Raw genomic sequence first — 72,089 nt, forward strand, 5'->3', positions numbered from 1 at the left:
TGAGTTGTCATATTTAGAAATATCAGACACCCACGAGATACATTTCAAAGAACAATGAAGAAAGAAGCATGGTACGAGTAGGTTTCATGATAAAACATTGTTCTATCCTGATGTCATTCCTGTAGTTTCGAATATCCGCTCACAACTTGATGACACCATATATTGGACAATGTTATTTTTGAGGGGGAGGTGTCTAGAAAGTTATTCCTCATAGATGTAGCTGGGCTAGGCAGTGGCCAAAAGTTCGCATCCAAAATGGGAGAGATATGACAATCGGTATTGGGAGAAAATGTACAGAAAATCAAATATGAGGGAAACACCAGATTTAACGTAAATTGGCTTGTCCGACATTTCCAAGGTCAGATTCTATTCAGGGAGTCAACATTATTAAAATTTGGGTAAATATTAGTATAGCTTGTACATCCTTAGAGGCTGTACATAATGTTGATATCTCATATATAAAATAAACAACACATGGTCGTTAATCGTACAATAAACACACTGCATGGTTAAATCTCCTGGCAGTGTTTTATTGTATGATAAACAACTTCCACTCGTCTTTTTTTTCTTAAATAGGGTGAAACATACAGTGCTACTCACCAATGCCATTAGCAGCCTGGGCATGGGTGGCCTAGTCGTCTAAGGCGCCGTGATTCGCTGTGCAGAGTAATGTCCCTTAGGCACGCCAGAAACCTATGATTGTGGGTTCGAATCCCGGTTCGCCCCGATTATGTTTCTAGGTTTGTCAGCACCATGCCCGTGCTCGTGGGTTTCACCGAAGTGGTAAACGTCTGATACCTGCATCACTTCGGGCTTTCCTCCCACATTAAGCTGACACGCCGCGATATAACTGGAATACTATTAAAAGAGACGTTAAACCCAACTCACTCACCCAATGTAAAAGCGACATTTATCACGATAAACATGGCCGTCCTGAACGGATGATGACCTAAAACATAATATCCGACGATACGTTTTCAAAAAAGTCATTTTCCCTCTTCTTGCAGAGTACTTTACATTCATGCATGAATAAGACAATCGTGTTGCTTGGACATCTCGCGATCGACTTTTATACTCGGGAGAAGGAACAGTTCATGATGCACGTTGTTCCCATGATGAAATGGACAGTATGGGCAATTACTTCACCTGAGAGGAATAAAATAACTTTGAGTTCGAAAGACAATTGTTCCAAAGAGATGTATGTGGTGAAGGTGTTAATTGTAGAAAACACCTATCAGTAAATATAGATCATACCATATTTGACACCCTAATGTTAAAATACCTGACGCATTTCTTTCTGATGACATGTATTTGAAATCTGGGGTCAAAACCTTTAGACAAAGAATCGGTCTCTCTATTGCTCCAAATTCTGCACTAATTTTTTTTTAATCTGCTGTCTACTGCACCACTTTCTTTAATCTTCGGTATACAAAGTAGAATTGTAACTCGTCGAATGAGAAATGCACTCATATTGCATAATTCCATTAAACAAGATAACTAGTGAAACGACCACACTAATTATACCTACTATGCGAGTTGCGCTAAGTTCCTGAAAAGCCTATGCCTTGCGTAGTCACCACCTCTCTACAGATGCGTACACACACACGATACGAAACGTACATATTGTACATTCTGTTGAATGCAGTACTAAGAGATAATATTTTCTAAATACTAGTACATTAAAACCGCTGTGTTGAAATAAACTACCGGGCAAAAGAAACTTATCACCTTGTTCAGTAGCTTCATAAAAAGAAACAAAGACAGCTGTTAACTATATGATGATTATTTTAGTGCAAGGAATAATTTGTCGAGGTCCGTACAAAATTGCAAAGACATATCGATAGTGCACTTGCCATGAGGCCGAGCGAAAGAGACATGGGGTCAAAATAAAAAATAACATTAACACGAATGAAACAGAGTCCACTCAAAAGGTGCTCATAAAGTCAAATCACAGGTCACGACATGTCCTTAGTAGCGTGTGTGACCACCCCTTGCATCAATGCACGCCAAAATACGTCTCCTCATGGATGTCGTCAGTCGCCGGATGACGTCGGCAGGAATTCTGCGCCACTCATCCAATAAAACCTGTTCAAGCTGCTGGGGAAGGTACGCGTTGTCTCAGCTGTCGATCAAGATGATCCCAGAGATGCTCTATGGGATTCATGTCTGGAGAACATGCTGGCCAAGGCAATACGTTGACGTTAACGTTGAAAAAGTCTGGCAGTATGAGGTCGTGCATCATCCTACTGCAAAAGGGTACCCCTTGGCTGTCCACGTAGGAATGGCATTGCAACAGGTCATCTCTGTGTCTTTGGCCAGTCAGATTCCCACGATGATGACAAGCCTTGTCGTCCACTGACCGCAAATACCGCCCCATAGTATGACGCCGCCTCCACCATAACGGTGCACATCTTGCATGCAGTTAGGTGCTCTCCCCTTCGTCGATAAACACGGACTGGACCATCATTTCGAAACAAGTTAAAGCGACTTTCATCTGTGAAAAGCACCCTTTGCCAATTACAACGCTGCGACCGACGTACAGTACTTGTCCATTGTAATCTGCGTTGACGGTGTAGAGGGGTCAAGGCCATTCCACGGAAGGGGCGATAAGTTCTGAAACCAGCAATGCGGAGTCGTCGTAATATTGTTCGCTTGCCGATGGGGTGTCCCAGTACCGTCACCGTCACGTATCGGATCCGCAGGCGGATTGTCCGGATGTAGCGGTCATCACATGGCTTTGTGACCCTTGGTCTTCCCGATCTTGGACAGTCTTGTGTCTGGCCTGCTTGCTGATAACGGCTCAACAAGTTGCCGATACTGGTTCTGCAATGTGCCGTTGAGAGTCCTCCATATCGGCCATACCAATAGCTCTGTCACGTTTCTATTGTATGAGTCTCGGCATTTCTCTGGTGTTCTTTTAAATGCTGCATCCTTGCTCTACCCCACGCCGGTATTTATGCAACAATTATGCACGAACATTTTTATGAGTTCCCCGAAATCCTGTTTTTCCCATTTTTCACTGAATCCTGCAAAAAGTGACTTTCATGTGTGCACAGGGTGTGTTTTGATGAATATTTTCTGATAGCGTTCCAACTTATCGCACCGTCTTGAAATTAGATAAATCTTAATTTACAAGTGATGAGTTTCTTTTGCCCAGTAGTTTATAATGTCATTCTTCAAAACGTTCCAAGCCGCAGAGGTCTACAAGCACACATGGACACTGATCCCGCTAGGCAAGTGTTCTCGTTAAACTGTGTGGCAATTTATGTCTCTAAAGTTACCAAAACTTGTAATATGTATCGGCTTTTTCACAGTTAGACACTGATTTCCAGCATATAAGACTATTCTTTCGATAATGATAGCAATCATCCCTCGCGATCGCCGAAAGAATATGACGACGCCATGTTTGTTTGAAAACGAGGAAAGTAGTCCCTACTTGACCTTTGATATTTGTATCTCTATCCGCATACAACCCCAGCGGATATCGTTTATATCCGTTGGCTTAAGCTTTTTCCTGCCGAGAAACCTACCCATTATATGATAAAACTTAATATTGGCAAATATATTGACAGATGAAAGATAGAGAGATTGTTTTCGCCCTACACACTCCACGAACCACAACGGAGAGGAGTGACATTGTCGACTTCGCCATAAATGTCAGAAACAGCAAAAGAGTTGACGTTGATATGTAGTTGATCGCTAGCCTCCGTTACAAGGAATCTAGCTCAGGAATCAATGTTTGGAGCAATATTCCCAGTTGAGTTGTCATTTTGAGATGGACCAGATTCTTGTAGTGACATGATGAAAGAAAATGATGCCGCACCCTTTTTCCCAACCCACCACCGAGCGTCAAAAAGGACATTGTCAATTTGCATTGTATAGCCAAGATGCAAACACAGGGGATGCATAGCTTTTATACCGCAATAAATATGACAAGAATAAGTATATTTGTCTTCCACATTTAATGCCAAGCTGGTTCTGCCCATGACAAGAAAATGGACACAAACAGAATTCGGAGGTCGCCATTACCCGATTGGCCTTCTGGTGGAACACTGCAGGCAATTTAATACATTGACAGTTAGTGAATTCAAATGTGTTTTTCAGGACCAAGTCCAAACATTAAATTTGTGAAGAATCAAATACATGCATGTGGAGAAGAATTCATGCGCAGGTCCTGACGTGACGTGACCAGTCGATTGATAGATTAAGGGTCGAAGTGGTGTAATGGGGAATGAAAAACTATTCCTGGAACGAGTGCCCTCAACCACGAGACTCACACACTCACTCATGCACTGATAGTCCATGTGTAAGTTAGTATCAACTTATTATCACATATATAATTTATTCACTCAATGCGGACAATGGATGGCAAACACGTTAAACATGTCTTATTATTACAGTCTTGCAACAGTTATATAATGATTGAGCCAGTTATTGAATAATTATCAGTTAACCAAATAGTGACGACGGATGATACCCATCCAGAAGGAATGACATCCGATGATATCTTGAATGTACATTGCCAGTTTCATTTTAGAATTGCTTTGTCTATCACCAAGGCTGCCGTCGTTCTTACTGATATAGTCAATCGTATTTAAAATATATATCTTCGGAAATAAGAATGTGCATGCGCCGTAAACTTTTAGTTTGAACTCGAATACAAATACAGGACTGGAATGTTTCATATCTCACTGTTTGTTTGTTGTTAAAAGCCGCAATATTCCAGCTATATGACGGCGGTCTGTAAATAATCGAGTCAATCCAGACAATCCAGTGATTGATATCATGAGCATTGGTCCACGCAATTGGGATACGATGACATGGATCAACCATCCCGTTAGTCGTTGCTGAAGACCCATTCTAACCCGGATCTTCACGGGTCTGACATTGATGTGCTTAAACAATTGATATTATTATAGAATTTCACACGATAACCTCGAGCTCACCCAATATATATATTTACAGTCGGCAACACATACACAAGGACAAAGCTGTGAGTCATGACATACGATTAGGCTGAAAAGTGTTTCAAGACTAAATGTGATATCACCATGCTCGGTTTACTGATTGTGCGACAGGGAAAGGATTTGTTTAGATTATTTACACACCGTGCAAGCAGGCAGTGCAGAGTGTATCTTAACGATGGTAAAGATAGTTCCATGAGTCAGCGAACTTGATGTTTTTTTACTGTGTGACTACTTTGAAAGGAAAGTAAGGTGTGCCTTATCCACAGAGGATCAAGTGTATTACACTACAATACACCGGAACATACAGAGACAGCGTGAATACAGCCCGGCTTACAAACGCTGATCTTGCGCCTTGAAGTAATACATCGGATTTGAAAAAGTATTTTGTGTTGACAAAGTCAGCTTCTGTTTCGAGCAATTCTTTAAAAATGAGTACATGTTTGTAGGTGCACTTCTTCATCATAAAATTATGAATAAATATTCAGAAAGACATTCTATTAAAAATATTATATTGCACTTTGAAGTACATACAGCTTAGAGAACGGAGTTTATATGTAGAATAGAGATTGTTTATAAGCAACTGAATGAGAAATATAATAGTAAGACTGAATAGTAATCACGCCAATGCCACGTGCATGACCAAACAACGGTCATCTATAGAAACAGGTGAGAGCGATCTTACATTTCACGTCTTTGATTAATTTGAATCAGGTGTGTGTATGTGTGTGTGATTTCTTGAGGCAACCACATTTTGTATTGAAAATCAACATAGAATTATTTTCAGTAAATATTATTTTACGACATATATAGTTTAGCAAATCATACCGTCAACAGAATTACATATGTTGTAAAAATCCTCATTTTTTTAAACGAAGATATATAACTTCCAAACGTACTAACGTTCCAAGCCACATCTATAAACCGAGGGGCTGTCTCACGAGCGGAACCAGATGGCTATAACCGAACAATCAGATAATACAGCAAAGGTCGTGTTTTCACTTCCACTTGCTAAAAGAAATTGCATGAAATAACATGTATTATAGAATGATGTTATGTCACACATTTGGCAGAGATTTCTTATGAATATGGAAAAGGTTTTATCGCTTTTACAGTCATAGTCAATGTGCAACACCCATGCGTACACAACTTCTATACATGTTGAAAACTACTATCATCAATTATCATGAGAACATTTACTTGTATCACTGCTTGCTGTAATGGGTTACATTCATACCATCATAAGCAATATGGAACTTTGACAAGCATTACTGCTTACACGTTATAAAACATCAGTGCCAAAACATATGACTTTTCAATCTTTCACATTTTAGTATCTTAATTTTCTGAAACCATCAATGTTCTTCCTCTTATGCCTACGTTAAGGTAAAGGGGATCAAAGAATTTCACTATGTGGTAGTTTATTGGGGAAAACGCCGTCACAGAGTGACGGCCAAACTGCGTGACTGTCGGAGCTTGCGACACAAGATAACAGGCTACCATTCATTGTTTTTTCGTATTCATGTATTGCATAAGAATTTGTCACCAGTCATTTAGTATGCGTGTACATTGACTCAAGAAAAAAACGACTCGTGGTCGTTGTTTATCGTACAATAAAACACTGCAGGGAGAATTAACCATGATGGGCGCAGTTATCAACATTTCAATATGAGATATCAACATTTTGTACAAGCTTAAGAAACATTTACCCGTACTTAAATAATGATGACTCACAGAATACAATCCGACGGCACTGTCGGACAAGTCCATTTTATGTACAGGGGTGCCAAGTTTGGTACATGTATTCTCACAATTTTCATATCGATTATCTGCACCTTTTCTCACAAAACCGATTGTCATTTATCTCCGACTTTTGGGTGCGATCGTTCGGCCATTCATCTGCGTTGCCCAGCTACATTTATAGGGAACAACGCACAAGCCGCTTCCTTCTCCAAACTAACGTCGACCAATTTACGACGTCATCAAGTTTACGAGTGCATGTTCGAATCTCCAGTCATGACGTCATGATAGAACAATGATCCATCGCATTATGTTTACACCAAAAACATATCCCTGTCAGAAGATAACACAGTATACATGGACGTAACAATACAATGAGCTACAATACTCATTTCCATATTTGAAGCGTCATATCATTCAATTTTAAAACAGTTGATAATTTTTCCGAAGAATATTTGAGGAACGTGTCATGAGTAACTTTATTTCAATGAAAATAAGAATGACTCAAAATTACAAGATTAGAGTTACTTCTCCATTTGCCAAAGCAGGACCGCCTCCGTGGTCTAGTGGTAGAGCGTCCGCCCGGAGAGCGGAAGGTCCAGGGTTCGGTCCCCGGTCGCGTCATACCAAAAGACGTTAAAAGATTGTACTTGTTGTTACCCTGTCTGGCGCTCGGCATTAAGGGGCTAAAACAAGGACTGGTCGGCTCGGAGTCAGTATACTGTGTCTGAGTGGGGTGTTCATGTTAAACTGCGGCATGGTATCTCAGTGAGCTAGCACTATAATACGGCATCAGTCCGGACTAGTACAAGCAGCCACACAAACACACACACGTACATGCACGTCGCTATATAAGTGCAATAATCTTGGACGCGACGTTAAACCTCACCTCATCGCCAAAGCAGACGCAGTTGAGTCCAGAATTACAAAAACATATTTTATGGACGCGTCAAGCACTACACGGCGACATTATTATCTTTTTTGTCGGCACAGAAGCCACTATTTGCTATTATCAGTCGTCGTGGAAAAAGTCAAGTGTGATTTGGGTACTCGCGTACAGTTACCATGTGACCGTGTTGAAAATTTATTGCCAAATGAGTTAATCATTGTGTTGTCATTCTTTTTAACCCCTATGAAGCTTCTATTCTGAATGTGTGCATGCTTGGCATCCATCAGAGTTTGCGTACCCTGCAACCTCCCCCTGGATCGGCATATGCATAACAATGGAACTTACGAAGGACAGGAGTACCCACTCTTTGATTGGCATTTTTAGAATTTGGTAAGTAAAAGTAAAGGCAAGATATTTTTCATGGATGACAACTTTTTTTATTATATTATGATGCGATATCACAATAATCACGTCGATTATCTGTACCTTTTCGCCTAATATCGATTGTCATATCTCTCCCACTTTTGGATGCGAACGTTCGGCCATCGAGTTACCTGCGTAGCCCAGCTGCATCTGTAGGAAGCAATTGACTTGACTTCCTTCTCAAAAATAACATCGCTCAGTATATGACGTCCTCAAGTTGCGAAACTCCAGAAATGACGGCATGATGGAAGAATGTCTTATCGTGAAATAAACCACGTAGGCCACGATTCGTTCTCCATTGTTCTTTGTGATAAATCGCACTGCTATCTGATAGTTACATAGAGGGTGATTTTACGACTCATTGTAAACTAAGCGGAAGATGCGTACCTGGGAAATATCTTACAGGTTGTGCTGCTCTTTCAGTTCCAGTAGCACAGCCGGAAGATTTCGGGGTTTTCAGGCAGCTCAACTCAGTTTCATAGGCGCTGTGACACATACATACTTATGTACTGAGTATATTGAGGCCTGAAGAGACATATTATTGTTTCCATCAGTCATTCGAAACATTTGTTGGATAAGAGTGCATGGCACACATGTTATTAGAACTCTGTAACACATATACATTGTCTTTTATACATGCAGGGGATTTACTCGAAGTATCCATGCCAGAGCATTTGTTACAAGAAAGAAAATCCGCACCAGTGTATATGTTAAAAAAATATGCAACTTTCACCACTCGTTCCCAGAGGAGCAACATCTAGGGTCATCTGGCTTGTACAGATGTCATGAAACGCTTTAAATGAATAATACATGTCATAAATATATCATGATTATGTTTCCACCACTTCCACACAACTTCTTGTGAAGATCCGGGTTAGAACTGGTCTCCAGCAACCCACGCTGACTTGTCATCATATCCCAATTGCGTAAATCGATGCTTGATTGACTGGTCCAGACTCGATTACAGGAATATTGCAGAGTGCAGCGTTAAGCAACAAAGATAGTTCCACCCAACGGAAAAACGACCTACGCAAAAATGTGACATTTGATTTGATTTGGATATAACAACATCTTCCCGTAGATACGTCAGTAATGCTTGTACATAACAACACAAATGATCAAATCCTGCTGTGCTTGTATTCATAATCTAGAGCAGTAAAAGTATATGCGAAATGTTAAATGCATGTCCAGCAATACGATATGAAGCAAACAGATATATAAAAACGGATCCTACATACACCTATCTGCTGAAAGCCAAGCTACATGTGTATTTTAAAGGATTCCAAAAGCAGTTAGAAAATAGCAGACTTGATCGTTTTGGTTCCTAAAGTCATAGTGAATGTTATTACGATAGATGGCTATCACGCTCGATCTCTGCAGAATGTGAGTTGTCGTATTTCGCCATCCACAACACTGGGTATAGGACGGGCTCTTCTCAGGTTGAAGTGGGCTACCGGCTCGTGGTCACTACACTTGTTTCAAGCATTGCATATGTAAGTACAACTACCTACCAACTATTTGAAAAACCTTCACTTTGTGGAGATTAATCCAGTGAAGAAGGAACGTTCACAGGACCTTTGTACATTATAGAATGGACTGTCGAAAGACATGGGGGACGGAAATTGAGTGAGTGATTATTGTTAAACGCCACTGTCACCAACATTCCAGCTATACAAAGACATACTGTAAATAATAAACGAACCACACCATTGGGTCACAGCGCCTGATCACCACCTCTTATGTAGTTGATTCTTACTCTACTCTGTCTAGCTCTAACATCAATCAGTAAACCAGAACATTTAAGGCCGTTTCACAAACCCACTCAGGTTACAATGAGTCGTAAAATCAACCTATATGTAAATAACAGTAACGAAACAAATTCCATAATCATAAGAAATATCTGCAAAGCGCAGTGTCCATTGTACGAATCTGACCACATCATGATCATGTCTTTATGAGTCACTTTCAAAGAGTGATGACACCTGGTGTTTTCTCCAAAAGGCGGGGGTAGCTTGCCCCACCTGTGGCACCCGTCACAAACACATTCAAGGGTAAGTTAAAAAGAAGAGAATACATGGTACTAGTCAAAAGGGGGAATTCCATCATTTTTGTCACTGATGCATCAAATTTGGAAATGGCCGAAATCTTCACTGATGATGCCTTGAATGTGGTAACGCTGACAACACTTTGAAATCTTCGTAGAAATAGTATGCCATTGTATCTCAAACGTTGTCAAACGAAGACATCAAAGGCTGGTGGAATATAAAGATCCTAGAGAACAAAAGAAAGATGTTGTTTTTACTGGTGGTTATCGACTTTAACCTTGTGTCGCATGCTCCAACAGTCATACAGGTCGGCTGTCAGGTTGTGCCGCAAGCTCCAACAGTCATACAGGTCGGCTGTCAGGTTGTGCCGCAAGCTCCAACAGTCATACAGGTCGGCTGTCAGGTTGTGCCGCAAGCTCCAACAGTCATACAGGTCGGCTGTCAGGTTTGTCGCAAGCTCCAACAGTCATACAGGTCGGCTGTCAGGTTGTGCCGCAAGCTCCAACAGTCATACAGGTCGGCTGTCAGGTTGTGCCGCAAGCTCCAACAGTCATACAGGTCGGCTGTCAGGTTGTGCCGCAAGCTCCAACAGTCATACAGGTCGGCTGTCAGGTTTGTCGCAAGCTCCAACAGTCATACAGGTCGGCTGTCAGGTTGTGCCGCAATCTCCAACAGTCATACAGGTCGACTCAGGTTGTGTCGCAAGCTCCAACAGTCATACAGGTCGGCTTTCAGGTTGTGTCGCAAGCTCCAATAGTCATACAGGTCGGCTGTCAGGTTGTGCCGCAAGCTCCAACAGTCATACAGGTCGGCTGTCAGGTTGTGCCGCAAGCTCCAACAGTCATACAGGTCGGCTGTCAGGTTGTGCCGCAAGCTCCAACAGTCATACAGGTCGGCTGTCAGGTTTGTCGCAAGCTCCAACAGTCATACAGGTCGGCTGTCAGGTTGTGCCGCAATCTCCAACAGTCATACAGGTCGACTCAGGTTGTGTCGCAAGCTCCAACAGTCATACAGGTCGGCTTTCAGGTTGTGTCGCAAGCTCCAATAGTCATACAGGTCGGCTGTCAGGTTGTGTCGCAAGCTCCAACAGTCATACAGGTCGGCTGTCAGGTTGTGCCGCAAGCTCCAACAGTCATACAGGTCGGCTGTCAGTTTGTGTCGCAAGCTCCAACAGTCATACAGGTCGGCTGTCAGGTTGTGCCGCAAGCTCCAACAGTCATACAGGTAGGCTGTCAGGTTGTGACGCAAGCTCCAACAGTCATACAGGTCGGCTGTCAGTTTGTGTCGCAAGCTCCAACAGTCATACAGGTCGGCTGTCAGGTTGTGCCACAAGCTCCAACAGTCATACAGGTCGGCTGTCAGGTTGTGACGCAAGCTCCAACAGCCATACAGGTCGGCTGTCAGTTTGTGTCGCAAGCTCCAACAGTCATACAGGTCGGCTGTCAGGTTGTGCCGCAAGCTCCAACAGTCATACAGGTCGGCTGTCAAGTTGTGTCGCAATCTACAACAGTCATACAGGTCGGCTGTCAGGTTGTGTCGCAAGCTCCAACAGTCATACAGGTCGGCTGTCAGGTTGTGCCGCAAGCTCCAACAGTCATACAGGTAGGCTGTCAGGTTGTGACGCAAACTCCAACAGTCATACAGGTCGGCTGTCAGGTTGTGTCGCAAGCTCCAACAGTCATACAGGTCGGCTGTCAGGTTGTGTCGCAAGCTACAACAGTCATACAGGTCGGCTGTAAGGTTGTGTCGCAAGCTCCAACAGTCATACAGGTCGGCTGTCAGGTTGTGCCGCAAGCTCCAACAGTCATACAAGTCGGCTGTCACCTTGTGTCGCAAGCTCCAACAGTCATACAGGTCGGCTGTCAGGTTGTGCCGCAAGCTCCAAAAGTCATACAGGTCGGCTGTCAGGTTGTGTCGAAAGTCCAATAAACTAGCACATAGTTAAATTCATTGATACATTTACCTTGTCGTATGCACGAGAAGAAGAATGCGTATGTTTTCAGAAAATATAGATACTGAAATATGAAAGACTGACCACCGGCACTGATGTTATATTTGTTACTTCATGACACGGCAATGGAATTTGGTCTAAAGATCGTTGCTTTTGATGACGATAAAATGGTTTCCTTTATCCCACCTCGATTATTTACAGGTGCCGTGAATTCGTCATTCAGGGTAATTCAGTCATGCTATACTGCTACACCGCCCGAATAACCGGGTTTTTAAATAGTGTTATTCATTTAAAGCTTGTAATATACTTTGAATACTTCCTGCATCTTGGCATAATGGTTTGTTCATGCATCTGTAGCGGTCGACGGCATAAAACGTGCAACACAAAATATACACCTTGATTTCGAGGATGACGGCATGGCATGCAAAGTAAGAATGTTTTGAAGTTATATATTCAGGCTTCACAATATGAGGATTTTTACTACAAGTGCAAGTGTGTTTATCGATATGCTTTGATAAACAACATATGTCTCATATTAATAATTAACTAAAAGCAATTCTATGTTGATCTTCAATAGTAAATGCGGTTGCCTCAAGATGGCATACATTGATTCCCTGATTCAATTTTATCAAATGTAAGCTCGATCTCTGACGGGGAACACAACACATGTTCTACCGATGACTGTCGTGTGGTCATGCACATGGTGTTGACGTGATTGTCAGACAACGATTCTACAGTTTTCAGGGGTTGTAAATATTGTACACATTTATTCAATAATTCGTTCGATGATTATGGTACATGAATAAGCTCATTCCTTGTCAAGACAACACCACAAAACAGTTTCCCTAATGTCCGAAGCATATCTGTTTGTCCCTCTTTGTAACGTTATCACATGTAAACATACAAAAAATGGCTTTTTCACTATCGTCTTGTATCTTAAACTTACGACTGGTTACTGCTGGGCATAATATGTTTTTATGGTTTACCAATACACACATATCAAAGGGAAACTACTTCATCGTAACATATATATAACTGACGTTTATCAATGTAAATCATTTAAGCAATTCTATCTATCAGCATTTGTTAAAAAACACATCGACAGCCACAAACACCAGCCACAGACTGAAACATACATTTTGAAACTAAAACGCACTTTTCAGCAACGAATGCGAGTGAGGAAGTGAGTGATTTTCACGTTGCGTTTTGCATGATTTTTCCAGCCATATCACGATAGAGCACACCAGAAATGGGCTTCGTGCATTATAACCATTTTCGGATTCGAACCCGGCTTGACGAGCCAACGCTTTAACCACATGGCTTCCCTGCCGCCGTAATACATTTCCAGAGTAAGATCGACCGATCAGCCTTTATTTCCGTATTTGTTCATCCCACACACTTTAACTGATGTCATTTGAGAGCGTAGACGTAATTTCCGTAACTGTTTGGTAACTATATATTTGCCACCATATGTATATTCCATGATACTTGTGTACCTATTATTCACCTGTCATTAACAAACTTTATTCTACATATACACTCCGTTCTCCAAATTGTTATTACTTCAAGGTGCAAGATACTATTTTCATTAGAATACCTTTCTGAAACGTATTTATTCATAATTTTATGATAAAGAAATATTGCACCAACATACTCTTTAATTCTTTAATTCAGCTTTTAAAATGGTGATGACTTTGTCAACATATAATCATTTCTGAAGGTGCACGATCTGAACTGTGCTTGTATGAGGTGCAGGAATTGCACTGTTTCTTCAAGAACCAGGGTAGTTAGTGTCCATTGCGTTAATCTCTTGTGGGGAAGGCTAACTCAACTACATTTGCACACGTCACTATTCTTTCAAAGTAGGCACACCGTAATAAATCCATTATAGCCTCTGACTTATGGAACTATGTTCACTATCGTAAAGATACACTCTGCACTGCCTGCTTGCATGGGGTGTAAATAATCTTAACCGATCCTTTCCCTGTCGCACAGTCAGTACACCGAGCATGGTGTCTTACAACACCTTACAACCTAATCGTATGTTATGACTCGACAGCTGTGACCTTGTGTTATGCCAACTGTAATTTATGCATCGTGTGAGGCAATAATTTAAGCACACGAGTATGTCATAAATATTTCCGCGAACTTGTTCTAGATGACACTCGACTCAAGGTTGTAAAGAAGGACTAATCTTAAATCATCACATCACTTTGTGGCCATATAAGGAAACTTTCTGAAGATAAAATGTACGAAGTCTCTAGACTTGCGGAGGCCGTTTCAAATTCTAAATGAGGAGGGGATCAGACAACCCTCCTTCACTTTTATAGATCACCAATCTGCTCTAAATTGGCTCAATTGTTTATGATGGGGCCTGCAAGAGTATTTTATAAATAAAACGAGACTCTATTTACTACCAGGGACTAAGATTATGTCTTGGCGCCTTTCGGATAACCTGTATGTGGTGGCTAATGATATGTATTTAAAACAACTGGATATTCACTCACGCACTGTAATACATTATATAATTACCAAATTGCTTTCTAATCCTTTAAACCATTCTATGAAGAACTGTTTCAGAAGAAACCGAAGCTGGTTTCTCCACTTAAGATTAGGATTAAATCACATATTATGGTTGCAAATCCGAATATTATCACTCAACACAGGCTGTTGTCTACGCCTCACTGGCAGTTCATGATGCCTGAAGTAGACCTTCCCTAACAGGTTTGGAAAAGTATGATACAAATCAATAAGTGGATCTACAGAAATATGTACAATTAAGTAAATACGATACTCAGCGTGCAACGTTTGCTTATCGGTCGTATGGACGGCCAAGTAGGGAGTGAAACTGTCGTGACATCTAGAATACCAGGCGATAGCTATAGTTTCACTGCTGAGACCAAGGCTATTTTTAAGCTTGTAAAGAATTTGTCATCTTTTTGGATTTTCTTCCTTGGCTTTAGGCACTGAAACTTCAATTGCATGTATTTCAGACAATGATCTTACAACTGTGCATAACGACATCGTCTTTCTCTGGTTGCCCAGTCATGGTGGTATGGTAGGTAACACAATGGCAAATGCTGCAGCAAACGCAAGACTACAAAATCTGTAACACTACTTTCCATAAATAGAAGCGGCAAAAAACAATTTCTATTATCTCCATTGAACGATTTCGACGATATCATAAGCATTACTTCATATATCATATAGTGATGATTCCAGGTGTCCGCGAAAGCTGAGCTTATCCTGCCCCACCCGTCAGACTGGACTGAAATGTCACTTTCCGTTGTGATGTTCCCGCATTCCAACTGCTCTCTTGGGTACCATGCAGGAAGCAGAGGCATTGTGTTCCCGTGGTCCCTAGTATGGGGGCCTAACTTTGGTTGCTGGTGATCTATGGCCCTTTTTTATAATAATGTATTCTTATTCAAATTTTACTGGCTGAAAATTTCCAATATGATTATTTATGTCAAATCACTCTCTCACCAAATGCTCACCTGTAATTTTCTGACATACGTGGCATCTCTTGTCGTGATGAATATTTCACTGTTTTCCTTGTAAACAACTAACAAATTGAGCTAAAAAACATCTGTGCAACTTTATGCTTCATTAAGTACTTTATATATCTAATATTTTCCTGAAAGAATATGAACTGGCTGTGCGATGCGTGCAGTAAACCAACACTAGAATAATACTATGGTTGCTCAAGCGCCTCTTTTGTGGCCAATTAGATTACTACAAAATATTGTCTCGTTTCGGAGATGCACCACATGAAGCACACAAACGCAGTGCCATTCTGCGCATCTCTGCCGGAAAACGATACTACGATACCCAGCAATACGACAGTACTGCACCAGAGCAGTAAGACACGAAAACAGGGCGGGGCTACGACAATGTGTGTATTAATAAATATCTGCTTATCTGCCAAAAGACTGAGTATTCAACTTTTTCTGAGATATCTTTTTGTGATATCTTTGTGAAAGAAGGGGGTCAACGCGAATTTGATTGTGCATGGCTCACTTGTTAACAACCGCGCCATATTTTATACACTTTCCTACAGAGGCATACAGGGAAACCCCTCATAAACTTATCAGGTTTGCATAAAAGTAGAATTAATTATAGTATTTAACTTATTAAACTTTTTGTGATAAATATTTCAACAATATGTTTATAAATCGTTATTCCATAAGGAAACATCATTCATTATCTATGTTAGTTTGCACTTGTTAAGCAAATGGATCAAAACGTGAGCAATTAAGTACTTCCCACAATTTCTAACGTGCAGCCACATTCCATGGGTGACGTAATAGAGCGCTACGCAAAAAGTTTAGCGCAAGGAAAATAATTCTGACTCACCTTTTCTATAGTATATGTGACCCACCAGGAGAAATGAGAATTTTATGGGTGCAAGGATACAATTGTGCTGTGACGTCTTAAAGACGTTTGAAATCAATTTACTTCAGTGAAAATCGCCATGTGTGCGGACTGTACAAAAATATCTTATTTTGTACTCTCGTCAGTTCGTAATACAAAACATTATTTAAAAACCGTTCAGCATAGAAAAGTCGGAAAGTGAGTCCAAATGTTTTACGTACTGTATCTCTGTAATAAATATGAATTGAAGCTCGTGTATTGATTTTTGTGTGTGCCGTAAATGCTGCAGTTTTAAAATATAATGAAAAGCCAAACACTGATTTTTCACCCATTAGGTGATAGGTCACATATTTCGCCGTATTGGACTTAAGTCCGTGATTCTCAGTATCACCCCATCATTAAGGCGACAGATTGTCTTAAAAAAGATGTTAAATGACACACGACAGTTGGGGTCGCGCAGTGACACAAATTCAAACCAGCAGATATTTTTAAAACACATACAGTGGCGTCTTGTTGTCGCAACTGGGTTTGTAGCGTCACATCATGTTGTCGTAACGATGTGTCGCTCTGCATGCCGTCGCGACGTGTGGTCACCCAAAATGTCAAGCTGTTGTACCGATGCGGTAGTGAAAACATGTCGATATTACCACGACGAGAAAGCACTAATCAGCTACCCACATACAGCTACTGATAGCGTTCTTAAGCACGACTGAAATATACTCTTCAAAAAAATAAACTTAACACTGACTTTCAAAATGTAATGTAATGCGATTGTTTCAAAATAGGACAGAGAAACCATAATTGAAACACTGTTTGAAGATCAAAGTCCACAATGTTCAAAACATTAATCGTGTCACCTAGACAGACACACGTACACGATACAGTTAATGTCCAAGGGGTACAGAAAATGTCAGTATCGGTTGTGTCCACCACGTGCATCAATCACCGCTTAACACCCACGACCCATAGATGCAATCAAGTTGTCAATAACACGCTGTTGGATGTGCTGCCATTCATGCTGAAGTGCATCTAGAAGCGCCGGAAGTGTTTGGGGCGGTGGATTCCTTCTGCGAACCAACTCGTCCCACAGATGCTCAATCGGGGACAAATCTGGTGACCGGGCTGGCCAAGGTAATGTCTGGATGTTGTTGTGCTGTAAGAAGTCCTGACAAACACGTGCAATATGCGGTCGAGCGTTGTCCTGCTGGAACTGTCCGCCATGAACGTTGACGTGAGGAAGAACGTAAGGCTGTAGGATCAAGTCTCTGTAACGCACAACTGTCAATGCACCTGCCACATGGACGAGAGGCGTCCTACCACCGTGATGAATTCCGGCTCATACCATGACACTCCCGCCGCCAAATGGGACAACCTGCTGCACACAGTTGGGGGCGTAACGTTCACCCCGACGTCTGTAGACACGTGCGCGCCCATCAACACGTGTGAGTAGGAAACGGGACACGTCAGTTCTCCACCTTGCACGTGCCCATCTAACCCTCTGTTGGCACCAAAGCAGACGGTCCGCCAGATAATGGGGTCAATACATGACGTCGAACAGGTCTTCGTGCAAAAGGTCCAGCCTCCCTCAGTCTGTTGCGTACCGTTTGATCTGATATTCTGCGTACCCCAGGGATCTGTGTGGTTGTAGACGTGGCTGTGGTAGTGCGGTCTCGGAGGTGTCGCAGCCGGATGTATCGATCTTGTGCTTGGGGTGTCACCCTTGGTCTTCCTGACCTTGGTCTGGCGTCAACTCTGTTGGTGTTGTTGTATCGGGTCCACAGTGCGCAGATTGTCTGTCTGAATACGCCAGAGTGCCTGGCCACTTCTTGCTGAGTTGATCCAGCTTGTAATCTCCCAATGACCGTTGAGCTGCATTCAGTCTTGGCATTCTGTCACCGCCTCTACTGCCGTTATAAGGACTGTATGCGCAGCCGTTGATGTGATTTTTTATACCCATTCAGCAGGGGGGCCTGCATGCCTAAATGCAGGATCCTGTGCTGCACGTTTTTTACAGGCGGTTACGTTTGGATGAAGCTGTAAAATTGATCCCCAAACGCTACGTTTATGTGCTTTGCATGTGTTTTCGCGAATTATAGACACATCATCTTTCTGTTTGACTTATTTGGTTCTCATTTATTGTAATTATTTTAGATATTTGGCAAAAATGTGGTTTTACATTTGTGTCAAGTTTCTTTTTTTTAACAGTATATTTCATCTTACACCAAGAGCAGATGGCTCTTGTAAACTTTTATTGTCACATCATAAATCTCTATTTAGGAGATTCGTTGCGGGAGTTACATTTTTATTATTCTTATCTTTATGACAATCAATTAGTGTCGTGATTATCAGCCATCGTACAGAACTTGTCTGAGCTCACCTTGCAGCACTGCTCAAAGTTATGTTGCGTAGGAAAAGACCAGGGCCATTTGACACGATGGAATACTTTGCGTTTTCCTTAAACCTCAAATAGGTCTTTATGTATGATGTGCAAGATAAAATCAAAACCGAGGAGGTGTTTTAACGTACAACCCGTATAAAGGCAAGATATACCAGAACGAACAAGAAAACATTGATGCAGAGCATCAAAGTTCCCCGCCATATGTGATGCCTCACAAACGCATAATTATGATGTTACTGAAAGGCATGATGGAGCATAATTATATTAACCACAAATAACACAACGCTGTTGTGGAACAAAATATTATTTATTTTGAGTATTGGGCAATACAGTTGATACATTTGCATAGGGTAGGTCTATTTAAAAATAGTTTCTTGTTTAACGCCGCACTCAGCATTATTCCAGCCACATGACGGAGGTCTGTAAATAATCCAGTCTGGACCAGATCATCCAGTGATTGACACCAAGAGTATCAAACTACGCAATTGGAATATGATGTTATGCATCGACCAAATCGGCGAGCCTGACTACCCAATCCTGTTCGTCGCCTCTTACGGCAAGCATAGGTTGCTGAAGACCTATTCTTACCTGTGTCTTTATTTAAAAAGTAGATCGAAGGACATGGAAGCAATTTCTGGCACAAATGTAAACATGTGGAAATAGTATCAAAACTGCCAACAACATTGGCAGATGCACATACTCAAAAAATAGATCACATTCTTTTTACACTTAGCATTTGGTTATAATAATGTAAATGAAAATACTAAGGGCTCCATATGGCAAAACAAGTCATACTAGATAAGGTCTTTTTGTCACAACCACAGATGCACATACTCAAAATATTATCACGTAGTTGGAGAACATTAATTCAAAATACGGAATATAACTATTCCAAATATTTCCAGTGAACATGAGCATCCAAACAATCAAAAGTGTGGTATGTAGAATATTGAATTCAGCCATATTACATTTGAATTGAGATGTCGTCGTTGTTCATGAATAAGCATATTCAGAACATAATTTTGATTATGCTGTTATTTACGATCTCCGGAGCACAGTTCTTCTTTTGTATACACCGTGAAAATCAGAAAATTAGTATTTGAGGAAAAAAGGACATCGGATTACACATGAATGGTTTAATAATGTCAGCTAATGACCAGAAACGGTCAGATGCATCAATTAACTACATAAGGACGATTTTGAAGTATCTCTTATTGCTGGAAAAGAATAGCATCAACATTCGACGCACATGATTTGTATGTTTTGTTTCCGTAAATGCGTGGCTTGAAATTTCAAATAAACCAACATGTCGACATACATGCCACAAATTTAACGTTTCCCGTATACTTCCCCGCCTTAAGGGCGGGGAAGAATAAAAACACATCGGGATACCTCATGATCATAGTGAAACAATATCGTAGACGTGGTATGAGATGAATTTGATCTCAGCAAGCGGCCAACTGAAGGCAGCCACATCTAAGATTGAATACCCTCTCATTACCTGTCCTGTGGGCTCTGAGGGTTATGCAGGTTCGATAAACGTCATGGAATTGTAATGTGAAAACAATCGTGACTGGTGTGTATGAAACAGAAGTTTCACGTTATGCTTCCGGAGCGAACCCGGCCCAATTCTTTACCGCTTTTAAATCTTAGAATAAACGCCGACTTAAACAATATTAGTGAGTGAGTATGGTTTACGCCGCTTTTAGCACTATTCCAGCAATATCACGGCGGGGGACTCCAGAAATGGGCTTCACACATTGTACCCATGTCGGGAATCGAACCCGGGAGTAGTATAGTGTCACTAGGCAGGAGCTCCTTTTGGTTGAGGGAGGTTGAGTGAAAATAGGGAAGGTGATTGGCTGATCCAAGTCACGTGATCGGTTAGGATGACTCATGCATCAACAGCGCGTCGGGTAAGGGCGGGGAATGAAAGGTGTGTGTGTTTATAAGGCAGAAAAGAATTCGTAAGTAAACAAAAGTAAAGGGTATTCAATAGAGCTAAATGTATAGCGTGCTGTCCTGAATAGACAAGCAGCCCAGTTTGAATTGAGCGCGCTTGACAACTCACGTGACCACGTCGTTTCAAATTGTTTATGGGTCGTAATGGTTTCGTTAATTTCAGGTGTTAGTAGAAATTACAATTAGTGTACAACTCACGAAGTCGTTTCAAATTGACCGCGCTCGCGAGAGCGTGCGACCTGGTTTGATGAATACAGGGTGTGTGTTGAAAGTACATCATACCACAATAGAGACGGGTTATGTCAACACGATATACGCCGGGTAATGTAAGGAAAAAAATGTACGTCTAGCTGGATCAAATTCATCTTGTACGGTCTACACGTTTAATTACATTTAGCGCGCAACAACGAGGTTGTGACGTCACCCTGCATTGACTATAACGCTGAAGGCAGCCGGATTTCGAAACACCCCGCGCTGCGTACTATTGTGAACCATTTGTATAGAGGGCGTTCACTTATTCAACCCTGTCCCGACTTGCATAGTTGATGTTTCAATGCTAGCGTTTCCATTTAACGCGATGAAAAATAAGCCCTACGGTTTGAGTTTTAACCGTGTAACATGCTATTTTGAAAATAGATAGAAAACTGATAAGTACATGTAGCAGTGTGACGGCACGAAGCTAGGTTTGTTGGGAAAGTGATGGAAGCAATCTATAGGACATTTTCATGTTTACAATACTCACCCTTAATTCGAAGAGAGAACAGAGTTTATCATGGAAAATTGTTTGACGAGGAAAATGTTTTATTGGAAATATATGTCGAAGTAGGTTTATTCAACATACCCCGGCCTTACTATTAATGTTAACATACCAGCTTCGCCTGAAGCTTCCCATTCATAAATTGTGTGACCAGTGTCCCGTATTTATGATACGTTAGGGAACATGTGTTGTACATTTGTTATTTTAAAAGGGAGTTATTTCAGAGAGGATATATATGGGTATTCCCCCTCATTAAACCTTTCTTTCGTTGGTGTCTATTAAACGTATCCGGTATTTAATACATTTGAATGATGTAGGAAAGTATGTGCGTGTAGATGTTGTACCTATATCCGAACACGAATGTATGACACCTTTTGATAGATCAATTACGGTTCTAACCACGACACGCAACATGACTATGAGCGTGGTTAGCAGTTCATATTTATAAACACATCGTAAATGACAGATTTCTGATGAATGAACTCGCCCGCACACATGTCTATGGGGTTATGTTCGCCCGAACTGTAAACAGTGACACATTGGATAACAGGAAGGGTGTGTGGAATGCACTCGTCCGTGTAAGGGTAAAATACGCGTTTAAACGCACCATTTAAATGATGATGACATTACTTTTTAGATGTATTGGTATCAGTGAGTGAGTGAATTTAGTTGTACGCCACACTCGGCATTATTCCAGCTCTAGGACGGTGGTCTGTCAATAAACGAGCTTGGACCAGACAATCCAATGATCAACAGCATGAGAAGCGATCTGTGCAACTAGGAACTGATTGCACGTGTCATCCGAGTCGGCGAGACTGACCAACCGATCCCCGTCAGTCGCCGATAAGCATGGGTTACTGAAGGTCCATTCTATAACCCGGACCTTCACGGGTGTAGTATGACGAAGATTATATACTAATATGCAAAAACTGAGAAAAAAACAAACAATTCATTCGTATCATTTATTGATTCAAGTCAATCGGTTCCATACAAAGCCTTATATACGAATGGACAATAGTATTCACTCTGGAACATTATTTAGTCACTCATATACACATGCTGCAGCTGATCAAGGCCCTATTGTTTAAACAGCGAGTCCATGTTTTGAAACACATTTCGCACTGTTGAATGTTTCCTTTCCTACGCTGTTTTAAGGTTGAATGGTTGTCTATAGTCTATGCTTTATCTATTGCTTGAAACGATTTCCGTCCAGGAGGTCCCAGTTTCACAATTCCTCTCACGTAGAGGGAAATTCGGCGTTTCTTATCGTTCAAACGCCTCAGTTTACGAGGTGTTTTCAAAATATGAATCAAACTAGACGCGTGGCGTTGACTCGGCATTCTCTTCTGACTGTTAGACTGATATAGTAGTGATGGGTATTTATGCCTAATCGTTCTGCTCACGATCATCATCCTCCTCCTCGTCATCACCGTCGTTATCCTCTGCAACGCTATCAGATTCAGTCTCACTTTCTATTTCCGGCATATCCATCAAAGGCAGGATCTCTTTCATCTTGGGTTTTAGGAGGAGTTTGATTTTATTTTTGAGAACGGATTGTTCCGTGGAAGGATTCATGTCTCCCAGGTTGTATAGCATGTTTTGAAACAGAGGTGCCTCTTTAAAGTACGTGGTATATTCCATCGCATAGTTGAGAGTACTATGCACTAGATCCTCCCACCTCAGTTTCAATCTTCTCTCAATCTATTCTTGCGTTCGTCCCTGTCGCTTGTACTGTTTTTTTCTGCAGTTTCATCTTGTCATGAAACGTATCGTACACCTGCTTCCAGATGATGCGTTGTAAGCCTACATTTTGCCACTCCTCGGCTTCCATATTAGTGAATGTTGACTTCCCACGTGGAGGTTTGACGGCAAGACCACTGCCTTTCTGGGAAGAGGCTAGGTCGTCAAAGTCACTGTCATCGTCATCACTCTCGAGTCTGGCACGCTTTCTCTTAGGTTGAAGGCTATTGGCTGGGCACCAGTGTTTGATATGTCGCTGTAGATCGTGCATGTTATCTATCAGCACCCCGCAATCTGCGCAAGCCGTGGCCATAGTCAATGATGTCTCACTACTCGTGTCTGAATCGGTTTCAATTGGAGTGAGCTGATGTTGGGGCAATCTCTCTTCTTGTGTCAGAGGACTATCCAGAGATTCTGTTGTAGTCAACTTCTCCCTACGCAGATCAGGTTCAGACTGTGCTGTTGTTCTCCTGTTTTCCTCATTTATGAGGTTAACAAGCAGTCGATCCTTATCTTTGGTGGTAGGTTTTAGATCGATGGTGAGTTGTCCATAGGGTGTTTCAGCAACCTTTTCATACATAGCCATAAAGTGATCCATATGTTCGGGGAAAATTCTACGAGCGAAGAGTTTGGTTTGCTGTTTATCTATGGGGGAATGAAACAGGGTGACATAATGCGCGTTCAAAGTAATGTCTCTCGACTCCTTACATCTCGGAAACAGATTTTGTATCAAGAGAAAGATCAATACATTCTTGTGATGTGAGGTTTGAGTAAACAGCCGCGAAATACGCTTGTTGTGCTTTGCTTCGGCCAGGAAATCATCCAGGACCAACACGTTCTGTTGACGAGCATCAAAGTAATCCTCATCCAAGATATCGTAGGGAATTCCTTTGACAAAGGTCAGCTGAGGCAGCTACACCAAACGATGCGGGTAGGTTGGGGTTGGATCAGGCCATGCCGGAGTACATGAGAGGTAAACACAGACTTTCCACAACCACTGGGTCCCACAACGAGCGCATTTGAGGGAATCAGGAACTTGAATTGTTCTCGAAGATCAGATATACATGGTAAATGAGGCAGCCACGAGTGGACTTGCGATGGCGGCGGCGGGTGTGCTTGTAACGGCGGGTTGGCTTGACGCAGCGGCGGCGGTGGGTGGACTTGCGGCGGCGGCGTTAGCGGGTGGGCTTGTAACGGCGGGTTGACTTTACGCAGCGGCGGTGGCGGTAGCGGATGGGCTTGCAGCGGCGGCGTTAGCGGGTGGGCTTGTAATGGCGAGTGGACTTGCGGCGGCGGGTGGGCTTGTAACGGCGGCGGCGGTATGCTATGTTTATTTCTCCTGTGTCGTAACATGACATCTCTCCTTGAAAACATTTTTTCACAGTCCGGACAGGTGACAACCCCCATGGTGATCCAATACGGTGTGCGATTAGAGGGTATGAAGCTTTCTTTTATACCCTTGACTCTGTTGACGCTTCAAGGCAGCAAGTGCCCGTTCCACCACAGCCTTCACCTCCGACACATGTTGTATTTTCACGGGTTGGGGTGTTGTCTTCGATCCCTGTTTGGTTGTCATCGTTTTCATTTTAGGTGTTACCTGTCTCTTCTTCGTCTTCAGCGTCGACTTCTTGGCTGCTTGTGGTTTCTTTCTCTGTTGTGATTTTCTCAACGTAGTCTTCCTAAATATATCTCTAGGGTCAAGTCTAATCTCTGATGCTTTCTTCGTGTTGTTCACGTCCAATCCGTTTGCTGGCGAGAGTAAAACTGTTTGTCGGGCTACACTACTGTAGAGTTTAAACTGTCTTACACGTGTAGGGATTCTTGGAAGACACTCTTTTCTTCACAGCACACTTGTGAGTATGTTAAAAAAGCGATCAGTATGTGTATTTTAATTTGGTTTTACAATACACACTGGTAAATAATCCTTGATGGTCTTCACCTTTGGCTTCCACAGACAGCAGGCCCAGTAACCCATGCTTATCGGCGACTGACGGGGATCGGTTGGTCAGTCCCGCCTCTCTGAAATAACTCCCTTTAAAAACAACAAATGTACAACACATCTTCCCTAACATATCATGAATACGGGACACTGGTCACACAATTTATGAATGGGAAGCTTCAGGCGAAGCTGGTATGTTAACATTAATAGTAAGGCCGGGGTATGTTGACATTGTTATGGGCGGTCGGTCGCTTAGTCTCTCTGCTATACATTAGCTATGAATAAACCTACTTCAACATATATTTCCAATAAAACATTTTCCTCGTCAAACAATTTTCCATGATAAACTCTGTTCTCTCTTCGAATTAAGGGTGAGTATTGTAAACATGAAAATGTCCTATAGATTGCTTCCATCACTTTCCCAACAAACCTAGCTTCGTACCGTCACACTGCTACATGTACTTATCAGTTTTCTATCTATTTTCAAAATAGCATGTTACACGGTTAAAACTCAAACCATAGGGCTTATTTTTCATCGCGTTAAATGGAAACGCTAGCATTGAAACATCAACTATGCAAGTCGGGACAGGGTTGAATAAGTGAACGCCCTCTATACAAATGGTTCACAATAGTACGTAGCGCGGGGTGTTTCGAAATCCGGCTGCCTTCAGCGTTATAGTCAATGCAGGGTGACGTCACAACCTCGTTGTTGCGCGCTAAATGTAATTAAACGACACTGCTAGCTTGCTGATTGTGAAGACTTATCTATTTTGTCTATATATTTTTTTCTATACAGGTTGTCTAACGTTCGTGGTGTACAACGTGTAGACCGTACAAGATGAATTTGATCCAGCTAGACGTACATTTTTTTCCTTACTTTACCCGGCGTATATCGTGTTGACATAACCCGTCTCTATTGTGGTATGATGTACTTTCAACACACACCCTGTATTCATCAAACCAGGTCGCACGCTCTCGCGAGCGCGGTCAATTTGAAACGACTTCGTGAGTTGTACACTAATTGTAATTTCTACTAACGCCTGAAATTAACGAAACCATTACGACCAATAAACAATTTGAAACGACGTGGTCACGTGAGTTGTCAAGCGCGCTCAATTCAAACTGGGCTGCTTGTCTATTCAGGACAGCACGCTATACATTTAGCTCTATTGAATACCCTTTACTTTTGTTTACTTACGAATTCTTTTCTGCCTTATAAACACACACACCTTTCATTCCCTGCCCTTACCCGACGCGCTGTTGATGCATGAGTCATCCTATCCGATCACGTGACTTGGATCAGCCAATCACCTTCCCTATTTTCACTCAACCTCCCTCAACCAAAAGGAGCTCCTGCCTAGTGACACTATACTACTCCCGGGTCTTTGGCATGACGAGCCAACGCTTTAACCACTAGGCTACCCGACCGCCCCTTAAACAATACATGTATTAGCAAAACACGTGATACAAAACGCCTGCCTTCCAAAAACCCAAGTTGTAAGGACCTCTCGAAATAAATACCCACACGACGTTCTTCGAAGATTTATGGTGAGTGCTGTATCCTGCACTGAAAAGTTAAAACAAGCTCAAGCAGGAAAACCTTGATGCGAGGCAACAACAAGGTGGCAAAACGCAATGCTAATTTTCGCGCAAGAGTGGCTGTGAGAAAGAAATGTCTCCCTGTTATTAATGTGGGGAAATGACCTCTACTCTTATCACAACATACTTCCAAGAGGTAAACACATATACAAATGACCTTTACTGGACATTTTCTTGACATATGCGTGTTACAATTAGCTTGTCAGGAATAGAACATTGCACAATATTTATATGCAATATTAAATGTACATGAATGTACGCATATTGAAATGAAATCTTACACATTAGAGGGGGTCACAGCGGGCTTACTATGAACACCGTATGTCCGTATTCACTCTCTTTACATGTTACCAAATTCTCTTCAGAAAACACATGCGTGCCACTTATATGTTTCCATGCAATAACATTTATATCATATGCAACATTCCTTTATTCTTTGTCTAGTGTGTTGTGCTTAGGCGCCCGTTTGCAGTGTATATTGGTGGCATTAGCACTTGACTCAATTTACCAGCAACTCTATAAAACTTTCCTGTCGCTTGTCTGGCCGCTTGATAGCGTTGTTTCCGAACACCCGCTTCAAGCTCATTGGACCGGGCCAATTGCCATGTGACAAAACGGCCGATGTCGACAGCGGTGTTGCCTTGTTTAGTTCAAGGTTACAGAATATATGAATTAGCGTCAGTTGTACTTGCCTGAGAGTGAGTTGCTACAAGTTGCGGTAACCGCTAACATAGCCGGGAAGACGTTGTTTTAGAGTTTGTATAGCTGCATGGTGATTCTGTTCAGAGCGGTGGAAGTTAAAATGTCTCGTTTTCATCCAATGCTCGCTGTTACAGGTAAGGCATTTGTATTCAAACTGACATCGCGGTGCTCATACCGACAATATGGTCTCTTAATTTTTCTGTTACAAATATTTAACTAAAAACATACAGCTTTACGAAACATCATAACAGGACACGCGAAAGTATAAATACAGCATTGTTATAATGTGTTGTGCAGCATGTGGGTCATAGTGAGTTGTCATGTAAAGAATCCCACCTTATGTAGATGGTGAAACAGAATGATGTGTCGTCGTAATGATACGTTTTTTTCATTTCCAGCTATTATGTTATACATAGCCATATGCGAAAGCGCGATTACCGCCTGTGTCGACAATAGCAGCTGTAACGGACACGGCACGTGCCCCACCTCTTGTTCATCTCGGTGTTCGTGCACGGATGGCTACGGTGGTTATGACTGTACTATCCGTAAGTGAAAAGCATAATGATCGTTACAAAACACATAAGCAGCGTTATCAAATCTTAGAAACAAAGGAAATACAATGAATCATCGTAACCTCAAACTCATGAGTCCACGAATGAATGTCAAGCTACCCGAAACAAAGATATCAGAGCATGCTGTTGTTTAAGATTCTACCGGGTCCATCAAATAAAATTATCTTGAACGATATATCTAGATAGTTAATCCATGATAATTAGCGATCATTTATTTACTCAATAATTATTTACTTAACACTTGAAATCCCAACAAATGTGTGCTTTTGAAGGTTTCAGAGCTTTATCACATCATTTATTTTAACAATAAATTGTACTGTTAAAGTTTACATTTACACTAACTGACTATTTGCTTTTCATACAGCACTACAGTCACAGTCTGCACTACTGACTGAATAAAATATTTACCATAACATTTTATCTCTGTTGCAGTTTGTTCGGGTTTAGTGTACAACTAAATATAACATAAATAGTTGAAATAAACTTTCGTGTATTTCTACAGCCCCAGTCTGCACTATTGGCGGAACGGAGTGTGGTCCCCATGGCAGCTGTTCAACATCATACAGCCCATATCACTGCATATGCACGGATGGATATTCAGGGCCAACGTGTACAACAGGTATAAGAACATGTCTGTTATATATAGAAAACGATGTTAATATTAATAACAATATTGCTAACATCACTCAGGAATCAAAACCAAACCCGTTGTCCGAAATGCTTTAAAGAATGTAGATGTCCTGTTACACTTTGGTCTTTCCAACCACATCATGGCCGACGCGCCCTGATTTGATGTGTATAATAAAAGTGGAAAGTATTATAGCTAAATAAAAGCGACTAACATCTAGTGTCACATGCAATCTGTACTGTTAAATGGCAAAAGTATTCTCTATGTGTTCAGCTTTTGATTAGACGTGCATATTTTCTATAGTCTTGGATGTGCAGCTATTCTGTTCAATTTAAACAGCCCCAGTCTGCACTAGTGGCGGAAAGGAGTGTGGTGCCCATGGCAGCTGTACAACAACATCCGGCCAATACTACTGCGCATGCACGGACGGATATTCAGGGCCAACGTGTACCACAGGTCGGTGATGATAAATCATACTATGAATAGATCGAATGAAAATTTCATGTGTGCAGTAAAACATAATACATATCACAGTGGCGTTGGAATGGCGTTGAAATACACTCTGTGACTTATTGGTGATAAATAATGCTGATCGTCCATTGTGTAAATGTCGAGTTGTGCATCTGCGATTGTTCTTCTCTTATCAAATAAAGTTATATTTAAATAAATATATGAAATTATTTAAACGATAAATCAACAATATTAATATGTTCATATTACTATCTGATCACTGAGAACTAAAAACCAAACCCTTTGTCTGAAATGCGTAAAGGAATGTAGAGAGTCAATATACCTGTGCTTTCTAACCATATCATTGCATACCAAATCCCTGATTTGATTAATATACTGAAAGTGTGAAGCATTACAACTCAATTAAAGGGAGTAACATTAAGTGTTAGTTGCAGCAAGGCTGTGTCCGTATTGTCTAGGGGTATGGGTGTTGTTGTAGTATGGTGATATACTGGTATGCTATCACAATATTATTTTATGATAATTGTAACGTGAAATAAATCTAGTGCGCATCAAGTAGACATGAGGATGTACAGCCACGATGTTATTTCTCTCATACAATAAGATTACATCTTGTCAAATTTATGAAGAGTTTAATATGCACAGCTTTTCAGCACCATCACTGTCACAATCATAACTAAAGAATGAAAACCAAGTACTTTGTCAGATCTTCTTAAATGAATACATATGTAACTTAATTCATGATGCACAATGCAATTGTATAGTGAATAGATTCATTCACTTAAGTCTTATAATATGAATGTGTTACATGTTTTCGTCGCCATACGGCAGAGATATTTGCTGACGTAACGTTATCTTGTGAATCACTCACTGTCATATCGCCAATGAGAAGTTTGTAAAATCTCATTCAAAATAGTCTCCAAGATGTGCCACTTTCAATGACTCTGGTTGATACTATCTGTCTATTTACCTTTTGACACCACGGACATATTTTCTATGGTCTCGGGTGTACAGTTATTCTCTTAATCATTACAGCTCCAGTCTGCACTATTGGTGGAACGGAGTGTGGTCCCCATGGCAGCTGTTCAACATCATACAGCCCATATCACTGCATATGCACGGATGGATATTCAGGGCCAACGTGTACAACAGGTAAGCAACGATGAATCCTGTCACGATCGGATCAAACGCAAATGGCCATTTCATGTGTGCAGTGAAATATATTGAATATCACAGTGGCGTGGGAACAAAACTGCGCCCTGACTAATTAGGGACACGTGTGTTGTTCTTATAGTATGGTGGTGAATCCCATAACGATCGGATCAAATGAAATTCACGAGTGCTGTAAGATATGAATATCACAGTTGCGTTGGATTTGTTTGTTTGTTGTTTAACGCCGCACTCAGCATTATTCCAGCTATATGACTGCGGTCTGTCACTAATCGAGGATGGACCAGACAATCCAGTGGTTGGGATACAATGCCATGCATTAACCAAGTCAGCCAATCTGACCACCCGATCCCTTTAGTCACCTCTTACGCTACTCATGGGTTGCTGAAGACCAATTGTAGCCCGGACATTGACAGGTCCAGTGGCGATGGGATGGCGTGAAATACATCTAGTCTACATCGAGTAGGAATTGAGCTGTGCAGCCACGATGGTACTTCTCTTATCCAATATCAGTCTTGTCAAATTTATGAAAGGTTTAATGCAGAGCTATTCAGCAACATCACTGTCATAAAACTGAAGAATGAAAATTAAGTTGTTTGTCAGATCCTCTAAATTGAATGCATATGTAAGTTGATTAACGGTCACATTGCAATTATATAATGAATAGATTCACTCACTTGAGTCCTATAATATGAATGTGTAACTTGTTTTCGTCGCTTCGTGTCTCAAAAGAAACTCAGGTGATATTATCCAACTGTTTACCTATTGACACCACGGGCATATTTTCTATGGTCTCTGGTGTACAGTTATTCTGTTAATCATTACAGCTCCAGTCTGCACTATTGGTGGAACGGAGTGTGGTCCCCATGGCAGCTGTACAACAACAACATCTGGCCAATACTACTGCGCATGCACGGACGGATATTCAGGGCCAACGTGTTCCACAGGTAGGTGACGATAAATCCTGTCACGATCTGATGAAATGGAAATTGTTGTATCATGTGTGAAGAGAAATATAGTTGAATATCACTGGGGCGTTGAAATGGTTCACAAATGCATTGTGATTATATAATACAAATCGTCCATCTTGAATAGATGAAGTATTCGAGTATTCTTTTCTTAACCATACGATTACATGTTATATTCATGAAACTATACTGAACAACCAAAGTTCCTGTGACATTGAATAAGATTTAATGCAAAGTTATGTTTTTTACCAAATCTGAAACAATTTCAGTTTACAACGGATAAAAGACTCATGTAAGTGTTCAAATGGTTTAATTTGCTATCCTAACTTCAGAAAATGTGTGATTTCATATAAAAAACATGAACACGCCAAAATGTCAATTTATAAATCAATAACGTGTGTGTCCACATCTGGTTGCGATTCAAGCAACACATCTTCGTCTCATGTAATGGACCAGGCGTCGCACAAAGATCTGTGGGATATCTGTCCATATCTGCTGGAGCATGTTTCGAAGTTCCTGGAGTGTCTGTGGAACACGTGGTTGACGTCGAAGGCGCCGATCCATCTCATCCAAAATGTGCTCGATTGGTGAGCGAGCCGGCCAGGAGATGACATTCACGTTGTTTTGTTGAAGAGAATCCTGAACAAGTCGAGCAATATGAGGCCGGGCGTTGTCATGTTGAAAGGTAATGCCTGGGCCATGACGACACAAAAACGGTAGAACAACAGGGCCGATGATCTCGTCGCGGTAGCGCTTTTCATTGAGATGTCCCTCCACCACTATCAAACGGGTTCTCTGTCTTGCTGTAATCCCACCCCATACCATAACGCTGCCGCCCCCGAACCGATCTTCTTCCAAGACACAATGATTGACGTTACATTCACCTCGACGTCGGTACACTCGAATCCGTCCGTCGCTGTGGCTGAGGTGAAAACGAGACTCGTCAGTAAATAGAACTTGTCCCCACTGCATGGCCGTTCAGCGTAGACGCTGTCTGCATCACTGTAGGCGTGCTTGACGGTGGTTTCCTGTCAAAATGGGACGTCTGACGGGTCTTCTGGCGACAATCCCTGCACATCTGAGGCGTCGACATACGGTTTGTGAAGATATTCGTCGAAGGCCAGGGATGCTTCTTGCAGTCACTGTTGCTGGCTGGAATCGATTTCGTAGGTGTGTTGTTCGAATCCAGTTGTCTTGTCGCGTGGCCTGCCACTCCGGGGATGGTCTCTGACTGCATTCGTCTGTTGCCAACGTTGCCATAAACACCAAAAGGTGTTTCTGTGGACTTTAAATCACGTTGCCTCGATCCTGCTTCAAGCATACCAATGGCTCGCAGACGCTCATTTTCGGACAGGCGTGGCATTTCGTAATGTTGAGTAATTGCGTAATTGTGTTGTTTTTCTGAGTGGTTGTTGTCAGCACGATGCTAAACAATGCATATGGAATCCCGTTAACGCACATGTTTTTATACCCATTCTTGGGTAGTGAAATTCATGGGACTTGCATAAAAGTCAACTTTTGCATGAAATGCATGCTTTTCTGTAGCAGTTGCGTTTTTGTGACTTGATTCCATACATGTACTGCAATATCGAAAACTAAACTTTACTTGTTTGAAAAATACACTAAGATATTGGTGTCACAGGAACTTTTGTTGTTGAGTATATTATAATGATTGATCTAATTATATTAATATGTAGATTTTGGCTATCACAATTATCACATCACTGAGGAATAAAACACAAACCCTTTGTCCGAAATGCTTTGAAGAATGGAGACAGTGAGTTAAAATATAACGGCGCATCGGCATTATTTCAGGCATATAGCGACTAAGGAGACAGTCTACATGTATGTAGCGTTACACTTTGGACTTTCTATGTCCCCCTACACTTTGGGTTTTCCAACCACAGCAAGCCGAACTGCTCTGATATGAGTCACTCTCTGCACCCCTGGACACTCGCCAGCTAAAGATCTTTCTGATCCGAAAATACTACTGTATATGTTCAAATTCAAATAGCTTTGTCTGTATATTTGTATGTTGTTATGTCTATCGTAGCACATTGTACACACATAATGTATGGAATTTAGCACGGTATAAATACACTTATTAATAGTATATACTGGAAGTGTAAAGAATTAATAAATTGAATTGAAGGGATTTAACATCAAGTGCCACATCCCGCACATTGTGTCCCTGTCGATTAGGGGCAGGGTGGATTTCTTATGATTATGAAAGGGTTCTGTTACTATTATTTGTAGTATATGGGGCTTCAATTCGATGTGTTTCTCAGACAACACAATCATGTCAAATAAGACCATAACCACAGTTACGTTTGCCTTTAAATATATATCTTTTGACTAAAATGCAAACTTTTGTATGGTTGGGATGAATTAAAATAACCTTAATAGTGGCAAAATGTTCATGAAATTTGTTGTTTTCATAACAATATTCCAACTTGTTTTTAACACATCAAACATGACTGGGGCTCAGTATAATTTGGTGCTGCTTCCACTTCAGCACCAACAGTCTGCACAGCAGGAGGGAACGAATGTGGGGCCAAGGGAGGCTGTAACACATGCATGAACCCCTCTGTCTGTCAGTGTTATTTCGGCTATGGCGGAAATACATGCACCATAGGTATGGAGGCACTTGTACAGAAAGGGAATATCAGAGAGACAAAGTAAAAGAGAGCAGAGGCAGAAAGGCTCTGAATGTTTCTACAGACTCATCAATAATATTATATGTTTGGAAACACACACACTAACACAGCTCCAATGTTAACATAAAACATACACTCAGCTCATCTACATTCAATAAGCTCGTATTTGAACACGAAAAGACATAACTTTTTAACATTTTAAGATAACAGACACAACTCCTTTTCTAAATATAACAAACGCAGACAGTTGTATATGTCAACATGTATATAGTTTAACAGAACACACAACCCACACACAAAGCGCTGTATCTTAATATTATGAATTCACACAGTTCCAGATTACAACCACCTGACGAGCAATACGTATCAGAAATCACTTTGAAATTAATTTATCCAAATGCTATTTCTATTTAGAGCATGTTTAAATATAATCTATAATGCTATTTAATACTATTTTTACTAATAAAGCCTAACAAATACATTTTAGAAGTTGACGATGCTAAGCATGAAAAATGTATAGAGATGTAATCGCTGGACACTATTTTCCAGCTCCACCGTGCACCCCCAACGGAAGTGAGTGTAAGAACGGAGGACTGTGTATCACATCAACATTCCCCTACAAGTGCCTCTGTCATCCAGGTTATAGTGGACCCACATGTCGTAAGTCGCTTGCTACTTTTTATACACAACCCAAACTCAAGTTGCATAAAAAGCAAATTGCCTATTACTCATTTTATGAAAGCACATGAACCCAAAACAGATTTACATAAAACGTAGGTCATGGCATCACTATCGAATTGCGACCAAACGGGCAGTGATTAAATGAATGTGTTGACTGACGCTAAAACCGCGCCCGTTCTACGTCTCTTTCAGAAGGTGCTGGGAGTCGGGTTTCTTGCTTCATGGCCACGCTCATCATCTCTGCATTGGCGAGTTTGTTCTTCGTGCAATTCTAATCACCATGAGGCTTAAATAATGTCATGATAAATTGACCGTCTAAATTGTGGAACTATTTCTAGAAATATATTTGTTTGCTTCAAAGAATGTGCTAGTGGCCTCTAATCTAAATCTAACTTATGCCAATGGTTGTAGAATATGAATGGAAATATATTGCACTCACAAAATCAAGAAACGCAAAACCACATGTTGATGCTATTGAAACGAAGACTTGTTGATCGTTGATTGGTACGTCAGATAATGTCAGCATTTTTAAAGAACTCCACAGCTGACTCCGGTCAATGTTGCTGAAATGACAGATCACAGGTCCAGTGTCAAGGTCCTCACCGGTCACCGCTCCCTGTGTGTTGAGGACTACCTGACATGTCCTGTCTTTAGAACCATTCAGAGCACGTGTCACACCCTGCGGAATGGTGGCCCATTCTTCTGCAATGCTCGAACGAGGCTGTGGTTGTCCTGTCCGATGATGTTTTGGGTTTAAGTATCGTGTATCGTGAATTTTCCGACGACTGCGAGGAAATATGAGGGGTTTCCCACATGACATTCGATTAAATGCTGTACCACTAAGTCGACTAATTTTACTTTGAATCCCGAATGCATCCCTTTTGCGTTTCTTTATTATGAAGAGTTTACATGTACATGCGTCATTGTCCTGCTTCTTGTAACCTATGCGATCATAGGAAATGATTGTTACTTGTGTTACTTACTGAATCTGTCAATACGAATGAAACTCTCTTACAATGGCTTTGCTGAAACACCAAACTCATTACAATATTCATTGCCCTTCACAATCAGTCGTGTTTCGTTTGTGATATTCAGGTGTTCTTGCAACATCCTTGTTTTCTCTTCTACTATTATTTAGTATGTTGATGAATGTCAAAGCATGACAAATTACACAGTGCGTTTTATAGTGATCATAACACGAATAACGGTATGCTTTCATTTGTATATTTGAATCGGAGTGGAATACTAATAAATGTTGATGCTATATGTTCAAACTTTCTTTGTCTAACTCAAAATGTTTTGAATTGGAACAAGCTTTATGTGTTGGTGTTTTTTCTTGACACATGTGATATTGTGCCAGCAAATGGCTTTGAATTCTTAAGTGAACGAAAGTATTAATGACGAAGCAGATTTAATCAATTAAACCAGGCTCACGTGTAAGGTGAAGTTTGATTGTAGTTGTTACGACACTGAAATGCTGGTTTACTTGCACAACTCTCCCTGCCCTGAGTGTTAGTAGCAAGATTGACATCAATCATAATCTAGCAGATCTAGAATGTTCATGACGTCTAAAATATATTTTGAATGTTAGTCTCATTTAATTGTGTCATTTGATGTCTCTAAATGTTTCTTTGAATACTGCTCCTCGATCTTGCTGCACAATCTCAAGTAAACCCCCAGCATCCCAGTGACGTAGCAAAAGGAACTAGAATCAAACTTCATCCTACAGGTAAGCCTCGTTTAATTGATTAATTCTGACCACACCATGAGCATGTCTTTATTAATCGCTTTCGACTGAAACTGCTGCCTGCCATCTTAAAGGTTCCCGGACAGTGCAGCCCACACAACTCCGAGGGTATCCCATGCAGAGGGACGTTACTCACTCACGTACACGAGCAGGGAGCCAACCATCACTAAACGAGGTCCATTGGGTAAAGCCACAAAGGACTCAAAAGAGATAATATCACCCCTAGCCAAGAAGTATTCCGCCACGGGTCATGTACAAGTCGTGAGCACATGTTGATTGAATAACTTATTTTGATAGATGGGTTGTAACATGTTAGGAACTGGAATAGACACTGCTGATAGGAGGAGGGGGAGGGGGGGGGGGGGGGGGGGGGGCGTTGCTGCTGTGTCGGAATTCATGAGATTACACAAGGGTTATCCCCCTTGAAAATCGTGACCAGAATGGTGATAGTTGAACCTCCCTTGGGCTACAACTTCACATTTTATATGAATCGAGTAAACATTTAACTCTCCCAGACTTGGAGTCGAATGTCTCAATGTATACCGTGAAAATGCATGGAGAAAGCATTCTGCATTTATTTTGTCACTCAAACATCGTCATCTAACAATATAGAAGGATAGGGAATTGTTGCTTTGAAGAAAAGGTCACCTTTGCGGGACAATACATGAGACGAATGGCAAGCCATATGCATGGATTCTTCGGATAATAAGTTAAACTCTACAACATAGCGAAAGTGACTGAATGCAAAGTCTGTTTAAAACATCATTTGTTTTGCTGTTTTCCATTGAAAACAAGAGAAATGATCAGAAATGTAGGCGCATACCTGTGGAGTTAGCTTATTTTAGCGTATATGTATTCAGCGGTATGCAACTGGGTGAGAGTGAATTAGCTCCCTTAGTCATAAGCACATGTTGACATTTGTACAATGCAATGCCGTAGCTTGTTTACATTAAAATGATCATGAAGCCTATGAAGACTGGTGTCTTTATTTGAGAACTCGACAATACCGTCGTCGTTGTAATGATGTTGCATCTGGAACGAGGACTAAAAGTGTGACATTTGTGTTGAATTGACCAAATTATTGTAATATGTATTTGCTTAATTCCCCAATTCTTGCTTCGATATTCAGCCCATGCACATTCTCAGAGCACAGCGTTCGTTTTCACTCCTGATTTCATTCGTTTGATTTCATGCAGACTATTTGTATAAGTGACAACTAATTTTGTCATGGTGTGATGAGGATGTATGGCAAATGAGTTTGAATATATGTGATTAAGAGTAGGTAGTTGTACTTACATGTACAATGCTTATAAAACCAGTGTAGTGACCATCAGCCGGTAGCCTACGTCATCTCGAGAAGAGCACGTCGTATACCGAGTGTAGGACCTATATGGCCGACTTGACGCGTGCCTCGTGGATGATGAAATACGCCTATTCGATTCCTCCAGAGATCCAGCGAGGTGACCATTTTATTGTAAGGACATTCACTATGATTTTAGGATCCGAAATGATCAAGCCTTATGCCGATTTCCTTACGTTTTTAGGATCCTTTCAAATAAAATTTTACCAGAGCTTGCAGCGAGGCGACTGACCATTAAAAATGTAGATATTCGCTTCCAATGTATGTAGGTATACCGCCCACCAATGTATATATTTAGTATCATATTTATTCCACCGTGTATATAATATTTGTATTTGATTATCTGTAAAATGTATGTTCTCTACATCACTGAGTGACATTTGAGAAAAAAACATTGTTCTGTTCTGTTCTTCAAAAGCACACTGTAAACAATGAACGAACCACGCAATCGGGTCAAAGCGCCTGATCACCACCCAATCTTATCTAGTCTACTCTTACACTAATGTTCATAAGTGCCGGTTCCTGAAAGCGCAGGTTCCTGAAAAATACCGAGTGGCAAACCACAACAGAGCGTTTAAGGCCGTTTCACAAACCCACGTCACTTACAATGAGTCGTAAAATCACCCTATACGTAAATATAAATTCCATTTATCATAAGAAATATCTCCAAAATGCAGTGTCCATCGTACGATTCTGACAATACCATGAGCGTGTCTTTATTAATCACTTTCAAATAGTGATGATACCAGGTCTTCGCCAAAGGTGAGGGTATCTTGTGTACGTTATAAGTCAAAATAGGGAATTGCATCGGACATCATTTTAGGTCACTGATACTTCAAATTTGGAAATATCCTCCACATGTCTACAATGATACGGGGGCACGGGTGGCCAAGTCGTCTGAGGCGCCGCGATTCACTGTGCAGAGTGTCGTCCCTTGGGCACGCCAGAAACCTACGATTGTGTTTTCGAATCCCGGTTCGCCCCGATTATGTTTCTAGGTTTGTGAGGACCGTACCCGTGCTCGTGGGTTTCACCGAAGTGGTAAACGTCGGAAACCTGTATCACTTTGGGCTTTCCTCACACATTAAGCTGATATACCGTGATATAACTGGAATACTGTTAAAAGCGGCGTTAAACCCAACTCACTCACTCACTCACTCACTCACTCACTCACTCACTCACTCACTCACTCACTCACTCACTCACTCACTCAAAAAGGGAATGTTGACTGTTGGAAATTTATCTTGACATACATTCTTGTGGAAATCGTTTATGCCCCTCTCTATTCATAGATATAAATATGAAACAAATGTGGCGGTTAATGTTTCATTTATTTCTAGTTCTGGGGGTACACCAGAGGACGGGAATTGGCTATTTTACCATTATTGAACGATATGGGATCATCGATATACTAGTACCTGAGGCTAAAGTTAAACTTTTTGGCCATATTCCCTTGTTTTAATTTTGCCACTATTCATAGGCATAAGGAAACAATGCAGCAAGAAGGGGGAGCCCAAAACAATCTCATGGGTTCTGAAGGAATCTTCCTTTGTAATTGACACTAACATGGCAACATTTGTCTTTCTTTCGGATATGATAAATAAACATACAGTACAGTAAAATACGTTTATAACGAACTGACAGATATAGCCAAAGCATCTTTTGGTCCCGGCCAGTTGCTGTATATATGCTGAATATATACTTATAACGAACTACGGTTATAACGAACTGAAATAAGTGGTCCTTTTGAGTTCGTTATAACCGTAGTTCAATGTCAAAGAGAACGAATGTTCTAAGACAGATTACGAATACCAAATTTTGTGTTGATTTTGACTTTATTTCGCCACATAGATTTCCTAGCTCGTTAATCACATTGATACAGCGTTTGCGCTCCTGCCCTACATAGATTGAAGGTTTAGTTGTTATTCAGAGGGAGGTTGAAGGTTTGCGCTTCTGTATACATTCAGGTGTGTTATAGAGATTAATAATGTTACATGTAGACTCCCAACTTGAAACAATATGTTAACCCAGAAATGTGTACTTAAAACCAACGAACAACCAACAAATGGTATACAATCAACAAAGGTATTACAACATTCACTAGGCTTACAAATCAATACAAATTACTGCACATCAATTACTATGGCAGTACACACTAGAGTCGTAGTACACAAGTCAATGAGTGTATAAAATATGATGACAGTGGTCAGGATCAAATACAAAGTTACAGTGGTAATAGCAAAGGTCACTGACAATAATATATATATATTCATCGGGCAGCGACAGTGATCAAGCTTCCGAGAAAGGCCCAGGAAAAGAATATTGGATGATGAGTGATTTTCACACGAAAGCTGGTCAGTATATTTAATTGTTTATGAGTTAAGTGCCGAAAGTGATCCCCATCACCAATAGCGAAAGACACCAGTACAGCACTTATGTGTTTCACGTGTAATATTGAAGAGCTTATGTGTTAAGCTGTGGAAATGACCCCACTCTCATTTGAACATATGGCCGTGTTGCCTTCGAAATGCAAACAATTATTTGTTTCTTAATTCATGTAAAGAATAAGACATCAGTTCGGCTCTTGTCACTACATAAGTGCATTAGATAACACATACACAACTGACCATTACGCTTTCTAGAAATACGCATGTTACAAAGCGCCTGATATCAGGAATAAAACATTGCACACTATCGATATGCAATAATAAATGTACATGAGTTTACGCGTCTTGAAATAATTTCTTAGACATTTGAGGGGGTCACAGCGGGGTTTTGTTACTAGGAACACCATGTATGTGTTAACTCTCTTGTCATGTTACAAAATGCTCTTCAGAAAACACTCGAGTGTCACTTATATGTTTTCCTACAATAACATTGATATCTTATGCAACATTCCTATCTCCTTTGTCCAATGTTTTATCATTAGATTCCGTGGCATTGCTGGATATTGTACTTGACTCAATTTTACCAGCACATGATTTGGGCGGATCTAGGTTATTGAATCAGGAAAACTGACATTTTTTTACTCTGTAAAACTACCCTGTCGTTTGTCTGGCGGCTAAATAGCGTTGTTGCCATACAACGGCTTCGAGCTCATTGGACCGGTTCAATTGCCATGTGTCAAAACGGCTGATGTCGACAGCAGTGTTACCTTGTTAACTTCAGGTCGCCAAGGATACAGGGCGTATGGTACAGCATCAGCTGCACTGACCATGGAGTAAGTTGCTACAACACTAGAGGCAGCTCTGGTAACGGTTGACATAAAAGAGAAGACGTTGTTGTAGATGTGGTCTATTTGCGGGTTGATTCGGATCAGAACGGAAGATCTCAACATGGCTCGTTTTCATGAAATCCTATGCACTCAGCAGATAGATGATGACAAACACTTTGAAATCTCGGAACTCGTATATGCTCCAAAAAGATTTATGTATCTACCACACAACACCCCTGTCGTGACTGTCTACTTAGAACTATTTGTGTTATTATCATTATTACTTATGTAAGTAAGGATATTAGAATGACGGTTAAATGATATGCTTACGTCACTAAGGAATTTTCTCTCACGTCAAGCTGACACGGCGTGATATAACTGAATACCACACAAAAACAGAAGACAGACAGACAGACAGACTTTGTTTTGACTCGAGCCATATTTGGCTTCTGGCAAAGTACACAAGATACATAATGATGTTTGGCGTAATGGACATAATATAATTACAATACATTATTAGTAGTACAGAATAAAGTTCAGATCTTCGTCGAGAATGAAAAAATAAATATTTAAATTAATTGTTGTTCCTTAATTTAAAAGATTCATTTTCTCCGCTCCGGGAAACCTATTACTACCATGTCTCCCAGTTTCAATTCAGAGGGAATGAGATGGTAATCTCAATCTAGTAAGGGCGACTCTATGATTTAAATTTAATACATGACAAATATAATTTTCTATTCCAAAGATAGGCTTTAACTGTTTATTCAAAAGATGTGATAACCTCCGTGGAAATCATAATATATGTAAGAAAAACAAAACATAAAACTACCTCACAACCAGTTTTTCCGCAATGTCACATCCGCATGAGTTTGATGCGTTAAGGACACAGCATAATGTTTTAAGTATTGTTTCTTTTTGTATATTATGGATTTCTGTATGAAAGGTGAGATAGGTGCGGGAGAGGTTTGGGTGGGAGTGCAGGGCACATTTTGAATTCTTGACTACAGTTGAGGACAGGTTCACATCAGTGCGGTGCATTGCCGTGGAGACTGGTGGAGAGGTGGTGAGTGGGGGACTAAAGATGACTGTGACGATCCAAGATTCGCAACTCTAAGATACTCACGGACATGCGCACGCAACCACTCACCCCCCCCCCCCCCCCCCCACTCCCCCCCCACACACACACACACGGATCACTCAGTGGTGCAAAATTTAGGGAACGCATTTTTACAGTTGCATATAACGATCCAAAACTATTTCCTCGTAATTTAGTGATGCTTTCTGACTTTATATTTCAATTAGGAAACGAGAGCTGTGGATCTTTCCTGAACTTAGATAAATATTCAAAGATAAGGTTTCTAGAATGTGAACAGACCCCAAAAGCTGGTTGATTACAGTTTGTCTTTTGTGATCATTTATGCAAATAAATTGGTGTGCATTTTGCTTTTAGATTTAAAAATTCTTTAATATCCATGTCTGCAGACACCTGACAATACATTTGATGATTTCCACTACTTAAATTACTTATTTATTTATGTTTTATATATCATAATACACCAAATGACAAAGTACAAAGTTTTGTCAGGAGCACACTCCTGTTATAAAATAATAAGAGACAACTGTCTTCTGCTATGTAGTAGTAGACTAAACTATTCACCTGGAAATGATCTGGACATGGCAAAATGTTTGGTCTTTTTCTGTTCGGGAGCTCGTAATACACCATTGTTTCTTTTAGAACTGTGTTGAACGGAGATTCCAAGACACTGCTTGAACATGCTTGGATTTTAAAGCAATATACAATTCACATAAAAAACATATTGCAAGTTGAGTGTTATAGTGAACTCAAAGACGAGACGTGTAACCAAATATGGTTTAGCTCAGGACAGAATGCTGGAATATGTTTGATATTGCCCATCATCTTAAGTTGTCAAACATAGATATTACATTGCTCGATCTTTTCATCATAAAATGTGCAAGCATTTTGTGTTAAACATATGTAAGCAAGTGATACAATGGTAAACTCCCGTTGTGCCGGCATGATAATTTCCATTACCAGATTTAAAGAGAAGAAACATACAGTAGTTTAGTGAGTAGAAGTGGCAAGGGATTAGCTGTGTTCTGGACCATTTTGTTGTTTTAAGCTGCAATTTTGGAAGACAAACAGACAGATAGGTTGCTTGAATGACCATCCATAAAGCTCTATTCAAACAGTGACCATAAGATACTTTGTTGTAAGCGACTGGAGCCTGTATGCGACGGGAGTTATGTTCGCCTGAAATTCCGCCGCTCATCGCATGCAAATCAAGGGCAGAGAAGTATGTTTCTAATAGCCGCAGCTTGATAATGGTATAAGGATCTACATCGAAACGTAGATATATGTAATAAACTAGAAGTTGTTATCCATAAAAGCGTACGTTTTCGTACTTACTCACCAACTTCTAGAATGCCAATGAAACAGTTATTCTTTGAATGCTGAATGCGCCAGTACAGTTCATTTATTCATCTAATATCGCTAACTAAGACTTGAAAATCATACATAGGACAAAATCAATTGAGAGATATAGTTCTTTATATAACTGATATACTGCTGAAAGCGGCATTGGGTGTTATATGATCAAAACACACCACACATATGCATTTGGTCTTGAACCGTACCTTTTATTTCAGTGGAACAACCGACTTACATCAGTAACTCTACACGTCATCAAGGTATTGCACAAGGGAGGAGATCAAGTAAGACAGACGTTTTTTTCATATTAATCAGGACAGAAACATCACCAATTACAAAGGTTTCTATGGTTTCATGAAGCAAGCCAGTGACACAGGTAAATGTTTCACTCATATTATGAATCCGTCAGCTTTATTTGGATCTAGTCTGGTGATCATTAGCACGATCTTTGAAGTAGACAAACGAAAAACATTCAATGAATATTTTCCAAAATAGCTTGTCAATTTAGATAGTTGCCATTACAGTATTTATACCAAGCGACGATTAGAACTGCATCAAGAATAGACTCGACAATGCAGAGACGATGAGCGTGGCCACGAAGAAGGTCAACTGACTGCCAGCTCCCTCTGAAAGAGACGTAGAAAAGGCGTGGTTTTAGTATCAATGAAAATATCTGTCCGTTTGGTCCAATTGAGCTTGTAGGCCCATGGAAGATGACTTTTTCAAACCGTTTTGAGTATACAATGTACGTATTTTGATAAAAGACGTCATAGTCAATTTGTCTTGTATGTAACTTGAATTTGGATTTTGGGTAAACGTAGCACATCAGTGAGTGAGTTAAAATTTAACGGCACCTCGGCAGTATCTTGGTCATTTAGTAACGAGCGAATTCTTAAGCACGAGACTTACGACAAGTGGCTCCAGTGAGGCCTATGGGACAGGTACACTGGTAGGGGAGTGTGGATGTGTCGCACGATCCTCCGTTCTTACACTCACTTCCGTTGGGGGTGCACGGGGGAGCTGGAAAGTAGTGTCCGGCGATTACATCTGGTTATATTTTACATGTTGAATTTTTCTTGATCAGCTTCTTGATTTTAGCAGTGATTTCTTCGCCTTTATTTATTAAATATAATATAAGTGCCTACATACCCGTAGTACATGTATTTCCGCCATAGCCGGAATAACACTGACAGAGATAGGGGCTCATGCAAGTGTTACAGCCTCCCTTGGCCCCGCACTGGTTTCCTGTAGCTGTGCAGACTGGTGCTGAAAAGAAAGCAGAAAATCTCATTTTGAACCCTGGACATGTTTGATGTAATATTGATGCGTTTACAAAAACATGTCATTATTATGCTGGATTATTGGTACGAAAACAGCAAATATCTTGAACATTTTGCCACAAGTCAAGATATTTTTATTCATCTCAACCAATTTTGAACGTTGGCATATTTGTGATCATGTTCGCACTAATCATGTTATCTGAGAAACATATCTACACATCGAAATGAGGTGCTATATCCTACAAAACAATGTGGCAAAGCCTTTTCCATATTGAGAAGAAATCCACGCCTGCCCCTAATTAATAGGGAAACAAATTAGCTTCTTCTGACACTTGCTGTAAGTCCTTATTTTAGTTTAATAAATAATAGTTACACTGTTAGTATACCAGTACATATCCAAGCAGGGCATGCGGTCGTAATGTTGTAGGAAAGCCCTACGTGAAAACAGGGCATACGGTGGACATCTGCAGTCTTTAAGCAGATGGAATAATAGATTTGATTTTGATTTTTGAGTGATGCGATTATGATGTTAGCAACATTCTTTATTTTAATAACGTTTCATAATGACCACACATTTTATGTAGAATTTGTGTGCACATGAATTACTTATAACAAAATGTAATATCATAGCATAAGAAAGTTTAGAATGAAAGAAAGATTTGTATTATTTACTTACCCATATGAAAAATCACAATTACTCTGCATCCCGAACCAGTGAAATTATGCACATGTTGTCAAACACGTAGCAAATATCTTTCGTAATATTGCACTACACGTCTGAAGTAACCACTTTCAATTACTCACAATGTGATATGACTTTTCGGCATACAACAAATACATCAATGCACATAATCATAACGGATGCAGTTTTGTTGCATGTGGCAGGAGAGTTTAGTCCCTTTAAATGAGTGTCATAATACATTGCAGTTTCAGTATACATGTATAAGCAAGTCAGTGTGTAATGTTGTAGCCCAAGGAGTTACAGGACATATATTCTCTACATTCTTTAAATGAATGAAAGGATGAAAGCTGTATAACTAGTATAAATCTACGCGATGGGTCATGAGTTTCAGTCATTTACCAATAAGAAACATGACAATACGTTTTCATGCCATTCCAACGCAACTGTGAAATTTCTATCATTTCACTGCAGTAATGTAATATTCAGCACGCCTTTGTAAAAGATCATGATAGGATAAAAGTCATCTACCTGTGGTACATTTTGGTCCTGAATATCCGTTCTTGCAGATACAGAGGTATTCGCTGCCTGTTGTTGTGCAGTCGCCATTAGTTCCACACTGCTTTCCAGTAGCAGTGCAGATTGGGGCTGTACATATTAGCACAATTACTGTACATCCAAAACCAATGAAATAATGCACGTGTTGATGCACAATATTGATGAGGAATTGCTGTGCAAATAAATAAAGTCATATATAACCCAACATGTAATCCTTATGGATAAGAAATAAATATTCACAGCTGTACCACTCAAATGCGCGATTGACGGTTGTATTATTATATTTTCCCATGTGAAGAATAACAATACGTTTCCACACCATTCCAACGCCACTGTGAAATTCCTCTCAATTCACTGCAGTAATGCAATATTCTATCTGGCATTGTAATAAATCGTTACCAGATTTACAGGCATCTACCTGTGGTACATTTTGGTCCTGAATATCCGTTCTTGCAGGTACAGTAGTATGGGCTGCCTGTTGTTGTGCAGTCGCCGTTAGTTCCACACTGGTTTCCGGCAGCAGTGCACATTGGGGCTGTAAAAATAAACATAATTGCTGTGCATCCAAAACCATAGAAATTATGCACGTGATGTCAAATGCTGTATTGTGCACTTGAAGCAACCACTTTCATTTACTCACAATGCGATGTGATTTATCGTCATACAACAAAGACATTCATGCACATAATCAATACGGATGAAGCATGGTTGCATATGGCATTAGATTTTAGTCCCTTTAATTTAATTATAATGCTTTTCACTTTCAGTATATAATCAAATCAGGGCGTAATGTTGTAGGAAAGTCCAAGGAATTACAGGACATAGACTGTCTATATTCGTTAAAGCAGATAGGATAAACGATTAGATTTTAATTCTTGAGTGATGTGATAATGATGTTAGCAAACTTCTTTATATTATTTACGTTTGGTTGTTACCACAATGGTACAATGTTGATGAGGAATTGCTGTGCAAATCAAAACGTTCACATAATACACAACATGTAATCCTTATGGACACGAAATGAATAATGACAGCTGTACAACTCTATATCTTCACAATGGCCGAATTGCATTATATATTTTCCCATGTCGAAAAATACAATAATGTTCACACCATACTAACGCCACTGTGAAATTCCTCTCAATTCACTGCAGTAATGTATTATTCAACCTGGCATTGTAATAAGATCGTGATAGGATAAAAGTCATCTACCTGTGGTACATTTTGGTCCTGAATATCCGTTCTTGCAGGTACAGAGGTATTCGCTGCCTGTTGTTGTGCAGTCGCCATTAGTTCCACACTGCTTTCCAGTAGCAGTGCAGATTGGGGCTGTATATATTAGCACAATTACAGTACATCCAAAACCAATGAAATAATGCACCTGTTGATACAAGGTGAACACACAGCCAATAACATTCGTATCGGCATACAACAAATACATTCATGCACATTATCAATACGGATGAAGCATGGTTGCATATGGCAGGAGATGCTAGTCCCTTTAATTTAATTATAACGCTTTTCACTGTTAGTATATAATCAAATCAGGGCGTGATGTTGTAAGAAAGTCCAAGGAATTACAGGACATAGACTGTCTATATTCGTTAAAGCAGATAGGATAAACGATTAGATTTTTATTCTTGAGTGATGTGATAATGATTTTAGCAAATTTCTTTATATTATTAACGCTTGGTTGTCACCACAATGGGACAATGTTGATGAGGAATTGCTGTGCAAATAAATAAATTCATATATTACCCAACATGTAATCCTTATGGATAAGAAATTAATATTCACAGCTGTACCACTCAAACATTACGCGATGGACGGTTGTATTATTATATTTTTCCATGTGAAGAATACAATACGTTTCCACACCATTCCAACGCCACTGTGAAATTCCTCTCAATTCACTGCAGTAATGTAATATTCTACCTGGCATTGTAATAAATCGTGACCAGATTTACAGGCATCTACCTGTGGTACATTTTGGTCCTGAATATCCGTTCTTGCAGGTACAGTAGTATGGGCTGCCTGTTGTTGTGCAGTCGCCGTTAGTTCCACACTGGTTTCCGGCAGCAGTGCACATCGGGGCTGTAAAAATAAACATATTGCTGTGCATCCAAAACCATAGAAATTATGCGCGTGTTGTCAAATGCTGCACTGTGCACGTGAAGCAACCATTTTCATTTACTCACAATGCGATACGATTTATCATCATACAACAAAGACATTCATGCACATAATCAATACGGGTGAAGCATTTTTGCATGTGACAGGAGATTTTAGTTCCTTTCATTTAATTATAACGCTTTTCACGTTCAGTATATAATTGATTCAGGGCATAAAATTGTAGGAAAGCCCAAAGAGTTACAGGACACAGACTGTCTATATTGTTTAAGCAGATAGGATAAACGATTTGATTATAATTCTTGAGTGATGTGATAATGATGTTAGCAAACTTCTTTATATTATTTACGTTTGGTTGTTACCACAATGGTACAATGTTGATGAGGAATTGCTGTGCAAATCAAAACGTTCACATAATACACAACATGTAATCCTTATGGACACGAAATGAATAATGACAGCTGTACAACTCTATATCTTCACAATGGCCGAATTGCATTATATATTTTCCCATGTCGAAAAATACAATAATGTTCACACCATACTAACGCCACTGTGAAATTCCTCTCAATTCACTGCAGTAATGTATTATTCAACCTGGCATTGTAATAAGATCGTGATAGGATAAAAGTCATCTACCTGTGGTACATTTTGGTCCTGAATATCCGTTCTTGCAGGTACAGAGGTATTCGCTGCCTGTTGTTGTGCAGTCGCCATTAGTTCCACACTGCTTTCCAGTAGCAGTGCAGATTGGGGCTGTATATATTAGCACAATTACAGTACATCCAAAACCAATGAAATAATGCACCTGTTGATACAAGGTGAACACACAGCCAATAACATTCGTATCGGCATACAACAAATACATTCATGCACATTATCAATACGGATGAAGCATGGTTGCATATGGCAGGAGATGCTAGTCCCTTTAATTTAATTATAACGCTTTTCACTGTTAGTATATAATCAAATCAGGGCGTGATGTTGTAAGAAAGTCCAAGGAATTACAGGACATAGACTGTCTATATTCGTTAAAGCAGATAGGATAAACGATTAGATTTTTATTCTTGAGTGATGTGATAATGATTTTAGCAAATTTCTTTATATTATTAACGCTTGGTTGTCACCACAATGGGACAATGTTGATAAGGAATTGCTGTGCAAATAAATAAATTCATATATTACCCAACATGTGATCCTTATGGATAAGAAATTAATATTCATAGCTGTACCACTCAAACATTACGCGATTGACGGTTGTATTATTATATTTTTCCATGCGAAGAATACAATACGTTTCCACACCATTCCAACGCCACTGTGAAATTCCTCTCAATTCACTGCAGTAATGTAATATTCTATCTGGCATTGTAATAAATCGTTACCAGATTTACAGGCATCTACCTGTGGTACATTTTGGTCCTGAATATCCGTTCTTGCAGGTACAGTAGTATGGGCTGCCTGTTGTTGTGCAGTCGCCGTTAGTTCCACACTGGTTTCCGGCAGCAGTGCACATTGGGGCTGTAAAAATAAACATATTGCTGTGCATCCAAAACCATAGAAATTATGCGCGTGTTGTCAAATGCTGCACTGTGCACGTGAAGCAACCACTTTCATTTACTCACAATGCGATACGATTTATCATCATACAACAAAGACATTCATGCACATAATCAATACGGGTGAAGCATTTTTGCATATGACAGGAGATTTTAGTTCCTTTCATTTAATTATAACGCTTTTCACGTTCAGTATATAATTGATTCAGGGCATAAAATTGTAGGAAAGCCCAAAGAGTTACAGGACACAGACTGTCTATATTGTTTAAGCAGATAGGATAAACGATTTGATTATAATTCTTGAGTGATGTGATAATGATGTTAGCAAACTTCTTTATATTATTTACGTTTGGTTGTTACCACAATGGTACAATGTTGATGAGGAATTGCTGTGCAAATCAAAACTTTCACATAATACACAACATGTAATCCTTATGGACACGAAATGAATAATAACAGTTGTACAACGCTATATCTTCACAACGGCCGATTTGCATTATTCATTTTCCCATGTCGAAAAATACAATAATGTTCACACCATTCCAACGCCACTGTGAAATTCCTCTCACTTCACTGCAGTAATGTGATATTCAACCTGGCATTGTAATAAGATCGTGATAGGATAAAAGTCATCTACCTGTGGTACATTTTGGTCCTGAATATCCGTTCTTGCAGGTACAGAGGTATTCGCTGCCTGTTGTTGTGCAGTCGCCATTAGTTCCACACTGCTTTCCAGTAGCAGTGCAGATTGGGGCTGTATATATTAGCACAATTACAGTACATCCAAAACCAATGAAATAATGCACCTGTTGATACAAGGTGAACACACAGCCAATAACATTCGTAATATTGCACTGCAACCTGAAGTAACCACTTTCATTTACTCACAATGTGATATGACTTATCGGCATACAACAAATACATTCACGCACATATTCAATACGGATGAAACTTTGTTGCATATGGCAGGAGATTTTAGTCCCTTTAATTTAATATAACGCTTTTCACTGTTAGTATATAATCAAATCAGGGCGTAATGTAAGAAAGTCCAAGGAATTACAGGACACAGACTGTCTATATTCGTTAAAGCAGATAGGATAAACGATTAGATTTTTATTCTTGAGTGATGTGATAATGATTTTAGCAAATTTCTTTACATTATTTACGCTTGTTTGTCACCACATTGGGACAATGTTGATGAGGAATTGCTGTGCAAATAAATAAATTCATATATAACCCAACATGTAATCCTTATGGATAAGAAATAAATATTCACAGCTGTACCACTCAAAAATTACGCGATTGACGGTTGTATTATTATATTTTCCCATGTGAAGAATAACAATACGTTTTCCCACCATTCCAACGCCACTGTGAAATTCCTCTCAATTCACTGCAGTAATGTAATATTCTACCTGGCATTGTAATAAATCGTGACCAGATTTACAGGCATCTACCTGTGGTACATTTTGGTCCTGAATATCCGTTCTTGCAGGTACAGTAGTATGGGCTGCCTGTTGTTGTGCAGTCGCCGTTAGTTCCACACTGGTTTCCGGCAGCAGTGCACATTGGGGCTGTAAAAAAAAACATAATTGCTGTGCATCGAAACCCATAGAAATTATGCACGTATTGTCAAATGCTGCACTGTGCACGTGAAGCAACCACTTTCATTTACTCACAATGCGATATGATTTATCGTCATACAACAAAGACATTCATGCACATAATCAATACGGGTGAAGCATTTTTGCATGTGACAGGAGATTTTAGTTCCTTTCATTTAATTATAACGCTTTTCACGTTCAGTATATAATTGATTCAGGGCATAATAACACAGACTGTCTATATTGGTTAAGCAGATAGGATAAACGATTAGATTTTAATTCTTGAGTGATGTGATAATGATGTTTATTACTTGCCCGTGAAGAGATCACCCGTTTAATAAACATATAGCTTTATTACACATTGTGTAATACCAAAACGCGTGCTTATGTACTCTCGGAACACGTTTCACGAACAAATATTGAAAGCTCTCAACATCTCTTGGCTTATTCAACGACATTGCGTGTGGAGTTGATAGATCACTGAGAGGAGCTTATGCACACTCGATGACCCCAGCAACCTTGTTGCTAGGCTGACGTCACATGGCATTGTTTCGCCGATGGATCTTGCATCAAAATTCCACAAATTACGTCATCGGGTATTGTGACGTTATTGAAAACTTTGAGGTGCAAGGCCCGTTCCACAAGACGATCGTATTGTAGCGCAACGACAGTCGTTGGTCTAAGTTAAAGTATTTGAGATGCGAAAGTCTTAGCCCTACGATAATTTTGTGAATTCTAAAGGTAGACCCGTTGCATGGTATGAAATTCATACGTTTCAACTTTTGACGTGTTTGAAGTATTATTCTGTTAAACTCAATTGGACTATGTCGTGGATCATGTAGGTGTCAGCCTATTCATACTCAACAGTATAATTAAAAAAACGTTATAAATTGCAAGTAATAAATAAAATACTAAACTCGCTCCCGTGTAAAACCAATTTATGAAACTCGTGAATAGTTGTGGTATCTGACTCGCTTTCGCTCGTCAGATACCACAACTATTCACTCGTTTCATAAAATTGGTATTACACGGGAGCTCGTTTAGTATTCTATATTAGCAAACTTCTTTATATTATTTACGTTTGGTTGTTACCACAATGGGACAATGTTGATGAGGAATTGCTGTGCAAATCAAAACTTTCACATAATACACAACATGTAATCCTTATGGACAAGAAATGAATAATCACACATGTACAACTCTATATCTTCACAATAGATAATTTGCATTATTCATTTTCCCATGTCGAAAAATACAATAATGTTCGCACCATTCTAACGCCACTGTGAAATTCCTCTCAATTCACAGCAGTAATGTAATATTCAACCTGTCTTTGTAATAAGATCGTGATAGAATATAGTCATCTACCTGTGGTACATGTTGGTCCTGAATATCCGTTCTTGCAGGTACAGAACCCCGTTGTGCAGTCGCCATTAGCTCCACACTGGTTTCCGGTAGCAATGCAGATTGGGGCTGTAAAAATTAACGTAATTGCTGTGCAAATCCATAGAAGTTATGCACGTGTTGTCAAAAGGTAAACACATAAACAACGTCATTCTAATATTGCACTGCACACCTGGGAACATCAACTTTAGTCCCTTTTATTCAGTTATAACGCTTTTCACTTTCAGTATATAATCAAACCAAGGCGTAATATTGCAGAAAAGCCCAAGGAGTAACAGGAGATAGACTGTCTATATTTTTTAAAGCAGATAGGATAAACGATTTGATTTTTATTCTTGAGTTATGTGATAATGATGTTAGCAAACCATTTTTATAGCATTTACGTTTGGTCGTTACAACAATGGGACAATGTTGATATTTTTCATACATAACATAACGTGTAATCTTAATGGACAAGAAATGTATAATCACAGCTGTACAACTCATAATCTACACAATGATTTGTAAAAACCAGTATTTATTTTCCCATGAGCAACATCACAATTCGTTTTCACACCATTCCAACGCCACTGTGAAATTCCTCTCAATTCACTGCAGTAATGTAATATTCTATCTGGCATTGTAATAAATTGTGACCAGATTTACAGTCATTTACCTGTGGTACATTTTGGTCCTGAATATCCGTTCTTGCAGTTACAGAGATATGGGCTGCCTGTTGTTGTGCAGTCGCCATTGGTTCCACACTGGTTTCCGGTAGCAGTGCAGATTGGGGCTGTAAAAATAAACATAATTGCTATGCATCCAAAGCCATAGAAATTATGCACGTGTTGATAAACGGTGAACACATAGCCAGTATCATTCGTAATATTGCACTGCACACCTGAAGTAGCAACTTGCATTTACTCACAATGTAATATGCTGTTTTCCTGTAACAGGGTGAACACAACAGCTGTTCACCCAAGACCATAGCAACTGTCGTCAAGGGCGAGACAGAGGATGTCAAAAGAGTTACCTTTGAGACATGAAATATATCAAACCGAACCAGTCAAAGCGACACAACTCGGAGACTAAAGACGTTTGGCTTTAATAGTGAGTGAGTACAAATTTAACATCACGTCAACAATATCTCAGCCATACAACGACGAAAACAAGCTGCACATTCATAACATAGGACACGAGTGTGTGTGAATCTATTTATTATTCAATGGCATTGTGCATTGTTAATTAACAATGTATTCAGTTAAAATCTGGCAAAGCGGGAGATTTTAATATAGAATATCTCTGCATATTAACAAAGAAAATATACATCTAACAAGGTGTAATTTGTTTGGATAAGAGAAGCACCATCGTTGTTACACAGCTCCATGCCTACTCGGTGGATGATTAATATTATTGCAACACCCATACAAAATATTCGCCTCACCCAATAGTTTTTGTCTGGTAACCTAATTTGACACCGTATACGGCAAGTAAAGACACCAAGCCTCACGCCTCGCTGGGTAGTTTTCTTCTAACCTAATATGACATTGTATACGGCAACTAAAGACACCGCGCCTCACGCCTCACGCCTCACGCCTCGCGCAGTAGTTTTCTTCTAAACTAAAATGACATCGTATACGGCAACTAAAGACACCATAACGAATATATTATGCCGAAAAGTTTACACTATCTGTATAACCCCTAAAGACCAGTACATGTTTTCGAATAACGCTTTAATGTAAACACAAACGTTAACAATGGAATGCACTAAATGTGAATGTATAAACAAGTATTATAGCTGAAATGGATAGATTTATTATTATCATAAAAATTCCCGCATGTTATCAGACATCTGCGGGCCATTATAACTTGATAGCAGCCCGCTTTTTCCTAACGACGGGCTGCTATCTATTCAATTGCGATGACGTCATTTGCGTCACATTTCTTGTTTGTGACGTCAGCCTATATTATGCTCTATGACGTTACTATTTGTAAATCAGTGACGTCCGCTGTGAGCTCTTTATCTCCATAATTTTATCATTAAAGTCACGAACTCGGTTTCGGTAAAAAGAAATGTCTTTACACAGCACAATTTATGATATTAAAACACAAAACAGTGTTGAATAACAAATTTCGGTACCAGAACTTTCATGCGAAATATGTGAGGTGGGTGTTGGAAAATCCAAAATGGCTGTTACTGACAGTATACGGTCTCACATTACGTCAGTAACACCATATCCGGAAACATATGGGGTTAGTAGTTTTGCTGTCTGATTCGTCAATCTCACTTTGAGGCATAATAAAATTCTTCATCACGCCATTCCAACGCCACTGTGATACAATACTAGTATATTTCACTGCATACATGAACCAACAATTTAATTTGATCCGATCGACATGAGATTTAATATCATCTACATGTGGTACACGTTAGCCCTGAATATTCATTCTTGCAGGTACAGTCGTAAGGCCTGGATGTTGTGCAATCGACATTTAGCTCATTTGGATATTCAAGATTTTATACCTCAGCGATATGGCGATAAAACTAAGTTACACTTTCATATCATAGTACAAAGCACAGAATACAGGTTCACATGGTTTCATCACTTATGATGTCTTACCAACTTGTATTGAACGCAAGACACGTAACATATACGATTTTGTGTGATTCTGACCAAAAATGAATGTGTCATCATACCCATGTCATAGTGTAACCTACAGCTCTTAAAAATACAATGACGTGATGAAGCGGTCTTGAAAGCGACCTTCAAGGGTACGTACTTGCTATGATTTCAAATGTTGGGTAATGACTTTAAACAAATTCGGATAAATAAATGAGAAACTCCGCCAACTCGAACTCAATTAACTAGGTATGTCGTTCAAGACAAGTAAATGTTATGGTTTTAAATGTATGTAGCATCTATAACTGCGGGAAGTTCTGATATATTTCCTATTTGTGTTTCGAACTACAGGTAGCTTGACATATATTCGTGGCCTCTTGAGTTTGAGGTAACGAGGTGTCATTGTATTGCCTTTGTTTCTAAGATTTGATAACGCTGCTTGTGTGTTTTGTAACGATCATCATGCTAATCACTTACGGATAGTACAGTCATAACCATCGTAGCCATCCGTGCACGAACACTCAGCTGAACAAGGGGTGGGGCACGTGCCGTGTCCGTTACAGCTATTGTCGTTGACACAGACATTTAACGCACCATGGGATAAGACTATGCACAACACAATACCTGGAAATGAAGAATGAAGATCATTACTAAAACACAGCACACCTGTTCAACCATCTACAAAATGTGGGAACTTATAAACAAGGGTCACAAAGCTGAAAACACACAAACCGTAATATGTTCATACCACAGTATGTGTCTTGCTGTAATGTTTTGTGAAGCGGTATTACGCTATGGACGTTTGGAGTAAAATATACCAAGAGAACCAAAAGGGATGACTTGAGTATTAACTGGGAACAGTTCATTTTGTGAACAAATGGCCAGACAAAGTATGACAGATGAGGAACAATAAGCATGGTTAGGTCAGAGAAACCTCTACAACAGGTTGACTGTGACCACAACAAATCAATTAGGGTTATTTCAAGGTTATGGAATAACAGCAAGAGTTCATTTAGTTAAGTTTTGAAAATAAATTCATCGTAAATAAAGGAGTTGCCAATCTCGGATGTCAGCACTCATATAGTGAGTGAGTGAGTTGGGTTTAACGCCGCTTTTAACAGTACATGTATTCCAGTTATATCACGGCGTGTTGGCTTAATGTGGACCAAGTGATGCAGGTCCCAGACGTTTACCACTTCGGTGAAACCCACGAGCACGGGTATGGTGCTGACAAACATAGAAACATAATCGGGGCGAACCGAGATTCGAACCCACAATCATAGGTTTTTGGCTTGCCCAATGGACGCAACTCTGCCCAGCGAATCACGGCGCCTTAGACGACTGGGCAACCCGTGCCCCCGCACTCATATAGACGAGATATAGGTCTATAAAGTCTTGATCATTGGTAGACTATCGATATCATTTAACACTTTCTGACATATTGCTTCTTCATGCAGTTTCGGTATACAAATAATTTTTCGTAAATATCAGTATCATTGACATTTTCATAAGCAATTTGATGGTGTTTGTCCTTGGATTAACATATTCATATCTGGGTAAATATTTCCCCCTCGTATTAGTATACGGTGGACAAAGACGTAAACTAACAATATCACAATAATAGGAAAATAATTATAATACTTTCTACATTATTTTTTATAAAACTAACAGTTTCTATATAAAAATGAAATTCAATCGTAATTTGCTAATATATGTTCAGGTATGTTTAGATACAATCAGTATCAGATTGAGCAAATGATTTGTTCATTCTTTTGGAAAAAACATCTTTTAGCCTTTGTTTAACAGAATCTTGGCATTCTTCTAGCTAGTCTTTTACGTTTGAATCGGCTCTTTGAGCAGAAACGAAATGAAAAAGAAGAAGAAATAATTGGTTAATTGGAAAATATCTTGTCTTGTCTTGTCTTGTCTTGTACATTCATCACTAATCATACACGTTACATACATGTTCGGTATGAGCACCAGGATGCCAATTTCTTTAATTGAAGAAAATCTTACCTGTACCAGCGAGCATTGGATGAAAACGAGACATGTTGATTTCTACCGTTCTGAAATCAACGCGCAGCTATACGAACTCAACAACAATGTCATCTGTTATATATCAGCTGTTACCATAGCGTCGACACGACTGACGGCATGGATCTCGTCATTTGGGGATTGGGCCGGTCCAATCAGCTCGAAGTGGGTGTTTGGCAACAACACTATTTAGCGGAAAGTCAATTGACAGGGAAATAACTTAACCGAAGAGGACGAGTACACATCCTCAGAGGAAATAAACGATCTAACCTTATCAGCCCCCAAAACCAAAAGCTATAGAAAAAAACTCACCCAAAACGTAGCAAGCAAAAAACTAAACAACTTAGTCCTCCTACTAGCTTACATGATAAAGCAATCTAATCCAGAAGCCAGCTCCAAAGCCTTCTTGTCTTGTCTTGTCTTGTCTTGTCTTGTCTTGTACATTCATCACTTATTATACACGTTACATACATGTTCGGTATGAGCACCAGGATGCCAATTTGTTTAATTGAAGAAAATCTTACCTGTACCAGCGAGCATTGGATGAAAACGAGGCATGTTGATTTCTACCGTGCTGAAGTGGGTGTTTGGCAACAACACTATTTAGCGGAAAGTCAATTGACAGGGAAATAACTTAACCGAAGAGGACGAGTACACATCCTCAGAGGAAATAAACGATCTAACCTTATCAGCCCCCAAAACCAAAAGCTATAGAAAAAAACTCACCCAAAACGTAGCAAGCAAAAAACTAAACAACTTAGTCCTCCTTCTAGCTCACATGTTAAAGCAGTCTAATCCAGAAGCCAGCTCCAAAGCCTTCTTTGGGGTAGCACATAAACTAAAACTCGTCGCCACCCCTTTCGACGGTTTCAGCAGCAACCTTAATGACCTACTACAGTAAATACCTAAACCAAACATAAACATAACATAAATCCACCCAGTTTCCCAATGGAAGGCCTCGCCGGCCATGGTTCTGAACTTAAAGCTAAATTCAAAATAGATAAAGGCCCCCATGTAGCTTGTATTCAAGAAACCAAATTCTCACATAAAACTAAATTCAACCTACCAAATTATAACGCAGTAAGAACCAACAGGTCCAAAACCATCCCAGGCAGAACAGGGGGAGGTCTAATCATCTACGTTAGAGAGGATATCAACTACGAGGAAGTTAAAGTAAACACTCCTAATCTAGAAGCTAATGGAATCCAAGTCACCATCAATAACAAAAAAAAAAAATCATTAACATCTATCACTCAACACTGAAACCAATTAAAGATACAGACCTAGACATCCTTTACCAATTAGGAAATAAATCAACCATCTTCCTATGAGACTTCAATGCCCATCATCCTACCTGGGGCATTGCAGATAAACTAGACAACCATGGACAACCAACTAATATCAGAGTGGATCGGGAAAAAATGACCATACGCTATCGGACCAGTGTCCCCTAGAAAATGGCACTCCCCAGGGCAGCGTCCTCAGCCCAACCCTCTTCAATATAATGATAAATGATCTATTCGAGGGCTTATCCCTAAACTAAGCACTTCAAAATTCGCGGATGACGGAGCCCTATGGATCCGCACTAAAAGCATTAAAATGGCAGAAAACTTAATCCAAAAATCTCTAAATAAAATACAGCAATGGGCTGACAAATGGGGCTTCTCCCTTAACTCAGAAAAAAACGGGAGTAGTCTTCAAACATAAAAACATGAAACCTGCCTACCCAATCCTCCAGCTAAACAACCAAACAATCAAATTCCAAAAACAAACCAAATTCTTAGGACTCATTTTCGATCAACACCTCACCTGGGAGGCTCACGTCCAAAACCTAAAAACTTGATGCAGCAAAGACCTTAACACACTAAGATTTCTCACCGGCTCTAACTGGGGAGCCTCCAAAGATACCCTCCTCTCAATCTATACAGCACTAATTAGATCAAAACTAGACTACGGCTGCGCCATATACAATACCCTAAACAACTCTCTATCTAAAAAACTTGACTCAATACAATACCAAGCCTTTAAACTAATTACACGCACCCAACAGGGGAAATGCCACTAAATCTACGCAGGGAACATCTAAGCCTTAATTTCTGGGCCGCGTCCCAAACAAACCCTCTCATCCAAAACTTATTTAACCAAAACATTAGCCCAAGAAACCAAACTCTATCTCGCAAACACCCCTTACTCACCCCAATATCCCAAAGAATAACTAACTACCTCAATGAACACCAAACTCAAAATCTTAAACAAAACTGCAAAAAATCAAATATCTTCACCCCTAAACATATTGTACATAAAACACATTTTAAACAAAAGCAAGTTGCCATTAAAAGTACAATATCCAGTCTCTAGGGCTTATGAGACACTCTAAAAGCATTTAAAACATATAACATTCTTAAATATAAAACACAAAATAAAATATTATATACAATGTTAAGACTAGAAGAGATGCACTCTCCTTCTATACATGCTGTATAATGTGATTGCTAAAAGCGGCTGTAAAATTACTTCTTGCATCAAATAAGATAATTGCTGAATGCTATTAAAATAATAAAAGTCCTGATTTAATTCAGCTGCCTTGTGTAGTAGTTGATATCTCAGGTCACTGTATACAAAACAATCTATTAAAAAGTGTGATTCGTCCTCAATAACATAATTATTTTTTTCTGCACAAAATTTACATATTCTATCATTTAAAGGAATAGGTGGCTTGGAATAGCGGCCTGTTTCGACTAATAGAGGGAGGTTACCACACCTAAACTTAGATAAAACACTTCGATAATCCCTTCGCTTCACACATTTCACATAGTGGCACACATTCACATCAAATTTGAAAAGTCTGAAAGTCCTTAGCTTGTTACCATTTGGTTTGTTCTCATCATCCCACACTTGTTTACACCATGATTCACAATCTTTCTCTTTCAAGATATCCTTCAGTAAGTTCACTTTTTTCTTGTTATTGTCACTGTCACTGATAATCCCATCCACATTTAAGTCTCGTACCAGCATTTCAGTTCTTTTATCAAGAGATTTACTTTGATACATTGCCCACCTATGAATAATATTTGGAATTCTGCTATCTGGCATTGATTCACATCTGAAGAATTGTCTAAATAATTCTATCTTTTGATCCACATCACTTGATGACCATCCCATATCGCTGCGAATCGCCAAGTTGGATGCATTTTGACCGGTTCCTAGACAAAATCTACAAGCTTTGTTTTGGATGACTTGCACCTCCCTGTATTTGTTAATCCCCCATATACCAGCTCCATAGAACAAAACAGGCTTGATAAGGGTATTGTACAACTTGGTATACACTTCATAGGACATCCCACCACAACTTCTAAATTTAGTGTACAATGCAGATAGTGCTCTACTGGCAGATTTACAAAGTTCTTTTACAGTCTTATGCATGTCCATATGTTGATTCAACCAGATGCCCAGGTATCTATAGCTCTCTGTATATGGTACAACATTTAAGCCACATTTAAACTGGTAATCTGAAATGATTGTAGACTTGGGTCTGAAATGCACAACTTGTGTTTTCTCACAGTTTATTTCTAACCTCCACTTTCTGCACCATTCACTGAGTATACGTAGCATTGTCTGTAGAGAATCTTCATCCGGGGCGATTAATGCTAGGTCATCCGCATATAGAACAGATAACATATAGTTCTCTGTTTCAATTCCACATTGTAAACCTTTCAATTCCTCAGCAAGATCATTGATGTAAATAGAAAATAAAGTTGGGGATAATTTACAGCCTTGTTTAACACCATAATTCACATCAAATGGATCTGTATACAAGTCATTTAATTTAACTGTGCATTGCACATTGTTGTAGAGTGACTGTATGCATTGAAGAACTTTTCCTTTTATACCACACTTCATAAGCTTGAACCATAAGCATTGCCTGTCAACAGAGTCAAATGCCTTCTTTATGTCAACAAAACACACAAATGTTGACTTTTTAGTAGACTTTCTCACATTGATGATGTTGTAAGGTGCATAAACATGATCTATGCAACTGCGATTCTGTCTGAATCCATTCCGCTCTTCTACTAATGTATTATTATCTCCTAACCAGGATTGAATCCTTCTATTTAGGATGTCTGTGTATACCTTACATGGAATAGATAACAGAGTTATTCCTCTATAGCTAAGTGGGTCAAGTGGATCACTATTTGACTTTGGAATAGGATTTATGATTACTTTATTCCATTCATTAGGTGCAACTGAATTCTCAAAACAAAAGTGTATTAATTTGTGGAGAAGCTTAATACAGTGATTATTTTGTAGGACTTCAGCAGGAATATTATCCAAACCAATAGCTTTACCTTTCTTGAGATGATTAACAGCTATCTCAACCTCACTGAATGAAATAGGTTCATCTAAACTTGAGATATCTCTGTCTTCTTCTGTTTTCTTCAATTGAGCTAATTCTTCTATTATATTTTGATAAAATTCACCATCAAACAGTTTACTGCTCTTTTCTCCATTAGCAGAAAACAATGAATGATATGAGTCTCTACAGTGTTGTGATACAGTGTCTGCATCTTATATACACGGACGGATCTTCAGACCTGATCTCCAACCACACAGGCTTCGGAGTCCATACCACACAACCAGTTATATCCACACAATCTTACCGACTACCTAACAACCAATCAATATTCACGGCCGAACTTATGGGCATAACCAACAATCTAAAAACAAACAAAAAATCCTAATTCTCACCGACTCCCTTAGTGGACTACAAGCCGTCCAAAACAAAAATACCCAAAACCGACCTACATTAATAAACCAAATACTTAAAAGCTCCAACGACCTAACAAAAGCAGGCAAACAAATAACCTTCTTGTGGATCCCCGCCCACGTAGGAATTTACGGCAACGAAAGCGCCGATGAAGCAGCCAAATTATCTCTAAAAAAAACAGAAATAAGCCTAAACCTACCCTCAAAATCAGAAACTAAATGTGTAAACAAACAAAAAATAAACAAAAAATGGCATAATCAATATCAAACCTCAAATAGCCAAATAAAAAAAGTGCTCAGAAAACCACTAGCCAAACCTAAAATCCTACACCCCTCTAAAAAAATTGACAGATTAATTACAAAACTCCAAACAGGACACAGGAACCTAAATAACCACCTAGAAAAACATAAAAGACACACCACAGGCAACTGCCCCCACTGCAAACAACCCGAAACCACAGAACACGCACTCATCCACTGCACCCACTACCAAACACACAGAACCACACTACAAACCACCCTCAATCTAAATAAGGTTCCTACTCTAGATGAAATACTAAACCCTCAAAATAAACTAGAAAACTTCAAGGCCCCAGAAGCTGGAATATTGCTGAGTGCGGCGTTAAACAACAAACCATCCATCCATCTATCAAGGCCCTAGGCGTATTCTTAATCAAAACAGATCTAATTAAGCGCATCTAAAAACTCATTAATCTACCAATCCAAAATCCAATAAACATACAAACAAGTACAATATGTATCAATGCTACCATATACACTGCAGTAGTGTCTGATAATTACACATTACACCGATCGCGATCGAAAATGAAAAAATGTTACTATTATCTTTCATGGTAATTATCCATAACTCCAAGTTCAGTATGTGCATATAGTCAATAAATACAAAATGATAGCTGGGCCTTTTAAAAAAAAGTGTTTTCGTTAACAAAATGGATTTGAAGTTTAATTTTACATTTCCAACAATTTTTTCCACATTTACTTCACACACATCTATTTAATATTCCTTCGTTGCGGATATTTTTACAACAAAATATGAATAATATTACCTTCTCCCCACCAAGTCATCAGAGACACTGTTATATACACACATACATTGTGTACTTATCATTACAGGATGGATTGATTGATTTGTTGTTTAACGCCGCACTCAGCAATATTCTAGCTATATGACGGCGGTCTGTAAATAATCGAGTCTGGACCAGACAATCCAGTGATTGATATCATGAGCATCGATCCACCCAATTGGGATCGATGACATGCATCAACCAAGTCAGCGAGCCTGACCACCCGATCCCGCTAGTCGCCTTTTACGACAAGCATAGTCACCTTTTACGGCAAGCATGGGTTGCTGAAGACCTGTTCTACCCCGGAATCTTCACGGGTCTATCATTACAGGAATAGAAGGGGTATGGGTGTACCATACAGAAGAGGTTCACAGCTTAACTAAGTGAAAAGTGATAGTTAAGAACATATGTTGTTAGGTCTACTTAAAAGTTGCAAAAGATATCGGATTTCTTTTAAACACACACTTTCGCTTCATCTTAAAATTGTATTCATGTGACTGTCAGGTTTGTGGATGAAATTAAGTTGTTTTGTATCATAATTATAACGTTAAAAAATGAACATATTTACAAGAAGAGGAACGAGCACTTACCAGACAAAATCTAAATGTATCTCCGTTAATGTACTGCAGTTGTGCCTTAATTTAACGTGCTATATATTATATCAGGCAGGTGAACTCACAAGCAGGAAGAAAAGGGATATTTGTTTACTTTCAAAAACAAGCTTTTCAAACGTCATACCCCTGCCCGCCGTTTACTTTTTATATAAAGTTTGCCGTTGATTTGAACATAATCACTGACGAATAGACTAATAACAATTCCTGTGCTAAAAAATATATTCCACAATCTCCATGCCTCTTCTCTTTGTTTAATATGAAAACATAATAACTTTTTTTAATAATCGGAAGGAATAATAATGACAATAATATCATAATGATATCATTATTTATGTTACTTATCCTCAACTGAAGTAGTCCTCCACACTATACATTCAGTGATGAAGCCCATGAACATAATAACTATGTAACATACATTAATGGAAATTAGATGAACAGTTAAAGTTAGCAAATGATATTATTTGGTCGGACGTCTATCAGCCAATACTACATTATTGAATTATGAGTCTACGGTGATTTTTGCAAGGCTACTCTCATAAATGGAATGAAGCATTTTAAGCCAGGGTTCTATAATCGCATTAATGTGCTGACTTATTATTGCGTTAATTTCATGATTTACAGTATTCATGAAGAACATTTCACGTGGGACCAACAGTGGGAATTATGACTATCGACTTGCTAATTATCTTTGATATTCATGCTAGCTCAAACGATCTATTGGTTTGATTTATTGTTATGGTATCCACAAAATCAGTAGGATTCTTTTCCGTTTTTGTTGAAATAAAACTGAATTATATTTGCTGTTTACATATCAAAGTTTGCCAAATTGTTACAAAATGTTTGGCCACAGCAAGGCAACACAACATATTGTGCTAGGCACGGTATAACTGGACTGGGGGAGGGCCGTATTCCTCCTTGTGGGTGACTTGCTTGGCAATATGGGACGGGAAAACTGCAGGGGGTGAGGGCAGTTAAGTTAATGGTACAGACAGATAAGAGAGATCATTTTACAAATGTGAAACCTCATTCCACAAAGGAAGAGGCGAAAGCTGAAACTTGGTGATATTTTCGGAACAAAGGCAGTTATTTCTAGTTTCTTACTGATACTCGATGATACATATAATAAAACAATTAATATGAATGTGTGTGTGTGCGTGTGCTTGCGTGTGTGTGTGTGTGTGAAGAAGAAGAAGTAGAAGAGTGTACAGCATAAAAATGGCTACGTAGTTCAGGTAGATATGTAGAATGCCCGGTCAGTATGACCTTTGAGACACTACATTTTAAGTCATTAAAATCCGTAAAACATTTTTTTTGAGTAAGAGAAAACACTACAAGTGAGTGAAACAAAAAACATCAGAACAGGCACACCATGTCCCCCAACCCCAAGTCTGCATGTATCAATAGTCATACCTGCCACATCCTCACCCGCTTAACTTACTCACACAATCATCTCACAACATGTTCGCCAACCCTCGTATCACAACGCATGCACGCACGCACACACACACACACACACGCACGCACGCACGCGCACACACACACACACACACACACACACACACACACCGCATTCTTCTTTCCCCACAATTATGTCTATGTCAGCCATCATGGATCCATGCGCATGCTTACATACATAATCCATCCTCCCACCATTCCTCAACATCCATTGAACAATAACTATATCCGCCCTCATGTATCGGTATTCGTGCTTACATACATATACACCCTCCTACCATTCCCCTATATCCATCGCACTATAACTATGACTATAACCACCTTCGTGCATCCGCACTCATGTTCACATTGCATTGCATGCATCGTATTACACGTTTAAAATATCGTAAATATTTTAAAATATGTACATAAATCAGCAAACAGAGATTACCATAACGCAATAGATTTCATTCGTCAAAACATCACAGAAAGAAGGGCAGCCTGGAACTTTCCAATGGCATCAGAATGCACTAAGAAGTTCAACTGGTCTGGAGGTGAGAGTTGCGGAAGATTACGATGAACTTACAGATCTCCATTACGAATATTTAAAGTGTGAATAAAGATCACAGCTTGCTATGACGTGTACTGCATTCCTGCAGATTTAGCAGATGTCATCAGCTATAAAATTTATGTCTAAATGCTCAAGTAGACAAAGACCCAAATGTTTATAGGCATGACCATATTATATTCTAAGCAAATATCTCCACATTTAAAAAGAAAGCTAGATTGAGGCTTTGAAGGGCATGAAGAAGTGATACACATAAGAAAAAAATATGAATGTCAACGTCTTTATTATGAGGAACACAACGTTTCGGAGTATATACTTACTCCTTCATCGGGTGAATAAATGCTTTGAGGCAGAGAACATATATATGTACCTGTAAGAACAACAAAAGTCAAAAGATAGCAAAGAAGGAAACGTAACAAGGGAAGCCAACAGATAATAAGCGCTGATTACCCCGGCCTCCCGTTTGCCCATTGTCCATTGCCCATTACCAAGCTAAGTTTTGGCTTTTATTTGTCCATCAACATCACAATAAATAAATATTCGGCTTTGGATGGGTAATAATATCACAGACATTTACGGATATTAATGACGACTGGGAGAAGCTTCGTAATGCACGTCTTCTCAATTCAGGGATTGGTAAATCAAAATTCATCTTGGGCGGGAAGGTAGTTCGAGTTGGATAAGCATGTTAACTATGATCTTCTTAAGGTAGAGAATGCCGAGCATGAATGCATTAAAGAGATTCCCAGGTACATGGGGCCTTTTCGACACTAGGAATACGCACATGAGGATAGGGTGTACACATTGTCATCAAACCAGACAACGTTGGTCTTTGACTGATTGTGGCGTAAAACACACTTATTCATTTACTTGTATCGGAAATTGAATCTTCATCTTAATTGTTATTCATGAACACGTAATATATTTTTAAAGAAATAAAACAGTGACATAATAACTACAACTTTATGTGAGCACGAGTAGCTCTATTGGAATGAGATGAATAAGTGTTACAAAGTTGTAAGCTTCTTCACAACCGTATACTATGAATTGACTTTATTGGGTTATCAAAAAAGAGACAGCGACCTAAAATAGCCCAAATATCATACGATTTCACCTGTCCACCATCTTGGGTGCAAGGCGAAAACATTTCAGGGCGTTTGAAGCCCTGAGTTGGACGAACATTCTGCGGTAGCGCGGCTGAGTTGACAAGAGGCTATCAGCAGTATTTCCTGTCCAGGTTATTTAGGTCCGTGTGTGTGTGTGTGTGTGTGTGTGTGTGTGTGTGTGTGTGTGTGTGTGTGTGTGTGTGTGTGTGTGTGAACCGGACAACGTTGGTCTTTGACTGATTGTGGCGTAAAACACACTTATTCATTTACTTGTTACGGAAATTGAATCTTCATCTTAATTGTTATTCATGAACACGTAATATATTTTTAAAGAAATAAAACAGTGACATAATAACTACAACTTTATGTGAGCACGAGTAGCTCTATTGGAATGAGATGAATATGTGTTGCAAAGTTGTAAGCTTCTTCACAAGCGTATACTATGAATTGACTTTATTGGGTAAAGATGGGTTAGATCGCGACCTAAAATAGTAAAATATTATACGATTTCATTTGTCCACCATCTTGGGTGCAAGGCAAAAATATTTCAGGGCGTTTGAAGCCACGGAGAATGCCCCCTGCATAGTTGGATGAACATTCTGCGGTAGCGCGGCTGAGTTAACCAGAGGCTATCAGCAGTATTTCCTGTCCAGATTATTTAGGTCCGTTGTGTGTTTGGGGGGTGGGGTGGGGGGTGGAGAGGGTGGGGGGAGGGGTTGTCGGGTGTGGGTGTGGGTGTGGGGGCCTGTTCGACTTTTTAGCGGGATGATAGTTCAAGTTTGATAAGCATGTTAACTTTATAATCTTCTAGAGGTAGGGAATGCCGCGCATGAATGTATTAATGAGATTCCTAGGTACATTGGGCCTTTTCGTCACCAGGACTACGCACAATGGAGACTTAAATGGGGATAGGGTGTACACAATGTGTTCCCTGGTAGATTGTGTGTCATCAAACCAGACAACGTTGGTCTTTGACTGATTGTGTCGTAAAACACTCTTATTCATTTACTTGTATTGGAAATTGAATTGACTTTATTGGGAATCAAAAAAGAGACAGCGACCTATAATAGCCAAATTTCATACGATTACGCTTGTCCACCATCTTGGATGCAAGGCGAAAACATTTCAGCGTGTTTGAAGACACTTAGAATGCCCCCTGCATATTTGGATGAACATTCTGCGGTAGCGCGGCTGAGTTGACCAGAGGTTATCAGCAGTATTTCCTGTCCAGGTTATTTAGGTGTGTTGAGGGGGGGGGGGGGGGGGGGGGCGTGGGGGTGAGAGTGAGAGTGGGGTATAGATGATAGATTTAGCAACAAGTAAGGTCATCTTGAGCGGGACGGTATTCGCAGTTGGATTAGCATAAGAACTATGATTCTCCTAGGGTACAAAATGAGAATCCAGGATGTTCGACCTGGTAGAAGTGTGTAATCAAACCTCACTGCAAGGTGTCATTGCATAAAAAATAAAGTAACAATAGGATTACCAGAAAAACGGGGTGTAACATCCAAGCCAATAAGCTTCGCTCAGGAACACCAGAGTAAGTTAGTACAAGATTGAAATCTGCCTCATAATTATGTATGACAGGCTTGTCGGGTGTTGCTACATGTATATGTGAAAACAAATAAACGTGTATAAGAGTTATATCGTCACTGCAAAAATAATGAGTGTTTGTCTTCAGTGTTAACATTCAAATACGTTATATCTGTATTAGCGATTTTGTCTACGTTCCACCGGTGAGTAAGCGTTAGCCTTACTATCTCGTAGTATATAAATTGAAAGAAATTTGTATTTCTGAAGACATCACGATACAGTTTGGATCGGTTTTGGTGGCAGCCTTGATAGCCATAGAATAGGTTCATCTCGGAATCTCCCATATCACTGGGGCTCCTCTACAATTTAACTTGAGTTACTTGTTTCTTTCAAAACTATACAGTTTTTGAGACTAAGCATTAATGAATAGGCATCACCAGTTTGGAATTGTACGATTCCAAACTTTCACGAGACTGTCAAATAGTGGTGACATTAAATCTCGGAATCAATACGCGAAATCGCGCATGCACATAACGGAAAATTTGGAAAAGGCATTAAGTAATCCGCATGCGCAGAACGATTTATTTCAATACATCCGCTAAGCGCCTCGAGTGCAGCGTCAAACGCGGGCCTATAATCTAACACGCGAGAACTGACCAATGAAATCTGAGAAGTAGAAATACCGGTAGACGCTGTTGCGCGATTGACAATGTCAATCAAGAAAGGGAGGAGCTTGATGACATCGTTTTCTCCCAGTAAATTCCGATGTCAAATAACGACGTTATTTGGAAGGAAAAACGATGGTTTGAAAACGTCCAAATAACGTCGTTTTTCCGTCCAATGACCATATACGGAAAAAAACGACGTTTTCGTGTTTGCAGTGTGAGGCCGGGCGTTGTCATGTTGAAAGGTAATGCCTGGGCCATGACGACGCAAAAATCAGCAGGGCCGATGATCTCGTCGCGGTAGCGCTGTCCATTGTGATTTCCCTCTACCACTATCAAACGGGTCCTCTGTCTTGCTGTAATCCCACCCTATACAATAACGCTGAAGCCCCCGAACCGATCTTCTTCCATAACACAATGATTGACGTAACGTTCACCTCGACGTCGGTACACTCGAATCCGTCCATCGCTGTGGCTGAGGTAAAACTGAGACTCGTTAGTGAATAGAACTTGTCCCCGCTGCATGGCCGTCCAGCGTAGACGCTGTCTGCACCTCTGTAGACGTGCTTGACGGTGGTTTCCTGTCAAAATTGGACGTCTGGCGGGCCTTCTGGCGACAATCCCTGCACATCTGAGGCGACGACGTACGGTTTGTGAAGATATTCATCAAAGGCCAGTGATGCTTCTTGCAGTTACTGTTGCTGGCTGGAATCGATTTCGTAGGTGTGTTGTTCGAATCCAGTTGTCTTGTCGATTATTGGTTATGCGTGGCCAGACTGCATTCGTCTGTTGCCAACTTTGCCATAACACCAAATGGTGTTTCTGTGGACGTTAAATTGTCTTGCAACATCACGTTGACTCGATCCTGCTTCAAGCATACCAATGGCTCGCAGACGCTCATTTTCGGACAGACGTGGCATTTCATAATGTTGAATAATTGCGTAATTGTGTTGGGTTTTTTTAGTGTTTTTTGTCAACACATGCTAAACAATGTATATGGAATCCCGTTAACGCACATGTTTTTATACCCATTCTTGGGTAGTGAAATGCATGGGGCTTGCATAAAAGTCAACTTTGGCATGGAATGCATGCTTTTCTGTGGTAGTTGCGTTTTTGTGACTTGATTCCATACATACGGAAGCGTAGTAGGGCCACGGTGAAACATTTTTTTGTCTAAGTATCTCCTACGTAAGACTTACTATTTTCTACGTAGGACTTAGTATCTCCTACGTAGGACTAAGTATCTCCTACGTAGGAGATAGTAAGTCCTACGTAGGACTAAGTATCTCCTACGTAGGACTTACTATCTCCTACGTAGACCTTGCTATCTCCTACGTAGGACTTACTATCTCTTACGTAGGACTTAGTATGGCCTAGAATCACTATCTCCTACGTAGGACTTCCTATCTCCTACGTAGGAGATACTAAGTCCTACGTAGGAGATAGTTATTCTAGTCCAAACTAAGTCCTACGTAGGAGATAGTTATTCTAGGCCATACTAAGGCCTACGTAGGAGATAGGTCTATGATTTGACCTTACTTACTGTCACTCTTCAATTATTGGAGGAAATAAAGAATATCTGTCTGTCTCAGACAACAACAAAATTCACCGTGACCCTACTACGCTTCCGTACATACATGTACTACAATATTGAAAACCAAACTTTACTTGTTTGAAAAATACACTAAAATATTGGTGTCACAGGAACTTTTGTTGTTGAGTATAGTTCACCAATTAGATGTGTCGATTATTTTTGTGAGATATTTATTTATCGGTCGTGTCATAGAGATGCCCCCTTAATCCCCTATTGTCTTTCCAATTACCACGATCGGGCAAATTTGTACCTATAACAATAGGTACTGGACAAGAAGGAGCACCCCACACACCCACACATCCCACTAAACAACCAGTCAGACTGGGCGCCGGCCCGATCGTTGAAATTGTGCAACAAGTCAAACACCAATAACCCGAATTAAACCTCCAGGAAGAGGAATCCCAACCGTGGAGGAAAATTTCGTTTGTGGGACGATTTCGCCTGTCGTTTTTCCGTTTATCAAATTTAATTTTGGTCAAACATTTGGCATTAGGTAATAGAGAAATAAAAGTTGCAATGTTGACTTTGAAGAAATGTACCACGCAATGTGTCATGAATGAGATTAACCCAATTAAATATTCACAAAAACTTGCAGGCCGAGTAATCTACACGCCTCGTGTTATCAAATTATCTATTGCTTGTGTGTCAGCCTTTCTACCAGAAAACGCCTTGGTAAACACGCAGCTCAGTGTTGAAAGAGAAGTAGGTCTCTTTGGATTTGGATTATATTTTATCAGGATGTCCTCATAATAATTGATAAAACGATGTGTTCTTTAGGTGGAGTTCAACGGATACATATCCACAATTCATACACGTGAATATATCAGTACAAATGTATGGCATTAATAATTGAACTATTGTCAACCAAACTCAACATTTGTCGTTATTTCGCTTTTTCGATCTTTCCTTCACGTATGTTTGATCAATTAATGAAATTATGTTTCCCACTGGTACACGTACATGTATGGGCGGCCATTCGGTAAAAAAATATAAAGTTAAAATAAAGGACAATAAGAAGCAATAATAGTCAAATGTTACAAATAAAGTATTAAATGTTACTAATAAATGTCAAAACACAAAACAAACCGACATCGCTTAAAGGTCAAAAGTACGCAATATTTTATAGTCAAACGTTACGAAAAAGACGTTATATGAAAAGAAAAACATTTCAGTGCGCACGAATGGACACAATAACTACTAAAGGACGCTGACATTAAATAACGCCAGATGGCGCTGCAAATACGTCATTCCTCGTGCACCCACTGTCTGTTTTGTATTTTTACCTTTTTTAGTAACTGTAACATTTAATACTTTATTCGTAACATTTGATTATTATTGCGTACTTTTGTCCTTATATCAACTTTGTATTTTTGACCGAATGGACGCCCATATACATGTGTGTCATATCAGAATATGTGTTCCATATCGGTATACATTATGAGTGTATATGTAGAGTGTTTCAATAAGGTTAGTTCTTG

At 39.8% G+C, this 72,089-nt stretch overlaps 3 protein-coding genes across 15 annotated transcripts; 2 read left to right on the forward strand and 1 right to left on the reverse strand.

The window, feature by feature from the left end:
• Positions 1 to 10,305: 10,305 nt before the first annotated feature.
• Positions 10,306 to 11,990, forward strand: LOC124119320 (MAGE-like protein 2). The gene is made up of 2 exons (XM_048386497.1): positions 10,306 to 10,506; positions 10,548 to 11,990. Exons 1-2 carry the CDS (start codon positions 10,306 to 10,308, stop codon positions 11,988 to 11,990), a joined length of 1,644 nt encoding a protein of 547 aa, XP_048242454.1.
• Positions 11,991 to 27,369: 15,379 nt separating this feature from the next.
• On the forward strand, positions 27,370 to 36,718 carry LOC124119313 (adhesive plaque matrix protein 2-like). 6 transcript variants are annotated; one of them, XM_048386116.1, is made up of 10 exons: positions 27,371 to 27,617; positions 27,882 to 28,028; positions 28,558 to 28,674; positions 29,023 to 29,139; positions 30,190 to 30,306; positions 31,152 to 31,271; positions 33,808 to 33,927; positions 34,499 to 34,609; positions 34,823 to 34,878; positions 36,452 to 36,718. In XM_048386116.1, exons 1-10 carry the CDS (start codon positions 27,551 to 27,553, stop codon positions 36,545 to 36,547), a joined length of 1,068 nt encoding a protein of 355 aa, XP_048242073.1. In that variant the 5' UTR covers positions 27,371 to 27,550; the 3' UTR covers positions 36,548 to 36,718. The 6 variants fall into 6 exon arrangements, with proteins under 6 accessions (XP_048242074.1, XP_048242076.1, XP_048242075.1 ...); XM_048386117.1 differs by lacking the exon at positions 34,823 to 34,878 and having other exon boundaries at positions 27,370 to 27,617; XM_048386119.1 differs by lacking the exon at positions 31,152 to 31,271 and having other exon boundaries at positions 27,370 to 27,617.
• Positions 36,719 to 43,502: 6,784 nt separating this feature from the next.
• LOC124119311 (adhesive plaque matrix protein 2-like) lies at positions 43,503 to 57,826 on the reverse strand. Of its 8 annotated transcripts, none has more exons than XM_046481791.2 (15): positions 57,773 to 57,826; positions 55,692 to 55,838; positions 53,270 to 53,386; positions 52,579 to 52,683; positions 51,064 to 51,180; positions 50,244 to 50,360; positions 49,452 to 49,568; positions 48,687 to 48,803; positions 47,895 to 48,011; positions 47,130 to 47,246; positions 46,336 to 46,452; positions 45,891 to 46,007; positions 44,550 to 44,666; positions 44,310 to 44,420; positions 43,503 to 44,026 (listed from the first exon to the last, which is right to left on the reverse strand). In XM_046481791.2, the coding sequence occupies exons 1-15, from the start codon at positions 57,804 to 57,806 to the stop codon at positions 43,944 to 43,946; spliced, it is 1,650 nt and encodes a 549-aa protein (XP_046337747.1). In that variant the 5' UTR covers positions 57,807 to 57,826; the 3' UTR covers positions 43,503 to 43,943. The 8 variants fall into 8 exon arrangements, with proteins under 8 accessions (XP_046337747.1, XP_046337745.1, XP_046337748.1 ...); XM_046481789.2 differs by lacking the exon at positions 57,773 to 57,826 and adding an exon at positions 57,231 to 57,385; XM_046481792.2 differs by lacking the exons at positions 52,579 to 52,683; positions 57,773 to 57,826 and adding an exon at positions 57,231 to 57,385.
• Positions 57,827 to 72,089: the final 14,263 nt, after the last annotated feature.

The sequence above is a fragment of the Haliotis rufescens genome, unplaced genomic scaffold (genome assembly GCF_023055435.1).
Source record: "Haliotis rufescens isolate VD_foot unplaced genomic scaffold, xgHalRufe1.0.p SCAF_6, whole genome shotgun sequence".
NCBI lineage: Eukaryota > Metazoa > Mollusca > Gastropoda > Lepetellida > Haliotidae > Haliotis > Haliotis rufescens.

Bases quoted from the DNA above. Each gene is read 5' to 3' on its own strand.
- LOC124119320 (XM_048386497.1), top strand. From the start codon at position 10,306: ATGTTGTTTTTACTGGTGGTTATCGACTTTAACCTTGTGTCGCATGCT. The intron at 10,507-10,547 runs GTTTGTCGCAAG...GTCGGCTGTCAG, and splicing joins TCATACAGGTCGGCTGTCAG to GTTGTGCCGCAAGCTCCAAC.
- LOC124119313 (XM_048386116.1), top strand. From the start codon at position 27,551: ATGGTGATTCTGTTCAGAGCGGTGGAAGTTAAAATGTCTCGTTTTCAT. The intron at 29,140-30,189 runs GTCGGTGATGAT...TAATCATTACAG, and splicing joins AGGGCCAACGTGTACCACAG to CTCCAGTCTGCACTATTGGT. The intron at 34,879-36,451 runs GCGAGTTTGTTC...GCCATCTTAAAG, and splicing joins CGCTCATCATCTCTGCATTG to GTTCCCGGACAGTGCAGCCC.
- LOC124119311 (XM_046481791.2), bottom strand. From the start codon at position 57,806: ATGCCTCGTTTTCATCCAATGCTCGCTGGTACAG. The intron at 55,839-57,772 runs GTAAGATTTTCT...CTTCATTTCCAG, and splicing joins TCCAATGCTCGCTGGTACAG to GTATTGTGTTGTGCATAGTC. The intron at 48,012-48,686 runs GTAGATGACTTT...TTATTTTTACAG, and splicing joins AGGACCAAAATGTACCACAG to CCCCGATGTGCACTGCTGCC.